At 38.6% G+C, this 72089-nt stretch overlaps 4 protein-coding genes and 1 long non-coding RNA gene across 15 annotated transcripts in view; 3 read left to right on the top strand and 2 right to left on the bottom strand.

The window, feature by feature from the left end:
* Positions 1 to 2225, top strand: part of LOC142634274 (aspartyl protease family protein At5g10770) — a 2791-nt gene extending 566 nt beyond the window's left edge. The window contains exons 2-3 of one of the 2 annotated variants that reach the window (XM_075808570.1): positions 760 to 1113; positions 1192 to 2225. In XM_075808570.1, coding sequence (XP_075664685.1) covers positions 760 to 1113; positions 1192 to 2030 — 1193 coding nt within the window. In that variant the 3' untranslated portion in view covers positions 2031 to 2225. Of the gene's footprint in view, positions 1 to 759 lie in introns of both variants that reach the window. The other variant, XM_075808569.1, reaches the window with a different exon arrangement.
* Positions 2226 to 26845: 24620 nt separating this feature from the next.
* LOC142635132 (uncharacterized) lies at positions 26846 to 27863 on the top strand. The gene is made up of 2 exons (XM_075809343.1): positions 26846 to 27547; positions 27651 to 27863. The coding sequence occupies exons 1-2, from the start codon at positions 26846 to 26848 to the stop codon at positions 27861 to 27863; spliced, it is 915 nt and encodes a 304-aa protein (XP_075665458.1).
* Positions 27864 to 33308: 5445 nt separating this feature from the next.
* Positions 33309 to 44657, bottom strand: LOC142636795 (110 kDa U5 small nuclear ribonucleoprotein component CLO-like). 10 transcript variants are annotated; one of them, XR_012844389.1, is made up of 11 exons: positions 44526 to 44657; positions 43867 to 43918; positions 42220 to 42260; positions 41862 to 41958; positions 40996 to 41742; positions 40808 to 40898; positions 40283 to 40644; positions 39235 to 39967; positions 39053 to 39134; positions 38844 to 38909; positions 38324 to 38726 (listed from the first exon to the last, which is right to left on the bottom strand). XR_012844389.1 is itself a non-coding variant. In XM_075811092.1 (8 exons), exons 2-8 carry the CDS (start codon positions 38324 to 38326, stop codon positions 33636 to 33638), a joined length of 987 nt encoding a protein of 328 aa, XP_075667207.1. In that variant the 5' UTR covers positions 38327 to 38726; positions 38844 to 38910; the 3' UTR covers positions 33309 to 33635. The 10 variants fall into 10 exon arrangements, 2 of the variants coding, with proteins under 2 accessions (XP_075667207.1, XP_075667208.1); XR_012844392.1 differs by lacking the exon at positions 42220 to 42260 and having other exon boundaries at positions 38820 to 38909; XR_012844388.1 differs by lacking the exon at positions 42220 to 42260.
* Positions 44658 to 60710: 16053 nt separating this feature from the next.
* On the top strand, positions 60711 to 63858 carry LOC142633569 (uncharacterized). Its single transcript, XR_012843935.1, has 3 exons — positions 60711 to 60930; positions 61146 to 61199; positions 63504 to 63858. It is a non-coding gene; the product is annotated as an uncharacterized LOC142633569 (long non-coding RNA).
* A 5013-nt stretch (positions 63859 to 68871) lies between these two features.
* Positions 68872 to 69796, bottom strand: LOC142635131 (uncharacterized). The gene is made up of 2 exons (XM_075809342.1): positions 69253 to 69796; positions 68872 to 68951 (listed from the first exon to the last, which is right to left on the bottom strand). The coding sequence occupies exons 1-2, from the start codon at positions 69794 to 69796 to the stop codon at positions 68872 to 68874; spliced, it is 624 nt and encodes a 207-aa protein (XP_075665457.1).
* Positions 69797 to 72089: the final 2293 nt, after the last annotated feature.

The following is a 72089-nucleotide window of genomic DNA, read 5'->3' as shown; positions in this document are numbered from 1 at the left end:
TTTAAATCGTTGATAATCTATTTTTAGCCTCTTTTGGTGGAAACTATCGCTCTTTGGTTAATTGACAAAGATAAATAAAGTAATATAATGTAAATTTTACTACATAAGCCTTATAAATTAATGTATCACTAATCATATAAATTAATTCATACATTTATTTATTACATTATTTAAAATTCATTAAGCATATTTATTATCATATCAAGTTGATCATTTAATCTATTATCCTTTGTGGGCTTGCTTTTTTCTTTAGGACACATTAGTATGTAAACTTGTGCATATATACGAGTACATTTAAAAACAATCCAAATAACACACACACACACACACACACACACACACACATATATATATATATATATACACTGCAGAATCTACTTAAATTTAGACTCTTTGATTTTTGCACTCAATAATTCACTTGTCACAAAAATTAAAAAAAATTATATAAAACATATGACGCAAAATTGAACTCCAATTAAAATTCAATTTGGAATTTAATTGAATTTAATTTTTTTGATTTTTGCACCTAATAATTCACTTGACACGTAGATTTAAAAATTAAATGAGACACATAACGCAAAATTAGACTCCAGTTTAGAATTTAGTTAGATTTTCTTTTAGGTTTGAATATATATATATATATATATATATATTTTGTGAGAATGTAACATGAGCATGTCATTATGATTGAGATTCTTATCTTTTTTTTTAAAATATTTTGAGAAGAATCGAGATTCTTATCTGTTTAGTGTTTTTAAGGGAGACAGAATGGTGCAACTATATTGGAAATCAAGCACCGAGACTACTGCTCTGGAAATATCATTGACTGGAATAAGAAGCAGCCGAATCGTTTAATTTTGGATGATTTTCATGTCCACTCATTGCAATCGCGGATGAAAAACACGGCATCCCATATGAATATCGAAGATGCTTCAAAAACTCAAATCCCATTAACTTCTGGTCTCAAACTTGGGATTCTAAACTACATTGTCAGTGTGGAATTGGGAGTCCGAAATATGACAGTGATCATGGACACTGGAAGCGATCTGACATGGGTTCAATGTCAGCCTTGCAAGTTATGTTATAATCAACAAGAACCTCTATTCAACCCTGGTACATCCCTTTCATACCAATCAGTTTTGTGCAATTCTACAACCTGTCAATCTCTTCAATTTTCTACTGGGAATTCAGGAGTATGTGGGAGCAACCAAACGACATGTAACTTTGTTGTTAACTATGGAGACGGGTCTTATACCAGCGGTGAGCTAGCTCGTGAGCATCTCAACCTTGGAACGACTCCTGTGAATAATTTTCTATTTGGCTGTGGTAGGAACAATAAAGGTCTTTTTGGGGGAACTTCAGGTCTCATGGGTCTGGGAAGGAGTGACCTGTCAGTGATTTCTCAAACTTCTGCGTTATTTGGAGGAGTTTTCTCCTATTGTCTACCTTCAACAGAAGCTGGGGAATCTGGTTCATTAGTTATGGGTGGAGATTCTTCAGTTTTCAAGAATTACACTCCCATTTCTTACACCAAAATGGCCCCTAATCCACAGCTATCCACCTTCTATTTTCTCAACCTTACTGGTATAAGCATTGGTGGGGTGGCTTTACAAAATCCAAGTTTTGCTAATGGTGGAATTATGATTGATTCCGGGACGGTAATTACAAGGCTTGCTCCATCAATTTACAAGGCTGTGAAAGCAGAGTTTCAGAATCAATTTTCCGGGTTTCCTCAAGCACCTGGATATTCTATCTTGGACACCTGCTTTAACCTTAGTGGATTTGATGAAGTAAACATTCCTATAATAAAATTGCAGTTTGAGGGTAATGCAGAACTGACCGTGGATGTTACTGGCATCCTTTATTTCGTAAAGACTGATGCATCTCAAGTTTGTTTGGCGCTTGCAAGTCTCTCCTACGAAGACGAGATTGGTATTATTGGGAATTATCAGCAGAAGAACCAAAGGGTTATATATGATACTAAACTGTCCAAGCTTGGATTCGCTGGAGAAACTTGCAGCTTCAGCTGATGAATATAATTCTTCCAAACAAACCCAAAAGCTTCCATTGGCAATAAATCCAGAGGCAGTATCTTTTCATACCATATAAGTAGTTATATTGTGGAATGGAGAATGATATAAAACACATACGCCATTTAAGACTTTTCAGAATGTATCTTCGGTGTAATAAACTTACTTTTAATGTGGAGAGCCAAAGTTTGAATTGTATATTGATCACAGTTGATGCCTCGTGGTGGTCGACCACCCATCGCGGCGAGCCACACGCCTCCTGCCTCACTTTTTGGAGAGTTGATTTTCCTTTTTACTGTGGCATGGGCTCCGGTGCTATGAAAGAGAGTAACTTTTAGTGTGTGACTGAATTGAGTCGTTTTTATTTTATGATTACCAAAGGTAGCAAAATTGCCACCAATTATTGGATTTTTTTTCTAAGGTATGATTGGTCACTTGACTCTATTTAATTTTATTACCAATCATAGGCTAAGAAAAAAAATCATTTTACCTAATCTAATATGAATGGTAAAAAAATCTTGATTCACGAGTTCGGAAGTCTAGTTACATGTGGGGTGTTGGGAAAAGACATGGAAAACACAGTTTTGTATCTCATACAAAACACGTGGCGGAATATAATGGATCTACTTCATTCATGTGAGATAACTTACAACATCTGAATTTTAAAAACAAAGAACAAGAAAGCGTACCTTGATGCAGCAAAATTCAAAACAAATGAAGATTGCACTTTTTTGGGAAGCCTTTCAATCTTCACTCCAATCCACAATGTGCTAAAGATATGTGGTCTCTCAATCAATTCTATATGTACTTTCAAAGCTCGGATTTGTGTTAAAAACACAAAAGCTATTTAGACCCCAAAATTAAAAATTACGGCTCGGTTGATTATACTCTAACTTAAACTAAATGCAGAATAGAGCAAATGCGAGTGAACAAACAATACAACTACTCTAAGCCATATTCAATAAAACACAGCAGTAAAGTGAAAGTTAAAAGAGTAGGAAAGAGAGATGCAAACACAAGATAACACGCCGATGTGTTATCGAAGAGGAAACCGAAGAACTCGACGAAAAACCTCTTTGCTGCCCTCCAAGTGGTAAATCAATCCACTAGACAATAAGTTGGGATACATGAATAGCAAAAAACCTTCCAAGCCTAGTCTACCTAATGCACCTAAGCCCTCTAAGCTCCTACTCCAACAATGCTTCTCGGAACCGTATCTTGTCTAGCTTTCTTGATCCCGCAATGCGCCTGATTGCATCTGTCAAAGCTTGGCTTCTTCCAATACATCCCAGCAGCACCAAAAACTCACTGGACACTCAGTATGGCTGTGGTAAGTGTTTATGCTATCAACCTCTCAAGGATTTAGAAATGGAGAGGTAGGTGTAGAGAAAAACCACAATGGATGGTGTGTAGAGTTGTGGGTATAACAATCTCACACTCTCAAGGGTTTGAGGTTAGGGTTTTCTCTTCTGAAAAACTCTCTACTCAATATGTGGGTAATGATGGTATATATAGTGTGTATGAGGAGGTAGTGGAGTAGATAGGACAAAAGAGATAGTTTTGCGGGAATCTCGCGGAAGGCCATACCCGCGAGACACTCGCGAAAACCAGCTGTCACCATCTGTTATGACTCTTCGCATTCAAGTCATGTGCAAGGCACATGCATCACTTCGCGGGATGCTTAGTCGCGAGCTACCCGCGAAAACTCTTCTGTCTTCAAATGCTTAAGTCTTCACACACTCTCTCTATCACACAACTCTTACAATATAATCCCACATAAAATACAGGGTACAAAAGATTGAATAAAAATTACAATCAAATTTGGCACGGAATTAAAGCCAACACAAAGTAGTTGTAAATCACAACTTTACAATCTCCCTCTTTGGCTATTCCGTGACAAAACACCCTATAACAGACTCTAAACTTAAACGTGAGTTTGGGAATAGTGGCAAAACTCACTCACACCTAATCTAGAAGCTGTGAAGCACTTGCACGAATACATCTGTATCTTGAAACACTCGCACACAAACAAAACTTTCATTAAGCTCATGACAAGTTGAATACAAGGTACATATAGGAGCAAGTATAATGCGATCAAGATAAAATCAAGATATAAACAATGAAGCATAACTTGATCATACAAGAACAATAATTACGGAATGACTACAATGATCATTTAACTTAGTAAACGATCATCCGGACACACAATGCAATTAAGTGCAAAGCAAGAATCAATTGTATGTCCAAAACACTCAACCAATGCAAAATACCAAAGTATTCGCATTAAGGATACAAGATCCAACAAGGGCACAAGAGTGTAGTACTCAAGATAAACTATAAGTACAAAAAAATGCTACAAAGCAATGAGATAAATACAAAGTATTGAATATTAAACTGAATTTAAATCAAAGTACTTAAAGCTTTAAAAGAAAGAAATGTAAATAAAAGAGTTCTAGACTATGGCAAAAGAAAGTAAACAACTAAACCACCAAAAATTAACCAAAAGTCTATAAAGTGCATGTGCTACACTATGCTCCGCTATGCTCTCTGCTCTATGCTCCCCCTCAAAATGAGCTACTCCCCCTCAAAATTTTCTCCCCTTTTTTGACCGAAATGGCCAAAGGAGCTAGAACGGATCCTTGCGCCACAGCCATGTCCTCAATCTAAGATGATAATGCAGTGATTTGGCCTTGGATGTAAGCAAATTGATTTGCGGTATGATGCACATGAGACTCAAGCATGCCATATATCTGATCTATCGTTGCGAGAAGGTGATCAAGACGATCAGATCCTCGTGTAGGTGCTGAAGAGGATGGCTGTGCGGAAGTCTCTAGGGCAGAAGTGAATCTATCAATCTCATCCTCTGTGTCTCCACCTTCTTCTTGAACAGCAGCCCTTGGAATTTGAGAAGTGCCAGTCTTTGATCTTTTGATGTAAGCTGTGCTTCGAGTCACTGTGTGTCTACCAATAGGATAGTCCCTCTGAACCACATGAGACCACTCGGAAGTTTGAGCCTTGTCTTTGCAATTAGGCCCATTATGAGTGAGGGGAATGGCAGAACTGTTCTGGAGTTCTGCTTCTCAATGCTCTTCTTCAATAGGTGGAAAATGTGTCCACAAATATCAATCTCTTTGTGGGTGAAGAGATCGAAAAAAAAGATGGTCCTTGGCTTGAACAATGTTGTCAAGTTAGTGACAGGGTACAAGTTGTTGATCATCACATGAGCAAGGGTCCTCATCTCTAGACTGAATTGGATTGTGTTCAAGGAGCTTTTCTTAGAAGTACCACCAAGTATCTTCACCATCTCCTCAATAGATTCCAATCTATCGTCATATTGCATCGTGATTGGTTGAGAGGGAGGACGAACTTCTAAGAACTCCTGAATGCTATCCCTAATGATGACAAACTCTTTGTGTCTTACCCAGCAGTTTATATTATCCCCTTCAACACTAGCATTGGAGAAAAACTCTCTGATAATCTCCAATTAAACTACTCCAACTGGATTCAGCAGTTTTGTCCATGTCCTTTCCTTGAATACATCGGGAATGAAAGTGTCTTCAAGGGTATCCAACTTCACAACCCTTTCCATGATAATGGTTTCTCCTTTGTAGCAGTCATTGTACTTCAATTCTACCTCAATAGACTTGAAGTTGTCAGAATCCGTGCGAGCACGCTTGGAGGTTGGTTTTTAGCAACATGCTTGGTGGGAGACATCTGCAAAACAAATATAAAGCACAAAAAGAAAAAACAGAAACATAAAACAGACCACAAAACTTGATTAGATTCAAGTTAGTCCAAAACAGAAGTAAGAACATCTTAAAATAGAGTATAACAAACTCAAAACAACATGTTATAAGTGTTGAAACATGTAAAGATAAACACAATGCAAGAAAATAAGTGACTGTGCATGTGTGTGCATGTGATGATGCATGTGTATGCAGCAGGTGATGCATATTGTGTGCCTAGGTGATGCATGGCATGGCATGGGATTGTGAGGCACAAAATGGGAAAAGTGTGTAAAACACACACCCATTGACCAAAACATGTTAAACATGTTCAATCAATAGTAAACCCAAGCATTGGAACTCATTTGAGTCCAAAACAACACAAGGATGTCACTCGGACATTCTGTCAAACACCTAACATGCAACAGTGAGCAACACCTATAAATAATGCGTGAACATAAAGAAATCTGCCTCAATACATGTTTAGAATGCCACAAGGGGCCAACATAGATACAAACACAGCAAATGGGACTCAGCCCAATCAAAATTTGGAAGAAATTTTCACAAAAAATAAGAACCCCAACCCATTTTACGAAAATCCCCAATTTTTAAAACCCTAAGCTAAAAACTGCAAAAATCTAAGACAAAAGTGAAAACAATGTTTAGAAAAACATACCTTGAAGAGATTTTTGTAGAGATTTTGCTTAAAAATGATGGGGTTTGAGTGAAAGTAAGTTTTTGGTTGAGAAGGGTTTGAGAGAGGCAAAGTGTGGGAAAAAAAATGTTTCAAAACTCAGTCACATTAGCCCTATAAAACTGAAAACACACGTTTTTCGCAGGTTAGACAGTCGCGAAATTAGTCGCAAGACACATAGAAGCTTTCACGAGAAGGTTTTAGTAGCGACACGGTCGCGAGACAGTCACGATAGCCTCTGTATGAAATTGAAAATTTCTAGTTTTTGCCTAAAAACATTTTGCGAGTAGAGTTTAGTCGCGAAATACTCGCGAGGTAGTAGCGAGACTCTCTGGATGAAAATGTGACTTTTTAATTTCCCTTAAGCACTTTTCGCGGGAAGCTCTAAGTCGCGAGCTGCTCGCGAAAATGCCTCTGAACCAGCTTTTGAAGAAAAACACAAAATGCATTTTGAACAAAAACTTAAAACACGAAAGTATAAAAATACTTTCAAAAACATATAAAATACTCAAAAATATTTTTGGGTATGATCGGCAAGCAATTGAGAATACACATCACATTTGATCATGTACAATTACACAAATGAAATAAGCATTCATTGAACAAAGTCTTGTGTGTTATGTGTGAGTATCAAATGTGGAATAGTCCTTAGTCTAGAGTGAAGCTTTAATGATCAATTCAATCAAGTCATACACAACTAGTACTAAATCAAGTGGACTATCTCAATTATAGAAATGAACATATATGATCTCCCACAAGAATGATTACATAACTTTGAAGCTTTTCGTTTGGCTCCATTACAAAACATAACATATGATCATTTTTGAACAAAGTACATCTCATTTTGAGATTGATGCCTGAACTTTTGATATTTCAACTTTGTGAGTAAGCCTTTGGTTTTTTGAGGCACCATACATTACAATACATGTCGCTTTCCCTTTTTCCTAGTCAAATACTAATATGTGCAACAGATTTTACAGCTCAATATCTCTTTTCATTTCGAGATTTACATTTGATAAGCTCTTTAAGAAAAAAACATAAAAACATGGGAAAAAATATAGGTACAAGTCTATGCATGTATCAAGACCAACAAGACTATTGACTAATCATTCATGACAAACTTGAAGATCGATTTACAACAATCACACATAGATTTCAAGATTTGTCCCACAAAGATAGATGTGCATACAAAACAAGCTAAGCTCGTAAATGCACTACGCCATTAGTACAAAAGTACTAGGCCAAACTCACATGTGATATACGCAACACAAGCGATCAAACTTTTTGAAGATTTTTCAATTTTTATGAGTTTTTGAATTTTTCAACACACTCAAAAACATAACATGAAAAGTAAGATCAATAAAAACAAAAACAAAAACAGCTAGCGAAAGAAACATGCTATGAATCGGAAGCAATGACACAAGAAGATTTTGCATGACATGATGCATGAACCTGTGACCCTAAACATTGAAAGAATTAAAACATGGTCATAGGAAATAATTATGCATGGGTACCCTTCTTCACCCACACTTTTCGAGTGTTTTGGGTGAGAGCCTTGGATGGAGGGGGACGACCAACATAGCTTTCCAACCTCGGAGTGAAGCTAGCAAGGCATAGAGAGATGTTCTTCAGCATTTCCATGACGTCTCCAATGAGATGTCCTTCATTTTCTCCCTTAGACTTAGTTCCCTTTGGTTTCTTCTTTGAACTTTCTTGGCCACACATGAAATAAGCTTTCTTGAGTGCATGAAGCTTGAAATAGTTAGGTCTTGTGTGCTCTTGAATGCCACAATGATAACACACATGCTTCACTTGAGGCCCTCTCTGATTTTTTGGGTAATGACTTCCCTTTATCTTTTGGTCTTATACCAATGGTTCTTTTCTAAGTAGCAGGGGTCTCAGTCTCAGGCATCACTTCTTTAAGTTTCTCAACACTCATGGTTGATATGAACCTTACTTCCTTCTTCGGTTCACTGTTGGAGCTTCCTTCCCCGGTACAGCCCAAACCGGTCTTGTCATGTGAAGATTTATGAAATCCAATTTCATAAATATATACTTTAGTAACTTCTTACCAAAGTGGTTAGGCCTAACTTTCTAAATAACTGAACCCATTAAAGTTATCTCAAGGGAATATTTTATATCTCCGTTAAGAAATTATGAATTCCATCTTGAGAATATATGTTCCATCAACATTAAATGTGGCTGCCCACCATACTAAGGTTTTGACCGTTACTTTAGATCTCACTCCTAATATATCAAAGCAACCTACACTTCATGATCAGATCCATTATCCTCTTAGGATTAAGAGTTCATGTAAATAGAAGTCGTGAGATTTATTATTCATTTGATAGTCGTTAAGAGAATAATAAATCTCACAGCGATCTAGATCAATATGTCTTAACTCTTAAAGCATATCAACATACCAACTAGAAGTCTCTATTTCCATGATCAAGACAAATCATCTTAGTTGATACATTATAGTCTTCGCAGATGAAATGCCCAATTTCATCACCGACTACAAACTACAAATTCTGAGTTTACAAAGAACTTGTGACTTATATCTTTTGTGACTAAATCACATAAATCACATACTATGCATCTCATGGACTATATGATAATGTCTTATATTCATGTTACCATTATTTTAGATAATAATAAAACAACTTTATCAATTATAATATTAAGTCACACATCATGTCATACATAATATCATACATAGCATTATACAATAGGATTTAAGGGCACTAATTCTAACAATCTCCCACTTGCCCTAAAGACTATTGTGCACTAATCTAACTCCCATTTCCTCCAAATGTGACTCGAAAGTCCTTTGAGGCAAGGCTTTGGTAAAGGGATCTGCTAGATTATTTGCCCTTTCAATCTTTGCTACCACTACATCTCCACGAGCAACAATGTCTCGAATGATGTGGTACTTCCTCTCAATGTGATTTCCTTTCTTGTGATTTCTTGGATCTTTGGATTGTGCAACCCCTCCACTACTGTCGCAAAACAATGTGATAGGAACTTGTTCCATTCTCACAACACCAAGATCAGAAAGGAATTTCTTGAGCCAAACAGCTTCCTTTGCCGCCTCACAAGCAGCAACATATTCGGCTTCCATGGTGGAGTCCGCAATACAAGATTGCTTAACACTCCTCCAACTTATGGCTCCACCTCCCAAGGTGAAAACACATCCTGAAGTGGATTTTCTGAAATCTAGATTCGATTGAAAATATGAATCTATATAGCCAATGGGAATCAAATCCTCACACCGGTAAACAAGCATATAATCTCTCGTTCTCCTAAGATACTTGAGAATATGCTTTATAGCTTGCCAATGTTTTGGTCCTGGATTTGATTGATATCGGCTGACCATGCCAACTGAATAACAGATATCTGGTCTAGTACAAAGCATGGCATACATGAGATTTCCTACTGCAAAAGCATAAGGAACTTGTCTCGTCATGTTTTCTTCCTCTTGAGTCTTAGGCCTTTGGTCATCAGACAAAGGAACTCCATGTCTGAAAGGAAGTAATCCTTTCTTGGAGTTTTGCATGCTTAATCGTTCTAGAACCTTATCTATATATCTAGCTTGCGATCTCGATAAAGTTTGATCCCTAGAATAAAGTTAGCCTCATCCAAGTTCTTCATATCAAATTGGTTTGATAACCAAACCTTTACCGATGACATTACCCCTACATCATTCCCAATGAGTAAAATGTCATCAACATAAAGCACTAGGAACATTACTACTTTGTCTTGATGTCTTTTGTACACACATGGTTCATCAAGATTTTGTTCAAAACCAAATGATTTGATTGCTTGATCAAATCTGATGTTCCATAACCTAGATGCTTGTTTAAGTCCATAAATGGATCTTTTCAACTTGCATACCATATGCTCTTGGTTCTTTGCTATGAAACCTTTCAATTGCATCATATAGATTTCTTCTTCAAGATTGCCATTAAGAAATGCAGTCTTGACATCCATTTGCTAAATCTCATAATCATAATGAGCAGCAATGGATAAGAGAATTCTGATAGATTTAGCATTGCTACTGGTGAAAAGGTTTCTTCATAATCAATACCTTCTTTTTGTGTATACCATTTCGCCACTAGCCTTGCTTTAAAGGTTTCAACCTTTCCATTTATCCCTCTCTTCCTCTTGTAAACCCATTTGCAACCAACAGGTTTAATGTCGTTAAGCGCCTCTACAAGATCCCAAACTTGATTGGAATACATGGAATCTAATTCAGATTTCATAGCATTGACCCAATGATGTGCTTTTATATCATTTATTGCTTCATCATAAGTGTAAGGATCTGATTCAGTCTCTTCTGAGATAGCTTCATAAGTTTCTCCCAAACCTATAAATCTCACAAGAGGCCAAACAATTCTCCCACTACGACAAGGCACTTGTGTACTAGACATCTCATGAGTAATATCTTGTGGTGTATCTAATACAACCACATCATCCCTAGTTTCATCCATTGGTTTTTCAACTACAGGTTCACTTATTTCAACCAAGACAACTCTACTTCTAGGAGTGAAATTATTCATATAGTCATTTTCCAAGAATTTAGCATTTGTACTAACAAAAATTTTGTTATCCTTACGACTATAGAATAAATAACCCCTAGTTTCTTTTGGATAACCCACAAGCAAACATACTTCTGATTTTAGTTCCAATTTATCTGGCTTCCCCTTTAGCACATGTGCTAGACAACCCCAAATGTGGAGATATTTCATGCTAAGCTTACGCCCACTCCACAATTCCATAGGTGTTTTGGGAACAGATTTTGATGGAACTAAATTTAAAAGATGTATTGCTGTATCTAAGGCATACCTATAAAAAGAAATTGGTAAAGTTGAGTAACTCATCATGGACCTAACTATTTCCAAAAGAGTCTTATTCCTTCTTTCCGCTACACCATTTTGTTGAGGAGTTCCAGGTGCAGTCAATTGGAATACAATCCCATTCTGAATTAGGTAATCATTGAAATCCCCAAGAAGGTATTCGCCACCTCAATCAAATCGAATGGCCTTTAGGCATTTACCTAATTGATTCTCAACTTCAGCCCTAAACTCTTTGAACTTTTCAAAGGCTTCGGACTTCCGTCTCATTAGGTACACATAACCATATCTTGAGCAATCATCCGTAAAAGTGATGAAGTACTCATAACCTCCTTTTTCTTGGGTTGACATAGGACCACATACATCCGTATGAACCAATTCAAGCAGCTCTTGGGCTCTTCTACCTTTTGCATTAAAAGGTCGTTTGGTCATTTTACCTTCTAAACAAGATTCGCAAATAGGAAATTCATCAAAGTCCATGGGCTGTAAAAGTCCATCTTTGATTAGTCTTTGAATCCTATTTGAATTAATATGACTGAAACACAAGTGCCAAAGATATGCATCATTAGTAGAAGGAAACTTTCTCTTTAATGATTTTACATGAGAGTCATTATCTAATTCAGATTTATGTAATTCATGCTTATCAGGAGTTAAAATATAAAGACCATCCACAATATTGCCAGAACAGATAAACACTTTACCCTTCTTCATTACAACATTGTCTTTAAGGATAATACAATATCCAAGTTTACCTAAATAAGTTGCAGAAATTAAATTTCTATGAACATTAGGTACAAACAAACAGTCTTGCAATATTAGAACTCTAGACTCAATGCATAAATTAATAACACCAACAGCTACAACCGGAATCCTGCTCCCATCAGCCAAAGTAAGAAATAATTCCCCTTCATTCAGCTTTCTGGTCTCCTGAAACCCCTGCAAAGAATTGCAGATATGATTAGTACAACCTGAATCCATACACCAGGAATCTGTGGGATTCTGTACCAAACATATTTCAAGAAGAAATGAATTTTTCATACCCTTATTCTTAGCAGCTTTGAACTTTGGACAATTCCTCTTCCAATGTCCTTTCTCACTACAATGGAACACACTTGCCTTTGGTTTTCTTTCCTTTGTCAGCAACCCCTAAGGCAATTTGTTTACCCTCTTGCTTAGTGAAATCTTTCTTCTTCTTCTTCTTACCCTTGCCTTTTGACTTAGGTTGAGAAGTAGAAGCTTCGCCCACATTGGCTTCAACACTAGAAGCACCAAGGATGCCTTCTACGGCCACTAACTCATTCATTAATTCAGACAAAGAATAAATCTTTTTGTTCATGTTATAATTAAGTCTGAATTCCTTGAATGATTTCGGTAGTGACTGGAGTATCATATCCACTTGGGATTCTCCATCAATGTCGACACCTAAAACTTCCAATGTGTTCAGATTAGAGATCATTGTAAGACAATGCTCCCTCACTGAACTAACTTCAGCCATCTTTGTATTATAAATCTGCCTCATGGTTTCTTGCCTTGCAGAACGGCCTTACTCACCAAACATCTCCTTCAGACTTAGCATGATGTCCGAAGCTAGTTCTACATCCTGCATTTGATGTTGTAAAACATTTGAGATGGATGCTAGGATATAGCACTTGGCAATTTCATTAGATATCTGCCAACGATCATATCGTTGTTTTCCCTCAGGAGGAGCATCTAATGAAAGAAAGCTAGGACAAGGTTGAGTAAGCACATATTTTTACTCTTCAGCTGTAAGAACAATGTCCAAATTTCTTTTCCAGTCAACATAGTTGGATCCAGTCAGTTTGTTTTGATTAAGAATAGTAATAAGTGGGCTAAATGATGTCATGTTCAAATCTGAATATAATAAACATGAATATAATAAGTAAACTGGACATTATCAATTTAGTATATAAGCATATAATATGGAACCTTAATAAAACCATAAAATAATATATGCAACGACAACTCAATTCCATGTTTAAAATTCCTTGGAAGCAAGTAAATTATATACGCTATGACTGATTGAGAACTATTCTCATTATTAGTGCTATCAAAATAACTCTTATCAAACACTAATAATATGCTGTTATTCCTTTTAGCCTCTAAGTAATAATGAAATAGCTCCAAAGGGAGGTTAACATTAAACTTAGTCTAGTGTACACTATTGACTGAATTCTATATGAGTCATTAAATAACTCCACGGTGGCGTGGTTGTTCTTAATGTAAAAATACATATCATCCATCATTAAAAAGCTTATTTTGTAGTACCATGAATTAAACACCCTCCGAAGGGAGCAAGGCATATATGCCAAGGCGAGGTGCTTAATCATTCTACTATAAACAGCTAATGGAGGATGTGAGATCCAACCCTTGTATCTCTCTCCCACTAGATGTTTTAAATTAAAGGTTTTTAAATATAAAACATGCATAATCTAATTACACACAGCCTTACACTTTATATATTTGAAAACACTTAGAAAAAGTTCAAAATTCCTTTTCAGTGACATTTTCACGAGTATCCCGCGACTAAGCTTTTCCCGCGAAAATGCATTTTGGTAAAAAAATGAAAACACAAAAATCAGACAGAGAATTTCGTAACTGTCTCGCGACTATTTCGCGAGTAAAGCTTACCCGCAAAATATTTTGTGAAAACACAAAATTCAGACAAAAGCTTTCGCGACTATCTCGCGACTATTTCGGGAGTAACGCTTACCCGCGAAAAACCCATGTTTTCAGCTTTTCAAAGGGAACATCTGAACAATTTTCAACCATTTTCGATTAACAAACAACCACCATATGAAACTAAATTCCATTGATGCTATAGCCTTAAAGATCAATTTAACATACTTAAATTCAAATTTAAACAACATCATAACATCAATATCAGTTTTTATCAAATCATAGTTTCAACAACAATGCAGAAAATTAAATACATATATAATCTTCTAACATCATGAAACTATTATTTCTAATTCCAAAATTCACAAAACATGTTGTACAGATTCGAATTGAAGACCGCTCTGATACCATTTGAAGGAAATATGCATGTACGTAGCGAAAAATCAACGGATCTACTTCATTCGCAATTGATAACATGCACTATGTAAATTTTAAAATTCTAGAACAAGAGAGCATACCTTGGTGCGGTGAAATTCAAAACCAAAGATTGAAGTACTCAGGAACACTTTTAATCTTCACTCCAATTCCATTTTACGCCCAAGATGTATGGTCTCTCAATCAGTTTCAAAGGGAGAATGATAGAGTGTCTCCTCTCACATACACACCATTTCACAATAGTGTCTCTTTTTTTTTCATCTCTTAAAATTCTATATGTTTATCTCCTTATAACTGATTATCTAATTGGACTAGCTTTTTGGGTCTTTCCAATTGGGCTTTAGTGTGTGGCTTGGAGTGGGATCAAAAGGGACCAATAATACACTATCTCCAATGGGCCTTGGGATTTTCTATCAACTCTTAACAAGTCTAAAGTTATCATTAATTATATTTAACACCACTATATAAATATAATTGCACTCTAGGCCTTATTTATAAATTATATCTCAAGACTTTATTATACATGCAACCCCTTCATAAAATATTCATAATAATACAAAGTCATGAATGTAGATTGCCACTTTGTAAATTACTACATCTTATCCTTGAGTACCCGGCTTAATCCTTTAAAGTTATTCAACATATATTTATGAAATCCAATTTCATAAATATATACTTTAGTAACTTCTTACCAAAGTGGTTAGGCCTAACTCTCTGAATAACTAAACCCATTAAACTTATCTCAAGGGAATATTTTATATCTCTGTTAAGAGACTATGAATTCCATCTTGAGAATATATGTTCCATCAACATTAAATGTGGTTGCCCAACATACTGAGGTTTTGACCGTTACTTTAGATCTCACTCCTGATATATCAAAGCAACCTACACTTCATGATCAGGTCCATTATCCTCTCAGGATTAAGAGTTCATGTAAATAGAAGTCGTGAGATCTATTATTCATTTAACAATCGTTAGGAGAATAATAAATCTCACAGTGGTCCAGTTCAATATGTCTTAATTCTTAAAACATATCAACATACCAACTAGAAGTCTCCATTTCCATGATCAAGACAAATCATCTTAGTTGATACGTTATAGTCTTCGCAGATGAAATGCCCAATTTCATCACCGACTACAAACTACAAATTCTGAGTTTACAAAGAACTTATGACTTATATCTTCTATGACTAAATCATATAAATCACATACTATGCATCTCATGGACTATATGATAATGTCCTATATTCATGTTATCATTATTTTAGATAATAATGAAACAACTTTATCAATTATAATATTAAGTCATACATCATGTCATACATAATGTAATACATAATATCATACATAGCATTATACAGTAGGATTTAAGGGCACTAATCCTAACATCATAGAAGTTCGATAAAATGACTTGGCATTCCAAATGAATGCCTCTTCTAGAAAAGTTCTCCGAAAAGTCCTTACGGGCTTTATCATCACGGAACCAGATATGAGAGGGGGTAGAATCAGAAGACGATGCCCCGGAACGAAGAGGATTCCGGGACGGAGTAGATTTTCGTTTAGGTTCCATCGAGCAACTAACCAAAAGAATGAGAGAGAGAGAGAGAGAGAGAGAGAGAGAGATGCAGAAAAGCACCAACACAATCAATATATTAATATAAAAGAATGGAAGGTACGTATGCATGAACATGTGACATGCAAAATTAAATACATCATGGGCTCAACCCAATCCAAACCTACCAGCACACAACATTGCAACAAAGTAAACACGCATCTAAAATGCATAAGACATTGTTATAATGCAAATATGATGCAATGCATGATGATTTAAAATGACTTAAACAAGACCCATCCCAAAAACTTCACAAAAACTTCATCAATTTTAAAAACCCTATAATTTTTAAAAATCCCAAAAGTTAGGTTAGAAAACATGAAATGCATGATAGAATGAGATAAAAAGATCATACCAGATGAAAGAAGATGATCTTTAGGCCGAAAAACTCTTGGGAATGAAGTTTGGAGTGAAAGAGAGAGGTTTTGGGAGGTGAAGAGTCTACAGGAGTCGAGAGAAATGAGAAAGAATTCGCACGGGTCCTATTTATAGAATCTCATAATTCTCGACAGATCGAGAGGTGTCGAGAGGTGTCGAGTTTTAAAGGCTTGAAGAGATACATATATCGAGCTAGCTATCAAGGAGCTGTCTAGGAATTCCCACAGCAAAGAGGCTCGATGGATTGAGGAGCTATCGAGCATCTATCGAGGAGACATAAACTTTCTCAATGGATCGAGGAGCTATCGAGAAGCTGTCTAGATTGCTTAAAAATAGTTTTTCAAAGAAGATAAAAACACAGACATGAATGCAATCAAACATGCTCCTGAACCAAGGATCCAACCAACATTTTAAGCTCTCAAAATCATCTCTCAAAAGAAAAATGTTAAGCACATAGATCCAAAAACACACACACTAAACATGTCTAACCAATTTTATATTTCAAAAACAAGTTAAAACAGTTTAGTGAGCATACATTAACGCATGTAAACCTTGTGATGGCCAATCATATTGTACTTGCACATGTATCAAGAGTAGCAAAGAATATTGCGTGCTGTGTGTGAAAAACATCGCAAGATTGCATGAGTGTCTACATGTTATGATGATTTGAGATATGAGTAAATCAATCTAACTCACACACGATCATAACTGCTTGATGGGGACTATACACATTTGCAATCATATTTTAAAGCATTTTGTTTCTTTTGCTTTAATTTTTCTTTGCATATTTTTCTTTTGTTAAGCATATCGTGTATGGGAATATAAGAGAGAGAAAAGAAATACCCAATTACGTTAAGCTTTTTGACATTGCACTTTTGCTATGCTGAAGCATACCGATGTCATTTTATGATTGGTGGGCAAAAGTGGTGGGATGGTTATTTATGCTTTTCTCTTAGGATTTTCTAGTCCTTCTCGTCAAAAATAGTGATACTAGTGTAAAGTATAAGAGATTACTTAATCTTACTCATCACAAACAAGAGTCACAAAACTCACTTGCTTAGTTATGCATAGAGATGCTCATCTAAGCTACAACAGATACAAAGTTTAGAAACTTTGTTTCATTGGCCATTCAAGGTACACAAGTACCAATGTACACAAACACACACTGTTTTTGTATTTTTCTAATTTTTCAATTTTTTTTAATTTTTATGAATGAAAACAAAATTAAAGAACAAAACTGAAAAACAAACAAACAAAAACATGTTAAACAAAGCAATGCATAAAAACTGGACTGACTCAAAATAAGAAAGCGAAACACACAAGTAATGCAAAAACAAAAACAAGAAGGGGGGAAAGTAAAAAAGTGACTGAATCACTTAGAGCCCTTTTCCTTCCACACCTTGGAAGTACCTTCCCTTTTAGCGAATCATTGAACCGGCGGTGAGGGGGAAGAATTGCAACTGTTCAAGTTCGAAAGAAACATGAGGGTCTTGAGGAGATCTCCTAGAGGAGCAAGAGAGGATGGAAATTGACTCAGGTTTCCAGTCGAGACCATGTTGTTACTCTGTTGAGTGGCTTGCCACTTATAGCAATTAGGTCGAGTGTGTCCAACTGCTCCATAATGATGACAGAGATGCTACTTCTTCTCTTTAGACTTTTGAGCGTTACTCTTCTTAGCCCTAGGGTTTTTGGTTTCTTTCTTAGCAAGCTTAGGTGGTGCTCCTAAGATAGATTTACCCTTGCCTATGTTCTCACTAGCTATCACAGTTGTAGCATCATTATTCTCAGATTCAATATTATTAGCAAGAGAAACAAAAACAGTAGTACTAGAAGAAGCAATATTTGAAAAAGAGAAATCATACCCTAAACCGGTTTGATCAAAAGCAGATTTCTAAAAACTGAGCATCTCATCAAGTTTTGCACTTGAAGTCCCCTCAAACTGAGATTTAACTTGGAACAAGTTTGCCTCAAGCTTCTTGGTCTTCTCAACCAAGAAATTGTTTTCAAACCTCCGCGCTCCAATAGTCTGATTGGCTTCATCAAACTTTGTGGAGAGTTGTTCTCATTCAAGCTCCACTTCACTGAGCTTCTTGGTGGCCAACCTATACAACTTCTTATGCTTTTCCGAGACCTTGTATAACTTTGCACAAGCGATGTGGATGTCATCTTGCTCATCTATCTTCTCAAACTTTGATTCCACCAAGTCCTTTTCTTCATCCACATCTTCTACAATCCCCTCAGTAGGATTGACAATAGTAGTGAAGGCATTTAGGATTCCGTCATCTTCATTTTTGGAATCATCCTTAAGTTCGGTGTTGCTCAAGGTTGCAACAAGCCTTGCTCTTCCCAATGGACTTGATATAAGTAGGGCACTCTTGTTTCATGTGACCAAATCCTTAACACCCGAAACACTTAGGTCCTGAGGGAACAGTGTGCTAACCACCATCCCTAGCATCCTTCTTCCCTTTGTCTTGGCTTTCAGATTGGAAAGAACTTGATTGCCTACGGTCCTTGTCGAAGCCTCTTGCATTGGCATTCTTCATGAACTTCTTGAATTGCCTGGTGATGTAGGACTTCATTTTAGAATCTTCATCGTCTAAAGACTCATCCGTGTCACTGCCTTTGCCCTTCAATGCCATGTTTTTGCCCTTACCCGACTTACCAATCCTCCTCAAACCTAACTCATAGGTTTGGTGATTACCAACCAGTTCTGTCAAAGGAATCTTGTCAATATCCTTTGATTCCTCTATAGCGGTGATCTTAGCATGAAATCTCTCGGGCAGAGATTTGAGCATTTTTCTCACAATCTTGGGTTCGGGAATGGTTTCCCCAAGATTAAAAGCTGAGTTTACTATTTCCTTAAGCCTGGCATAGAACTCATCAAATGACTCATCCACCTTCATCTTAATTTCTTCGAAACTAGTAGTGAGCCTCTAAAGCTTTGAATCCTTGATAGCCCCTTCACAGGTTGTCTAGAGAATGGTCCATGCTTCCTTTGCAGTTTTAGTAAAGGATATCTTCTTGAACTCCTCATTTGTGACCGCACTGAATAAAGCATTCAATGCCCTACTGTTGAAATTTGTCTTCTTGATCTTTGCATCATCCTAATCGGCTGGCGCTTCCTTCTGCCTGGTCCAGCCAATCTCCACAACTTGCCACACTTTCTCATCTAAAGACTATAAGAAAGCTCTCATGCGTACTTTCCAGTATGCATAGTTAGTGCCATCAAATAAAGGAGGTATAATAGGTGACTATCCTCTATCCATGACAAACAGGGGTCAATGGATCACAAGCAAAGATTAAACCCTAATCAGAGTGTGCCTACTCTGATACCACTTGATAGGCCAAAAATGTATTGACCCCTTGTGATAAATTAACCAATTAATTAGCCAAGTAAATTAATTAGGTTCAATTGCATGCAATAAGCGTGGTTGCACAAACAAATCACCAAATAACTAAATGCAGCGGAGATTAAATTAGACACAGTGATTTGTTTAGGAATGGGGAAAACCTCCGAGGCAAAAACCCCATTAAGTGATTTTAAGATCACCACTCCCGATAATCCACTATTATCAAAACAAGCAGTTACAAGTAAAGGAATCCCAGTACCTTATACCAACCTACAGTTGAACCCTTACCCCAATACCCAATTGGACTTGTTCTGTAGTGATAATCTCTCCTTGTATTGCACGGCTCCTAGTACGTGACTAACTAATAGATGTGCGGATCCTAGTACCAACTTGAGAAGGATGTTGGCTAGAAAGTTCTTTAGTTCATCACACGATGAAGATCATGAAGTTGCTTGGTCACAAAATCCTATGGTGTTCAAACACAGCAGCTTCTTCAAGATGAACTAGGGCAAACTAGATTTTCGGTCACACTTTTCTTCACACTTGTGTAATAGTGCTCTTGTGCTCTTGTGCAACTGTGCAACCTATAACGGCCCTTAAAATAATCTTTATATATGTTTAGGTTTGTGAGAAAAGAAAGCCCAAACATACATTCACGGATAGGATGAAAATCAGAACTAAAAATCTATTTATCATAAACCTTGACAGATACCCTATCTATCTAGAAGCTGTCGAGCCTCAGGCTTAAATAGCTTTTTAAACCTCAATTGATACTAGTTATCAAGCTAACTGTCGAGATTTAATGAACAACACTTCTTCACTTGATTCTTGGACAGACTTGCATGGCTTTAACACTTGAACTTGAAACCTTGTTTCTTGAAGCATTAACCACATGCTAAATCTACCCAATTACAAGTAAAGTGCGTTTTGTCAAAAGATTAGCCAATTACATAAAATGTTGACATATGTTCCTAACATGAATCACATATGTCCTAACAAGATTTTTGGAAAATAACCATGTTGCATAAAGAATGTTTTTCTTTTTGGGTCAAGCACATTTTGAAAAATTATTTATAGAACTATGTTTTCTTGAAAACTGTTGCGTTGTGGCCCTACTATATATGATTATATATGAAAGTGGATCATATTTGGTATTACATTTGGGGAAATGCATGAATTGTTGACATGGAATTTGAAATGATCTTTGATAAGGAATTCATGGATTTTATAGTATATTGGAAAATTTAAAGGTGCTTATCTAGTCTTGTATTATTTGAGAAACTAATAAAAATCTTGTTGACAAAGAATGAAGTTGAAAACCTTACAAACTTTATGGAAGTTTTGATTGTTTAAGGTTTTTCTGAAACTACCTAGATATAAACTATATATTTGAAAGTACAAGTATACTTGTGACCTTTATGTTGTTCTAACTCTATGCCATGTGTGTTTTTGCCGAGGATCACCCAATTTGGTTTCCATAGTTTTTGTGACAATAGAATTAGATCCAAGTTAGTGTTCTTTCACTTTGGATGACGCGTTCTTCCTATTGCCCATAGGGAAGAGGTTCCTCAATTGTGTATGGTTGAGACTACTGCCTATGGGAGGAAAGACAAAACCTTAAGGGTATGGGTGAGGCTACTACCCATGGGACCAAGAGACTACATACCAAAGAGGAAAATATCATGTAAGTTATGAATGGGTGGATCCCCTGATCGGTCTATGTGGTAGTGTGGTTTTTTTGTGATAATTTACCTTATGTTAGATATTATGGCTTTGGAAATTATATTGTTAGTACGCACAAACTATAGTATACAATTTCATGGTAATTATTTTGAGAAACTTGTGTTCATTATTTAATCATTCTTATCAAACTATTATTGAAAATGATCTTGCAGTATTTAGTTAGAAATTTCCCAAATTAAAACATGCTTTGCAAACTGGTCTTCATTATGAAACTTGCATTTCCTCCACTCTCATTAATTATGCTATTTATTGGGCTCTGTCCCATCCCATTCTTTTGTAAAAAAATTCAGAGTAGGCAATTTTCATTTTGAGACATGTTTTTGTGGCTCGCAATAATTAGACTAACTACTGATGGAGGCTGGACTATTGTGATGGAGATATTTAGATGATGTATATCCTAGAGTAGTCTTGACTCATTCTTTTGTATATTATAGTGGTTATGACTTTATTTCCACTAATGAGACAAGTTAATGATATGTAATTGTATTTATTCAAACCTCCATTCTTTTGTGGCCAATGGTTTTTGTAATTATTGCATAGACCCCTGACTTACTTTGGGAGTATCATTAATGAAATTATTATGATAATTCTTGATGTTGATACTTTGATAATGAATTTTAGATTAAATTGTCAAAAGAGAAAAATCAACAAGTACCTTTTAGATGTTTTTCTCATGCTTTGGACCCTTTTGGGTTTGAGGCGTGACAAATGTAGAGATGGGAAAAAAAGTTTTTTATTTATTTATTTTAAATTTAGCTAAAAATTAGGATTTTTAAAATTATTTTACATGTCCAACCGTATGATTTAAGCCTTAGAAATAGATGAATTTAAGGATATTTTAGGCACTAAACTGAGGATTCCAAACATGGGAAGCCCTTTAATAGTAGTATGGATAGATAATCAGCAATTTGCTACTTTCAAATAAAATTGTTAATAATTAATGGGGGGCTCATTTCAAAATTTTATATACTTTTCAACAAAACCATAGCTAAAGCTCACGTAAAATGTTAGACATTCAAAATTGTATATATAAAATGAAATGGGTATGAGGTATATTTGGTTTTCAATCATTATTTTTTTTTTTTAATCTTCTTGGTTGAAAGCTCAAATATTGTGAAACACTATACCTTGTTTTGACTCCCAATTTTAATTACAGCTTTATTAATTTTATGCTTAACACACTTGATGCGAAATACACGTGATTAGTAAATTAATCAATCAAACCATTCAACAATTGCATGGTAGCAAATTAATCAATCGATGCATTCAAAAATTGCATGGATGAACAAATAAGTGCAATGCTAAAATGGAAAGGGCAGTAGGTAAAAGGATAGCAAACCCAAGATAATACGGTGATGTGTTATTGAAGAGGAAACTGAAAAACTCAACGAAAAACCTCTTTGCAACCCTCCAAGTCATAATGATGTACTAGTGAATAGGTTGGAGTACAAGGAAACCAAAAAGATCCTCCAAGCCTAATCTATCCAAAGTACTTGAGCCCTCCAAGCTCTAGCTACCAACGGACTTCTCAAAGTCTTATCTTCACTAGTTATCTGGATCCCGTAATACCACCCGATTACATCGCCAAGCCTTACCGACTTATTTTGGCAAATACCTAATGCTTCCCAAGCTCCAAAACACTCTCTATACTTTGAATAGGTATGGGTTGTGTTTAGGTACAAATATCCTCTCAAGGTATGACAATGGGAGAGGAGGAGAAGAGACTATAAGAATTTCTCTCTTGAGAATGAGTAGCTCTCTCTAACAAGGTGGGTGTTGTAGAAACCTCTCTCAAGGGTTTTCTTTTGAATAGTCTCCTTATAATTTTGTGGGTAATGAGGGTATATATAGTATGGGTGAAGGATATAAGATTCACACTTAAAATCATCCAAGCAGAAAGTTTTGTGGTTCACTTGCGAAATACAGCTGGGCAAAAAACTGTTCAGATTCTAGCTTATGCTTCTCATGTGGCCTTTCGCGGGTTGTTCACTCACGAGTCAGTCGCGAGCAAGTCGTAAGATCAATTGTCTTGAGCAATCTTTACCAACTTAATACTAAACCTATTACAAATAAATCCTACAAAATACAAGGAAATAAATTAATGAAATTACAACACTTTTTGTTATGAAATAAAGTCAACATAAATTTTATGTGAAAAACTATAACTTAACATTGTTGTATGATTTTTAAATTAATAATTATAAAATAAATTTGGATTACTCATTAGAGAGACAGAGAGAGATTATTCATGTGAGTGTTATATAAGAAAGAATTATTATATATAGACATATATATATATAATAACTAATACGCGAAACATTTACATCTAAAAACACCAAAACAATACATCTTTTCGTTTGGGCAGTAGTTACAGGGGGAAAAAAACCCTTTTTTAAAATAGCAACAAATCAGCAAATAAGCCTTTTTAAAATAAATTATAAAAAAATAAAAGAAATGTAACATATTATTTTTAGAAGCCCTACATAGTTTCAGTGGGTAACCACTTTATGGAGGGAATTTGCAGGCTAGCGCAGTAAGGACAAAAAATATAATAAGTTAACGCCAGTTTGGAAGGATTATGGAAACTAGCATCTCGAGTTTCAAAAACTCGAGATGTGGGTGAAACTCGAGTCTCACAGACTCGCTTTAAGCTTGTTTTGTAATTGATAAGGTGGACAGAAAACGCCACATAGATCTCGAGTTTTAAAGACTCGAATTCTTTGAAACAAAAAATCGAGTCTTAGACACTCGATTTTTTTCATGGAAACCATTTTTGACACAGAGATCTCGAGTCTATAAGACTCAAAATTTAATTAAAAATTACTTAGACCTCGAGTCTTAGAGACTCGAGTTTTGCTGGGCAAAATATATATATATATATATATATATATATATATATATATATATATATATATATATATATATATATAAATCAAGTCACTCACGCATACACACTCATATCAGTCCACACTCAGCCTCACTTTGCTCTCACTGCCTCACCCACACTCAGCCTCACTTTGTTGTTGGGTGTGGGTTAAAAGATTTTGACTATTTATTTTGTAGATAGTTAACATAACTTAGTTAAGATAGCTTGCTTTGTTTGACCCATTTTTTGATTGTTCTCTCTCTTTTCATGAATTACTCTAACTCTGAACAATATACATGAAATGGGTTAAGTTTTTGTTTCATGAAATTAAGTGATAATTTAACCTACTTTTGTTTCATATCTCTCTATACTTGAAGTCCAAGTCAACAAAGCATTTCCAAAATCACCTGGTTCAGCCATACAAACCCTATATCTGTTTTTTTCTTCATTTTATTCTCATGTACGTGATGAAGGTCATGTCTAGTGTAATGTGACTGATCATGGTGTGTCTTTCCCCAAGCTTTGCCTGTGAGCCATATTATATGCCTTCCTAGTAATTGGTCTCTGAATAGAATGTATATACATTGATGGAGGACAACTTTGGACTGACTGAAATTTGCATGGCAAAGTCAATTTGCGACCAAAGGAAAGGAATCTTAGTTTAGTATTCTCAGTGACTATTCATCTTAAAGAAAAAGAAAGAGAAATACTATCCCATTAATTTTACAGGTGGGTTGTTTGGCCCATTGCCACAATGACCATTCAATCTAATGCAGGATAGGCTTGTTTTTTTACGTTTTTCATTTACATTTGGTCTATGAGCTCTATAGTAAACGTCCATTTCTCATTGGATTTCCGGGATTTGCCTGTTTTTGGTATATATTAAGTTAAAGAAAATAGAAGTTTTGCAGTTTGCTTTAAGCCTTGAATCTATGTGCTAGTGTTGCAAATAATGCTGGCTAATACTATTCAAGGCTGTTATGCCTCAAATGATACATATAATGCATGTATAGCAAGTCCGCTTCACAATTATTGACATGATTTGTTGTAAATTGGAATAACATCACGGTCACTTAAACCGACTATTGCTACATTGTATTATTGTACATTATCACAATAGCTCTCTTGTCAACATTAGTTGTGAAAAATTTTGTGTCCTTCCTACTGTGTGCCACTCCAATTGGTTTCTGGGTTAAGTTTTCCAAGTTGGGAGGAGACGAAATATGGTCTAGTCTTTGAAATTGAATGATAAATTTGTGAACTTTTGATTAATCAATTGACACCCATTTAAATTTTTTCTATTTCCTGTTCTTTCACTGTTGTTTTTTCTGCCCATTTGATTGTTCTACTATTTGTTTTCTTTAATTATTCTTAACTCTGAACAATATATTATGTAGTACTCTAATAAGTTTCTTGGTTAAGTTTTTCAAGTTGAGAGGGGAAGAAAGTATCATCTAGTCTTTGAACTTGGGTGTTAGCTATAATTTATAATCTTTTTTATTAATCATCTGTACAATTTTGAAATGTGAGGTTGATGACTTGCTTTGTTTTTTAACTAACATAGTAACTTGACTCGAACAGGTTCACAATGACTGGAATTGATATAATCTTATACCACGGTGGTCCGCTTAAGAACGCCAATGCGGACGAGGGATTGCCATTTGGAGGGCCGGGTATAAACGTGGAGTTCACCCAAATTGATCATAGGTTGAAGACCCTTGAAGAAGACATTTATGGAAGAATTGTGTGTGAATCTTGCTGTGCACAACGTACAAATTACTTATCGTATGCCAAATGAAATCTTCAAGGACAAGATTAATTACAAGTATATGGTGATAAAAGCAGACAAACATGTAAAGATGATGTTTGACAAGTTGGAGAAAATAGTCGAAGTGAGTACGATTGAGTTGTACATACAGTTGGAGCTGCGTGCAAAACTTGGTATTGAGGAATTCCAACAAACAACCACAAGTTTACAGGTTATAGTTTCGGATGCTCAATATGAGTATTCTACACATATAGAGGATAATGTTCATGATGATGATGATGAAGATGACGATGACGATGATGATGATGAAGACTATGTTGATGAGACTACTGCCATTAATGGTGAAGATTTTGTCGATAAAGATGATTGAATGAAGGGACTTTGGGGACCTTGAGAGGGACATTGATGACAATGAGACATTGGACAGTAATGAACCCGATGCTAACAATGTTATTAGTGTCCAAAACATTATGAACACAATCCCTACCTACGCACCTCTTGCCTTGTCATTTTCTGCAAATACTTGGGAAAATATGGTTGATCCTTCACATTTTGAGATACCATTTATGTCTACTTGGAGACAAGAGATGAATTTGTGCAAAGGGTTGACTTTTGCCAATAAAGTGGAGGTGTAGCGCGCATTAAGAACTTGTGCCCTCAAGGAAAACAAACATTTTATGATCACTTGGTCAACGAAGAAAAACTTACTGTGAAATGCGTGGATGAGTCATGCAAGTGGTATGTCTGTGCAGTCATGAATCCCAATCTCCATGGACTATGGATGGTCATCGTGTATACAGGTCCTCACACGTGTATACCGATTGGGGTGCAAAATGATGGTAGAATGATGACTTGTAATTTTATTGCATCAGACATCCTTAAGAAGATAAGTGAGGATCACACTACCCCAATTAGGCATCTTATAGATATGATAGAGATGAAATATGAGGGTCATAAGCCTTCTTACTACAAGGTATGGGATGCAAAACAAAAGACGATTGCTACAATGTTTGGGAATTGGGAAGAGTCTTACCAAAAGTTGCTAATGGCATATAATGATCAGGATCCAACTACTCAAGTGTTCTTTCATACCACAGACACCGATGAAGATGACACCGTAATGTTGCATTATGTGTTTTGGTCTTTCAGTCCGTGCATTGATGGATTCAACTATTGCAAGCCAGTGATCAGTATTGATGGGACCCATCAGTATGGTAAATACCAGGGAAAGTTGTTGGTCACAATGGCAACCGATGCTAACAACAAGGTATTCCCTTTCACCTTTGCTATTGTGGATTGTGAGTCAGGGTCCAGTTGGGGGTGGTTTTTACAATGCCTCAGAGATACGATTGGCCACGTGATACCTAACGAAGGCATTTGCATAATTTCTAATCGACATCTCGGTATCAAAAATGCCATTGCAAAGTGGCCTAGAGGGGATGATGGAAGAACACGGGTATTTCATAGATATTGCCTTCGACATGTTGCTAGCAACTTCAACACATTTTTAGAACTCGACTCTAAAGTCAACGGCATTGAAAGCGGGATATGCTACTCAGGTAGTTAAATTTGATACCATAATGGAGTCCATTAAGCAGGTGGAAATTAAGGCCATTAGGAATAAGAAGAAGGTGACGGGGAAGGATGGCAAGGAAAAGAATCAAGATTATCTTCCATACACATACCTAATGAGAGAGTCTGTGGATATGTGGACCCAGTCACATGATGGTGGGAGACATTTTGGGGCAATTATAACCAATATATCAGAGTGATTGAAAGGTGCACGAGGCCTTCCTATTGCCGCAATGGTTGAGTTCACTTGATCTAAACTTGTTCAATATTTCCACCACCAGCACAAGGTGTGTACTCATGAAATTGCGAACAGTAAGAAATGAAGTACATATGCCTTCTCCACGTGGTCGAAAAATAGGAGTAAATTTGAGAAGCACTATCTCAAGGAATTTAGCAATGAACATATAGTATATCAGATAGTTACTTCATTCAACATGTGTAGCACAGGAGGGGGAAACCACAGTTATGAAGTTCGGTTACTGGAAAGAACATGCAGTTGTGGGAAATGGAAAAACATAAGGATCCCGTATTCACATGCAATTAGAGTATTTGACTATCTAAATATTGATTCGACCACATATATTCACCCATGTTATAGTTTGGCCTATGCCCTTAAAACTTACTCACATGCAATTGCGGTTCCTAAGTCACCGTCATTATGGAGGGATCCCACAGGGCCAAAGTGGTTGCCTAATCCAAAATTGTTGCAGGCCAAAGGTTGGCCAGTGAAGTCAAGAATAAGGAATGAGATGGATGGAGTGAGGAATAAGGATTGACAACCGGGATGGCGGAGGGAGGACGCAGATTTGATAGAGAGTCAACCCAAGCAGACATGTGCATTATGTCATGCTTTCGAGCACAACCGCAGAACATGTCCGCAGTCCCGTGGTGCTTCCACAAGCGGTCATGTTCCAAACTAGGTAGGTGACAGATGGCAAAAATTTTTGGATTAGGTTGTTCATTCTATGTTTACCTAATGTTTACTGTCTTGTCTCCTAAAGTGATTAGTTTACATTTTTCAAGCATGCTTCCATGGATGACGTTTTTGTAGTGCGGACCACCAATCTTAGGAAAAGTGACTATGTTGTATCAGCACAATTAATGTTTTGGTTTTGTTGAATGTACTTGTAATTCTCTATCCAATGTACCTCTATGAAGATTGTGATTTGAGTAGTATGGTTAGAACTGTAAATTAAGCGTGGTTGGACATGTTTAGAATGTCAATATATTGAGAATGACTTTTGTTGTGATTTAAGTGCATTTACATTGTAAAACTATGGTTATGCAAAGAGCGTAACAATTTCTATAGTTTGGTGCTTATTGAGAACGCCTTTTGATGTAATTTAAGTGCATTTACATTCTCAACTTCTCCACCTCTCAATGAGTATTTGTGGATTACATTCTCAGCTTCTCTATCTCTGTTTCTCAGCTGGTGTGTGCACACATTTCAGTTTTGGTTTGCTGCATGTTTAGGGGGGAAAAAATTCCCAGTGAAACTTGAGTTTCATAGACTCGAGTTCCACTAGTCTAAATGCTCTAAAAACAGAGCATTGCTCTCTGCTTGAAACAGAGCATGCTTCAAGGAAAAAAATTTGAAAATTTTGCCTATTGAAACTTGAGTTTCAAAGACTCGAGTTCTACTTAGCATTTATTTCCTAGTGAAACTTGAGTTTCATAGACTCGAGTTCCACTAGTCTAAACACTCTAAAAAACAGAGCATTGCTCTCTGCCTGAAACAAAGCATGCTTCTGGGAAATAATAAAAATGCCAAGTAAAACTCGAGTTTCTAAGACTCAAGTTTTACTCAGCATGTTTCCTATGGTCCAATATGTCTAATTCGGTCCACTTTGGCCCTTTAGGTCCATTCAGTTTAATTTGGTCCCATTCGGTCCATTAAATCTACTTTGGTCCCATTTGGTCGACTTTGGTCAGCTTTGGTCTTATTCAGTCATTCGGTTCTAGTTGGTCCAATCTGGTCCATTCAGACCACTTTCGTCCATTTTGATCAATTTCGATCCATCTTTGTGCACTTACATATATAATGGGAAACAACAGGTTTAGGTTAAAAGCCCTTATTTTAAATCTAAATTTATTAAAAATATACTCGAGTTTCAAAGGCTTGAGTTCCTTTCACATTTTTTTTAAAAATGTCACTTTTTTTTTTCTTTTAGACATATGAGCCTTTTTTTTTTCTTGAAATTGAGCTAAAAATTAAAGGTCCCACTATTTACTCACAAAACTTTCTATCTAATTATTGCATGTGGCTCTGCCATTGTGTTTCGAAAATAAAAATAAAACACCTTGGGAAATATGGGTTGCTTAGAAAAGAAGGTAGTGAATTGAGCTACAAACATTTTTGAGAAATTTTGTAAAACGAAATAGATTTCATAAGTTGAATGTCATACAGGATTACCCTTTGAATACACAGATATGCAACCCATCCGCACTCACGTGAATACATAGATATGCATACCCTTTGCAATGCACCATTTTCAAGGATGCAGAGCATCCGTGAGAAGTTTATGCATCAATTTTTGGGGTTAGCTGTCCACCATTGCTACACTGATGTTTGCAGTGCTACATGTGCTGCTCAATAGCTCGGCACTGTTGAACCCTATCCAGTCATATCATCCACACTAAGTACATATACACAGATATGCATCCTTTTGCAATGCACTATTTTCAAGGATGTAGAGGACCCTTGAAAAGTTTATGATGCATTTAACACAACTCAGTATTGTCTCGTCAAGCATTGTCAAATGAAGCACAGGCATCCTGAATACTTTTCACGTGAATGGGGCAGGAGTGCTGAATAGTCATGGTAGTACACTGCAACTACTGCCCACAACAAGAGAATCTCACTGTGACATTGGGAACATTTGAACAAAAAATTCATATCGTGGTTTTCCAGCCTGTATTGACATGACAAGCTCGAATATGTTAAATTTTAATGCTTGAATACACAGTGAAATGAGGTTATAAATGCACCACAATAATGATCTTATTCCTACACCACTAACTTCATAGGTTGACTAAGCTATGAGTCGCAACGCCTCAACATCATCTCGTACACATAGAAACAAGTTTCGATCTATTTTAACAAATGGATTGTCACAAGTTCCAGCAGATCAACAACTACAAACATACACAGACCACTATAAAGGGAAATGGGTTGGAAAGAAGAGAGATTTCGTTAATATGCCAATATACACGTACGGGAGTCTTGGAAGCATCGGGCACATCATGGTCAACAAACCTACAAAACTAATTACAGATACTAGCGCAATGGAGTTCACCGTAGCAGAACCATCATGGTCAACCCTATACGAGAAGAGGTGTGAGTTGGAGGTGTATTATCGATGGCACGGGTTACAAGTTCGTAAGGCACGCTCAGCCAAGTTACCTAGAGATGAACCTGCCAACATAGTTGCTCGCCTTGAACGAGAGAACAATCAAATGCAAAGGCGACTAGACCGTTTTCATGCAATCCAAAAAGCTAGGAAGCATCTAAAGGGGAAGGCGCAAGAGTGAGCCATGAAGTCTATTAATGAAATTACTACGTTAAATGATGAATGTGATATTTCAAACTTCTCAAATTCAAGCAATGATGATTTCCAAAAATTTCTACCTACGAACATTCGACATTGTTGTTAAAGTCCACACGTTGTGTGCAATTTTTAAATGTTGTTGTTAATGACTGACAAATCATGTCACCGTACATTCACTTGTTGCAAATCTAAAGATGAATTGCACACAACTTGTGGCTAAGTTTATATGAAATTAGTTGCTCATTTTTTCCTTGCTATTCTTTTTTGGTATAGAATGATAAGGTGCAATTGTATTAGTGTTTGCAAGAATTATAAGTACTTGGTGAAAATTATGGTCTAAACTCACATAATATACACATCTAATTCAACAAGTTAATCCCACATCCGCTAGGAAGGGAATAGTCAAAATCAAAGCTCCAAGAGCTCTCTTGTTTGTCTAATCCCTTGATGAAGGAAAGCACTTCCATACTTTTTCCGTAACATACGGCATAAAAGGATGAAGCAATCGTAGCCCATTGTCAATCATAACCAAAGTGTGTTTCGAGCAAAACTCTTGTCAGTCTCAATAAAAACAGCATACAGTTGCTTGGATCACTCCCAACAAAGAAAGGCTTAATTGCTTGAAATCAATTGATCACACAGTTAGCAAGTCATCTAGATTTACATTTGTGGGCAGAACATAATCATCCCCTAATTTACCCTCCTCTAGCCTCTTATGAAGACCTTCCAAGGATATCCCACTTATTACTTCAAGCGGATCAATGACATTTCCCAAGGACCTAGACATCTTGCGCCCATGTGCAACTGTGTGCAGTGAAAAATTGCCTTGACACCCCCATCATGCTCATTCATATTGCAAACATGGCTTGCTTTGTGTACATGAGTTTGACATCAGTTTTAAGTTTAGTTTTTAACTTTTAACTTTTATATACAACTTTTTAAAACTTCATTTTTGTTTCCCCTTTTAAAACTTTGTACTACTTTTTAAAGCTTCACATTAAATGTGTACTTGGCTTGCTTTGCTTTTCTCTCATTTTTTTGACTTCGTAGCTAGCTGCATTGAGTTTAAATTTAACCCAGCACTTCATTTAGGGAGGTGAACAAGTGGTTTATGAAGGGCCTTTATTGCTTAGATTATGTGACTAAAATCATACAACTTTGTTCATTTGGCATTGGTGGGAAGAAAACACTATCAAAAATAGGAACAAACAAAAAAAACTTATTTCTTAATGTGCCATATAGTAAAATAGAATCCTATTGTTATCTAGTATAAACTACAATTCAGGATTAGGAAGTGCACAAAAGTGGTTTTCTGGTTCTACAAAAACCTAGTCGATGGAGTACAAAAGAGGCAGCTACATTACATATCTTCAGGCCTAACATCCCACCTAGTCTTGCGCTTTCTTCACCCATCCATTCGAAGAAGAAACCTTGCTATGTCTTTTGGAAATGGTGCTTTTGTTCCATGCACAGGACCCTGCTCTTCGTTGTTGCTGATCCACCCATAGCAAGGTCTACGTGGACAGGCTGGGAGAGTATCCACCCGCTGTGGGGTGTGCAAACCAGGAGGAGGGCAAGTAAGACTATTCCCAAGGTGTTTACCACCACCAGAGTCCCTTATTCCTCCCTCCAGCAGTGAGGATTGTTCCAATACAATGAAAGTTAAGATTGTTCCACTGTATTGGAACAATCCTCACTGGAGAAGGGAGAAATAAGGGACTCTTGTGGCGGTAAACACCTTAGGAATAGTCTTACTTGCCCTCCTCCTGGTTTGCACACCCCACAGCGGGTGGATACTCTCCCAGCCTGTCCACGTAGACCTTGCTATGGGTGGATCAGCAGCAACGAAGAGCAGGATCCTAATAAGTTACTGATAACATACGAGAGTGACACATTCTCATATCCATTGAATTCAACATTTTGGGCAAAACCAAGTCCTATCAGTAGCAACTATCTTCACCTTTTTTTGTAATATCAAGTCCACTTGATATAAGTGGTTTATTTGCATTGTCAATAAACTGTCCTTCACAAAGTGCACCTTCTTTTCTTTCTTTCTTTCTTTTTCTCTCAGATAAAAAAATGTAAACATTTTCCCACTTTTCTATTTAAATAGGTATCTGCATATTTACTCACCATACTGGTACACTTTGACATATTCCATGGGAACACCTACAATGAATGTCCGTGTACTTATAGTACTAAATGGATACAACTAGCTAACTGCTGCTAGTGGTCCAAAACTCTAGCAACAAGCAACTACCTATTATTCATTCAAAACAAGGAACTACCTAATAACATAATTCGAACAATCAATGGTAACTCAATATCTCTGTAAGAATAGCAATATCAAAGATGTTAGAACCGCCTCCCAGCTGTGGGCACATAAGCATTAAAGTCTGTAACTGACTCTTATCACATCATTTGCTAATGAAGATCAGCTGATTGCTGAGCCAGCTCAACCATCATGGCCTCATCAAAGAATTTGTTAATGCTCACATCCTCACTCATTCCCTGCCAAATTCAAGACAAACTCAAACATTATTACAGCTTAAATGCAATTTTCTAGTTCTACATTACTGTTGAAATTGCATGATTGATAAAATATCTACAATAAATTTGCATGACTTTGCAGCATCCACCTTGAGATCTTTCTCAGATTGTGTTGTAAATGGAGAAAAATCATGGCAGAAAGATAAATGATAAATGACAGCTCACACTGCATATCAATCATGCTACACTACTTAAAAACAATATCACATCCAAGCCTTTTGTGTGTGTGTCTATATATAAGGCTTGTTAAGTTACAGTCACTGGGTCTTGAAGCCACAACTTCAAAGCACACCCATGAATCTATAATGTAAAATTATAGAAGGAAAGGATGTTTTGGAGCAGTTTTTAAATAGTAACTCTAGAACATATTAAAGCAAGCACAATGCACTTCAAAGCACTACTGAGTGTTTAAAGAGTTTAAAGGAGTCAGTGACTGAGAGAGTGAGAGAGAGACTTCAGCTCTGCTCTTTGTTGTATGTGTCTGAATGAGAGAGAGAGGGTGGGAGGGAGAACAGCTTACCTTTCTATGCCTCGTCTTCACCATAAATTCACGAGCAAGATGCTGAATTGGAGCCGGTTCAAGTGGCCGCAGAACAATACTCTTGTCAAGAGGGTCCCCAGGAACAATAGCCCAATGATCAAACATTGAGAGGCAAAATGCTTGTCCTTGAGTATGGTAGCTCAAGTCTGTCTCAAAACCGAATGATTCTATGACAGGTAAAAATGCCTAAAAATCCAATAGGGCTAAAATTAGGAACATAAAAGTTCAAGCATACATGTGTATTCAAATTGAAATCAACAATGCACCACACAAACCAACAATCCCAAAAAAAATTTCCATTGGTCATACAAGTATTTCCTAGAGGATCTTTATGTGGACAGAGTTTAGTCACAAAACCTTAACAATATAAGCTGGGGTCCTTGGTTGAGGAACATCAGCTGTTACATGTCCATGCCTACGAGATAAGACCGTATAGATTGCAGAGACACAATCGATTGGTGTTTGTATCTGAAACAACAGCATCAAAAATTTAGTTGTAGCTCAAAGTTCATGTCTTGACATAAGTCATAACTCAAATAATAGTTGTTTCTCAAAATCTCCATCATAATACAACCTCATGAACGAAAAGCATTTACTTCAACTTATAAATATAACTTGAAAAGTTTCCACATGTTTAAGTTCAGTATCATTGAAAATTTTTCATTAAGCTCTATAGATGGGAACTGAAAGAAACAACTAAATGGATATCTTCCTAAAAAATGCAATCTCATCTTGATGTGATATTAGTAGCAAGCATTTACCTCCACATAATACATTGGTTCCATAAGCCTACGGGTTGCCATAAGGAAAGCTGAGTAGGCCACACGACAAGCGGTAGGAATGATTTGACCAGATCCCCGATGCAGTGGCTCAGGTGCAATCCTGGCATCAACTATTTTGAACTTAACATTCCCGATGGGTTCATCACAGAGGGGTCCTTCTCGAGCACCCCATTGAAATCTGTCCAAAATAAATAAAATTATTAATGTTGAGGTAAAGGAGACCACGAAAAAAGAAGAAGACATCATTTAATTTACCCCTGAACAATGGAATCTTTGACAGCATTCAGCAAGTTCTTGTCAACTTCACCTGAGAGCGTGTCATCTAGTAGAATGTTAGGCCCCTGCATATGTGGCATTTTGTCAAACAAGAGCATAGAAACTCAAGTATGGCACGAAATACAAGTCTCGAATATCTTATAAAAATAATCATAAACTTAAAAAATAAATAAACAAATGCACACATCCTCAAGCACACTATACCTGCTTATCAGGGCCAAATGCACATATGGACCGTGATGCAAGCACATCCCACCCATAACTCTTCTCAAATGGAAAATCTGTGCCCTTAATTTAACAACAGGAGCTTTTCCTATGTCCTCTAGTTAATAAATATCATGCCAATATTTCACGGCAACTGCATGCTGAAGGTATGCAAAACTACTATTTTGCAGCATCCCTCAGTGAGGACTTCTACGTCAATATCAGACCTCCACATCCTAATGTAACCCATACTAGTTTTTAAAAAAGAAAAATAGATCTTATGCCAATCGTAAAAAATTGCAGCAAATTTTGACAAGATATGATAGACCCTTTACTAAAATGCATTCACTAATAAATTTTTCTAAAATATTAACAAAAAAAAAAACAAGGAAATAATTACAAAATGCTTTTTATTCCCACTGCCATCAATTTGCTAAGCTGCATTTTCGTAATAAAAATACAACCAAAACGTCATCCTGCAACGAACATATAAACGGTTAAGCAAATACTTGAATTGCTTGTGAAACAAAAAACAAGCATAAACTTGGAAAATGTTATATATGTTTCAAATGACAATTAGGAAAAAAACAACAGTGTATCAACCTATCAAAACTAACAAGGCCTCTCATCCGTAAAATAGTAAATTGACTAATAATCATGACCTCATCATAGACTTAAAACCACTTTAAGAGTGATAATAAAGAAAACTATAAACTTAAAACTCTTCTTCAATAAAAGGATAAATCAACATTACATTTTGCAGATAACTAATTTGTTTTCTATTGCTAAGAAAGGTAAGAGGACACTCAACAGATATTAATAGAAATAAAAATAAAAAATAAAAAATAGACAACAGTAGACATAATCAAGAAGCACGCAAACTACTATCATCTTAAAAAAATAGAAGTGAAGAATTAAAAGCCTGATACCACGCGTAAAACCAACCACAAACATGACCAGCTTTTTTTATTAGTACAAATAAGAACAGCTATTTGACTGACAAAAAGGAATATAGATCACAAAGATGAGTGCATACATTCAGATAGGTGAATGCCTCAGCAAAGAATCTACAATCCCGTCAGCCTTAGTGGAGTTCTGCAACCCCAAAAAAAATCAATTGAAGTATAAAGCTAAATGTATAAGCTTTAGGACCAAAGTGCATAAATGCAACTCCAGAAAACTTCGGCAAATAATAAAAATTTAACAAAGCATATATGGAGGACAGGAAGTTTGTTAACAATCAACAGCCTATTTATGCCACTGTCAGAAGGGTAACTACAGGTTTTGCTTCACACATTCCTATTTTCACCTTAAGAGATAGGAACGAATCGGAAAATTTGTTGTAATTCAATTGACCTCTCTCATTCCTACATACACCAAACCATCTACCTCACTAGATCACTCTCACTGGACAGTAGGACACAAAGATATCAAGAACACAAAGTACAGCCCACAGCTCAACAATGGCAGAAACCATACATTCAATCACACCATACATTCAATCATATATGGTTTGACCAAAAACACATGTCACACTCAAGTGCATGAAAGGACCCAGATCTCACAAAAAATAACACTTCCAAACCACTTTCAGAACTTCAAGAAGTGGCCAAGTGAGCAAAATGGCGAACGATTTTTACTCAAACTAGTAAGGGTGGAAGAATTTTGGAGGGTGGCAGGGAAGATTTCATGGGAAGGTACCTGACCATAAAGAGCTTGAAGAAACCAACTTTCCAGACGCAAAACAAATTCTATACCTACAATAATCATAATAAAATGACATCAAAACTAAAACGTTGTTATTGAAAAAGGATTTTACTAGGCTGAAAACAAAACTACAGGAACTTTTGATGAGAAAATTTAAAACAACCAGGAGTCAAAACCAAGCGGAAGATAGAAAACCTAGGAGTCAGGAGTCAAAAATTCAAAGAAATTTTTTCTTAAACTTGTAATAACTCCCAAACAAGTATAACACTGTGCTTATATAGACTATGATTTTAACCCTAAGAAACATAGAACAGGAAACTCAAGGAGAATCAAAATCAAAACAATAAAACATTGCTAACATTCTCCCCTCATATCTCTCTAATGTTGCTCATTTGCAACAAAATTTATATTCTAACAGGACAACACAATAAGTGATAGAATAAAACCTTACCCCACCCCCACCCCCCCTAAAAAAAAGGAAACGCAGTAGTTTGGTGAGAAGAAATCAATGTCGAGAAGGAAATTTCAAGCACTAACAAAACACAGGTACCAAGAACCCATAAAACAAATAATGGGAATCACATAAAAGGTATTAGCATGCTTGCGAAACCCATGTTGAACTTCTATCAGAGGACAAGCCAAAACATATATATTTAGATTTCTAATCCAAAAGCACTAATTCGTTGCTTGCCTATCCAATGAACAGAACATGAACACTTCTGTAAAAATATAAAATTCACAAATTGACTACTACAAAAAGCTGCAAGCTATAAAATTATTGCCTTTTCAGTAGCATTTGGGATTGATATATTACTTGATTTTTCTGTTTCTTCACTGCCAAATTGATCTACTTTATTCTTAGCCATCATTATCCCATTGTCACTAAAGAATTCCTCTGGAGAACATATTACTTTGCTATCCTTCAAAATCCTAACGTTGCTTTTGGTTCTTCTCCGTGGGGTCTGCTGTTGAAACTGTTTGTGTAGATGGGGCTGTTGCTCAGGAACCAACATTCTGCACAGACTGCAACTGTTGTTGAGGGCCAATCTGATCATTGAACATCTGTGGCTCCAACTTTACAATGCGCACACCCCCTAACCCACCTTGAATCAACTGGAATTGCTGCGTTGCTGTTGCTGTTGCTGTTACAGTTGATGTGGCTGTGGTTGGCTGAACAGAACAGATGACTGTTGCATTGAGCTATGGTGGAACTTCTGTGACTCAAATTTCTTAACTTGAGATTGCTGTTGATCTGTCATGGTTGTTCATAAGCGAATTGTATTCTCTATCAGAGGAATCAGTTCGGCAGCAATCTTTCGGTATGTGTTTAAAGGTCTCCAGATCAGATTCATGATTCACAGAAACTCCAAAATCTTGCAAATAAAGTCTTCTTCCAATTTGAAGTTCTATGGAGCCAATAAAACGAAAACAGAAGCTGCACACTAAACAGTCGATCTGCAATGTGAAAAGAAAAATAGGAAATGTGTTAACTTTCAGGGGGAAAAAAGTTAAACAAAAATTAGTAAATGAGAATAATATATAAAAAACCTTGTTTGAACAATGTTGTATTACCACGGCATGTGCAAGCTTATCTATTATTTGCACCAAGTAGCACATTAGAGATACCATGTCAATCACCTGCAAACAGAACGTACGTCTTCAACAATAATGAAATATGAATAGAATGAACTTATTGCTAAAAAATGTGTATAATCCCCTTGCTCACAACATACATCATTATCACCTAATTGGCATAAAATGATAATAATTGGTAGACTAACCAATGTTGCGTTTTTTAACCCTCGTGTAATGTTTGGGCAGGGGAGGAGGCTGTGGGGCATCATCCTTAGGCTCATCATCGTGCTGCAAAGACATTAGATGCATACAATCAATATTTGATGTAATGATAAGAATAAAGTGAACTACAAAATATATCATTACATTGTAATTAATGTTATCATACCATAGAGCAGCCTTTATGTCCTATTTTGTGTCCACCTGTCCCACAAGTGGGTGCTCTTCTAGCGCGCTGCGGTCTACCTCGTGGGGGTGAGGGCTGATGAGGGGGATGCTCGTCTGCTCCGTCAGTAGCTGGCTGTAGAGTGTCAATCCCAACCGGAGGTCCTAGAGGGTTAGATGAGGATGAGGTAGGTGGGTCTATGGGCATAGTGGGTGCATTGGAGCTAGTGGGTGGGTATGAGGGTGTCTCGGGGTGTATAGGAGGGGTCAAATGAAAATCAATACCGAGATCAAAACTGGGCTGCGAAGGTGGGGTGGGTGAAGGGACCTCGGGCCGAGGAGATGCATCTACCATGGGTGGAGGGACCTCAAGCTGAAGAGATGCGTGTGGGATGGGTGCAGGTATCTCAGGACTAGTTACAACCCGAGGGGTTGTTGCACGCCGACCATGGCCTTTAGCTGCACTTGTGCTTGGGCTTGTTGTAGCAAGCCGACCACGACCCCTAGATGCACTTGTGCTTGGGCTTGCAGTAGCATGTCGACCACAGGTCGATGTACTTCGAGGTGTTGCGCTTGTGCTTGAGGTTGCAGTAGTTGTTGATTCAGTCTCATGCCCATTGTTTGCCTGCCTATCTGCTGCAAGACCACCACCAAGCCCAGCCACATTATTTAGGACACGTCGGACATGGTTGTGTGCTCGGCTGCCTACAGTAAGCATCTCCAACAGCGCTAAATGGCTTTCAATTTGAAACGGAGAAAGAACCAGCACAATCAAATTTGAGACATTTATGTATCAATTATAGAATGGATAATACAGTACTTATTAATCTACTCAAATACTCAACTAAGAACTAAAAGTTTTATTAGAATACTATATGTAACAGAAAGTCTTTTTAATTGGAGGTCAGTCAGATCAAACCAGATTTGCTGAAAAAAGAAATCAATTGATTCTACATTCCTACATGTACTGAAGAAAAAACAAAGCAGGCAATAAAATCTAATTAGAACACATTACCATTATATCTAATTTAGTGTTGTTGCGGTCGACATACTTTTGAGTGACCGGATGGTACCAGCGGTAATAGGGATGATCGCGAGGCATCTCACCAGTCGGAGGAGGTGCATGGCAAAGTCGTTGTTGTCTCATATCCCATGTAAGGATATACGGTCCATGCTCCTCCCTCCAATTCTTTTCCACCTTCCCACGCAAGTCTATTCTATGTAGTCTATCATCGTACACAACATGGTCGAACTGCTCTTGCGCCAACCCAAACTGTCGAAGGACATGGTCTGGGAGGTGTGTCTCTACTATGCAAAAACACACGAGTGGGACCCTTGCCGTCCACGTATCCCTCCCTACAACGCAGAAGTCAGGAAGGTGGCCGAAGTTTGCCTCATATGGTTGCCACATAATCTACAATAGAAACAAAAAACAATTATCATAACATCTCAAAATGTGAAACAAAGGAGAATACATAGATAAAGGGAAAAACAAAAATTAAAATAGAAGATATGTTAAAGCAATGATTTTAACCTTCTTAAGGAAAATTAACATAACTTCCATCGAATATTATTACCTGGTCCAACTGCATTCTAACTAATTGCTCGCGATAATGGATCAACACTGTGCTGGATGGCCTACTCTTCAGGCTTGGCACCAGCACCCACCTACAATTACGAGCGAATAACATAAGATAAGATATTACCACTTAGTTGCTAAGAAGAGTACATTGCATAACACACTAAATATCAGGAAAATACTTACTTAAATGCAAGTGAAGCTTTTGGCCATGGGCCATAATCGCAACCAGGTGGGGGCTTTATCCTCGAGCACAAGAATGGCAACCTCGCCCATGCCCAATACTAGACCAATTGCAATGCCCCACCAATCTGCGATGCCTCTTTCTCGCTTGCCCGGCACAACTCTCTATACAACCATGCCAGGCAACCACTACCCCAACTATACTTTGGCGGATCATGAAGGTTCCGCAAGAACTCCAAGAACATCAGATGCACCCTATCTCCCGACTTGTCCATGAAAATCTTATCCCTTAGTAGTGCTAAAATATAGCACCAGGCATACTGATGTACTTGCTCCTCCGTTGCATCATGAGGCAATGGCTCTGCAATGCGCTCAACAAGGCGGCTGATGAGAATTCTTTGCTCCACCAAAGTTTTGTTGTCATTCTCCGGAACTCCAAAACCAAACAACTCCACGCACAGTTGCCTCCAATCCCCATCCACCACAACAGTCGACCCAACCAAGACCTCACCGTCTATAGGAAGTCCAAAAATGACCTCCACATCTTCTAGGGTGATTGACATCTCACCATGTGGAAGATGGAACGTATGAGTCTCCAATTGCCATCGCTCAACTAGGGCCGATATTAGGCAATGATCTATCTCTCTAGAAGGGGCCCTAAACAATCCTTCTAGCCTTAAACAATCCTTCTTGCATCGTTATGTTTGCCATCTCCTTAGCGCGACCATGGCATGTAAGTGGGCCCGAATCCTACAAAATGGATAAAAATTATAGCGGTCGTCAGAACTAGATATACAACTTTGAAAGAACTTGCTAAAAGTCAAAGACAACGTAAAAATTAAAGCGATTGTTAGAACTAGATATTTCACCTTGCCATTTCGATGATTTCGTTGTCGTGTCAACAATGAAGGATCTTCTGGACCAGGGCGCACAATCTCTGGCTCCTCATCAATCCCAGGCTCTATACTACAAAGAGTGCAACAATATTTCGAATTAATAGTGTGGGGGCAAATAACTTGTTGTCATTATGTAACACTAGTCATAGACTGAAAAATAATTAAAAAAAGAAACAAAACTTGGCTTTAGGGATCAGGACAAATCCTGTATATGTACATATACTGTACATATATAAGAGTACAGCATAACTTTGGAGGAGAGCACTATTGATTGTAATTAATACGTTGTCATGAAAATACCCAACTTCCTTTTCTTTCTTAAAACACTTACCCTTATTATTACTAATTTCCGCTTGACTTCAACCCCCCACCCTAAAAAAAAAAAGATTTAAGGCCAGCATAATTGGTGTTTCCAAACTAATTCACAGGAAATTAAAGAGAGGCAAAATAATATATATAAAAAGTGAAATTAAATGGCATCAATAAAACAAAACATCTAAGCATAACTATTTTTGTCACGCCCCAAACCCCAAAGGGTCCAAAGCGTGAGAAAGACATCTCCAGTACTTGTAAATTTTTACTTTTTGACAATTCAATCCACATAAATCCTATCAAGTACCAACTTCAAGAATTATCATAATAATTCCATTTAATATACTCCCAAGTAAGTTAGAGCTCTAAGCATTAATTACAAGGACCATTGGCCACAGAAGAATAGAGGTCTGAATAATAATTACATATCAACAGCTTGTCCCATTAGTGGGAATATAGTCACAACCACTATAATATACAAAAAAATGAGTCAAGCATATCCTAAGATGTACAACATCAAATAACTCCATTACAAAAGTTCAGCCTCCATCAGTAGTTAGTCTAACTACTATTAGCCACCAAAAAGCTGTCTCAAAATATTGTTGCCTACTTTGAAAAGTTTATAAAAATAATGGGATGAGACAGGGCCCAGTAAGTAACATAATTAATAGGGGTGTGGGAAATGCAAGTTTCTATCTTCAATAATAATAATATGACAAGAATGATTAAATAATGAAATACAAAATTTCTCTAAGTAACTACCTTGAAACAATATACTATAATATGTGAGCATCAACAATATAATTTCCAAAGCCATAATATCTAACATAAGATAAATTATCACAATAATATACACACTACCACATAGACCGGTCAGGGGATCCACCTATTCACAACTAACATGATATTGTTCTCTCTGGTATGCAGACTCTTGGCCCCATGGACAGTAGCCTCACCCATACCCTCAAGGTTTTTCTTTCCCCCCATGGGCAGCAGAGAGAGCGTGTCAAATAGGCCCTCTCTTGCATGTGGTCTCTTGGCCCCATGGACAACAGCCTCACTCACACACAATCAAGGAACCTCTTCCCCCCATGGGCAGCAGGGAAGAACGCATCATCCAAAGTGAAAGGACACTGACCTGGATTTGATTCCGTTGACACAAAGACTACGAAAACCAAATCGGGTGATCACCAGGAAATCACTCATGGCATGGTATTAAAACCACATAAAGCTCACAGTATACATTTCCTTTCAAATACAGTTTATATCCAAGTAATTTCAGAAAAACCTTAAATAATCTAATTTCCACAAAGTTGGTAAGGTTTTCAACTTCATTCTTGTCAAAAGATTTTATATCAATTTCCCAATAACAAGACAAGATAAGCATCTTTAGATTTTCTAATAAACCATAAAGTTCATAATTTCCTTATCAAAGATTAAATAAAAGATGCTCATATTTTTCATGTCCACAATTCATGCATTTCCCCAAATGCAATACCAAATATGATGCATTTTTAGATATATAATAATATGTAATAGGGTCACAACACAACAATTTTAAGAAAACATATATCCATGTATAATTTTCCAAAATGTGTTTGACCCAAAAACATCATTTATGAAATATGATTATTTTCCAAAAATATCCCATTAAGAAGCTACTTACCTCGCAACCATAAAAGCCTAACTCTCCAAGCTCCAAGGAGATTAGCTAGAACCTAAACAATATCAAGTAAATCTATCACAATAAGTATAGAGCTTGAAATTGTATCTAGCCACAATTTAGGATTTGCCAAATAAACACTTAATTAGGCAAGCCTAGTATTTAACCTCATCAATAATAATATATACCATTTCCAAAGTTTCTCAACAAATTGATTCACAAGGCATTAACTCCAATTTATAAAGTTAATCCATTTCATATCATCTCCAACATTATGACTAGCTTTCATAAGATTTACACTACATCATTAAGAGACCCATGAAAGCAAAAATCAAAATATCCTCTAAGACAAGAAATTTAGAACTTCAACTAACTCCAAATAAACTCAATGGCAATGGAAAAATTAAATTTACCAACCATCATACATTATAACTTAAAACCCCTAAATTTTTCCACCATACATAAACCTTAAATAGCCATTTTTAGCACAAAATATATATACCCACTCACCAAAAAATTCCACCAATATAAAACCCCTACATAAAAACACATAAATATCACTTCCAATGTCATAAATCACATGGGTATCATTATCAAAGCTTAGATAAAAAATATCCTCAAGTAAAAGTGTAAAACCCACCAAAAAGATTAGAAATTTTTACCTCAAATAAAATGATGAAGATGTTTATGGGTTCCTAAGTATTTTTCTGGTGATCTTGCCGGAAAAATGATGGTGAGATGGTATGGTTTGGAGAGGAGGCCAGCGGGTGGGTGTGTTTAAGTGTAGAGATAAGAAAGAAAGTGAAAGAAAGAAAAGAGAGAGTCCGGCCAAAAGAGAGAAGAGAGGGATGGGTGAAAAGGAGTGGTGGAGAATGATGGGTAGTGGGGTTAGGTGGGGGGGGGGGGGCACATGTGGTCCACACAAAAAATAAAAAGCTGACTTACTTTTTTTTTTTTATATATATCTGAGTGGGACATAACAATTTTATTGGGACTAAAAAAAAATTACGCAAATCATGCTAAGGAAGGAAAGATAACAAAATAGTTTCCAAGTAAGAGTATAAACAGTTCATCTTCAATTCCTAATCACCCAAAGCAAGCAATACTTGCTGGAGACCCGCTTTCTCAATGAACATGGCCCTATGAGAATGTATTTCAATAAGAAGATAGGAATATATGGCAATAGAAGATTTAAGAGGTACAAGCAAAATCTTTATCATAAACATATAATAGTTGACAGTAAACAAAAAGAGAAACTATTTAATAAATAATACAAGGAGAGCATGCAGAACATTTAGTATGAGTGTGAAAACATGAAGCTAAAAGAGGTTACCAAAAAATTTCCAACAAAGAAAAATTTGAGCACATCTATCTATACGTTGTAAATCATAAGTGGCAAGAAACATGAACTTGGTTTGATAAATAAGCTTGCTCAAAGTAGATAACCAATACTGACCACCTCTTTCATTATATAAGTAATAAATTATTATATTGAAGAAAATTTGAAATGAGGACAAAATATTTTAAGTATACAATGCTATGTAGTCAACTATTGCCTTCATATAATCAATAGTAACCACAACCTAGATGAATTTTTTTTTTTTTTTTTTTAAAGATAAAGCCACTTAAGTAAGTCAATCAATTAGAAATAAAAAAAGTTAATAGAACAGTTCCATATCAAACAGTATATATTCATACCTAATGTATTATATGATCAATGCCAAGTATATAGAAAGAACAAAATGAAAATCCATGAAATACATTGGTGGGTTTATTTATTTATTTTTACCATCAAGCATCTAAAGATTTACAATTAACCGAGGAAACTTTTCAAGAATAAGAGGAGAAAACATATTCAGTGGGAATTGTGATGGGAAATTATTATCTTAAAACTAGTATCAACTATATTGCTTATGAACCCATGATCAATGTCCATTTGCCAATGAGCTCTAGCTCAAACAGCACCTCATCTTGTAAGAGCGAGGTGGAAGGTGAGGTTAGGGATTCAATATCCACCAGCCACCAATTTATTACCAATAAAAATAAATAAATCAATGTCCTTTTGAACTTAATTAGTATTTGTTGAAAAAAATACTAAAACCAGTAGATGTAACTTTGACAAATACATAGCTTAGGAACCTGTAAGTGCACAATTGCACCTGGACCCAAGAACAGTTATGGGCTCAGGCCCAATGAGCCTTAAACAATGAAAATTTGTAGAGAGTGGGCTTGAAACCCAGGTTAGAAGTGAGTGAAGATTAAATGACAAACTAAAGATTGCCAGTATTAGGAAACAGCAAAGAGTAATGTAAATAGGTCCCCTCGGACGTAAGCCGAGAGCTGTTCTTATATTATCTCTCTCTCTTTGTCTTTTTTTCTTTTTAGGTTACAAAAAGTTCCGTCGTCATTTCTGTTCTAGGTCTTTCCTTAAATACTCTTCTTCTTAATACTTTATACACGTGTTGCCCCCAACTCCTCCCTTAGTATAGATATTTCTTTTCTTAGTGCCTTTGAACAGTAACTAGAAGTTTCCCTTCCACTGTTTAAGTGTCACCTCCCCATTAATGCGGCCAGGGTGGTAGGTGCAGGGTCTTTAATGTGGAGGTAGCAGCCTTTGTCTTTGACATTTCTTCAACACTCGGTGCTTCGGGGCATTCAAGGGTTCACCCCTTTTAACCATTGGTCTTGACCGTGTCATTCCCTAACCCGTACCATGAAGTCCCGGGTTCTTCGGTGTCGATCCGAGGGTAAGTTCACCCTCGGCTGGGTCCTCGGATCCTCGGCGCATGGGCCGACCCATAGTATTAACAATTTCCAAACCCAGGGTCAGGTCGGCCCTCCTTAACACGGCCCAAAAGGCCCATGTTCCCATCAGGATCTTTTTACCCCCCACAATAGCCCCTCAAAACTCTAATTTTCAACGTCCGAGGAGAAAAATAGGGTTTTGATCCGACGAGAACCTGCTCTACACACTTTATAAGTGATGGCACGTGTGGAAATCGTTTTGCGTCCCAGAGATGACACTTGGCGGTTTTATTTTCGAAAACGCGCGCATTTATTACTGTAAGTTACTCTTTGTCTCCCACGTTCAACGGTGAGATGGGCATCCAACGGTTCTCATTACTCCACGAAATTTTAGGCGGGACAGACATAATTTTGAGGCCGCCTTTTCGCACGTCGTGACGCTTCGGGAACCCGCGCCTTCATTTAATTCCTCAGGGGTAATCCCATCAAGACATCGCCCATCATACCTTACTCGCGTAAAACCGTGGAGATTTGCACATCTTGAACCTTGTAAGTTCTTGCTCCTATTCTAAACCTTTTCTCCTCAATATTTGTCCTCGGCTACCAATACAAACACTCTCCCTTTTAAAGTTTAGTCTATCGTCTCTCTGTAATGGGAAAATTCAAGTGTCTCGTTGATACCGCCGCTGGGATGGAAGGCTTTAGAGCCAAATACCATATTCCCGCCGACGTAGGGTTAGAATACCGCCGGCAACGGCCGTGGCCGGTTCTAGGAAAGAGGGAGAGGTTATCATCCCTATGATAGCCTTCATAGAGAGTGGGATGACCCTTCCAATGAAACCCGTAATGAGGGAGTATCTTCGCAACCACAGTTGTGTCCCGACCAATGCCTTCCAAACTTTTTTAGAGTTCTAGGTAGTGTAGATGCTCTAAACGAGCAGATGGGTTTAAACCTCACATGGCACGATGTCGTGTTCCTATATGAGTCCCACAAACTTTCTAAAGTAGGTTATTATATGAAATCTCGGTCTAGCACCGTTAGGCTAATCTCCGTCTGCCCAAATCAAACAAAGGCATGAAGGACGACTACTTGATCGTGTCCGGGACCTGGCACGATGGCTTTCACTGCCCAGTTCAGTGGGGGGATCCAGGTGCGACGCCGTAGGATTAATCTCCCCACAACACAACTTCTCCTAACACACACACGTAAATGCGTATTTGTATTTACTTAAACTTGTTATATATTTGTGTGAATCTAATCATGTTTGTTTGTTTTGACGTCTTTTTTGCAGATAAGCAGCACGTGCGTCCTCGCCTGAGTCACTGTAACGTTGCCGATTTAAACCGGGTACTTCGCTCCGAGGTGTTCGTTAGCGAAGACTTACAACTCCGGGCGGCTCACCTCATTCTCGGATACACTCCCCTTTCCAAAGACTTCCAAGAGATAGAGGACGCCATTATTGCGGGCGACCGAAGACGGAAGAGGATCAACGTAGCTCGGCGCCATTTTTTGGACGACCGTGACCTCCCGACGCTCCTAACACCGTTCGTACAACCGGGCGATAGCAGCAGTCCCCCTTACCGTGCATGCACAAACAGCTGTCATTCCGGAAGAGCAGTGTCTTCTTCACACACCCTTGACGACGAGATAGATCAATTCCATCTCGAAGACACCGAGAGACCTCACGGGAACCGGTTTGTAGTGCTTTCCGACGAGGAAGAAGAAGCAACCGAGGCCTCCGGAATTGCGGGGTTTGTAGTTGCCCTTCCCGAGGACGAATCCGTAGAAGACATGGGACGAATGGAGGGTCTTCTCACTAATAGGGCTGCCAAAGTTGCGAGAGAAGAAGAAAAAGGGGACGTCCCAAGTTCTCCCAGCTTTTACCTCCTCCTCCTCCTCCTCTCGAGCCCAAACCGCTAGCCGAGGATCCCAAGAAGAAGAGGAAGGGGGATGATGAGGGGACGACTAATAAAGAGCCCAAGAAACCACGCCAACAACTCCCCGGCCCATCGCCAGGCCGGATAAGGGCAAGGGTAGATCCCGTTCGCCTGAACTCGGGAAATCGAGATGAGGCCGTAGTGCACCGAGCACCGGCCACCCGGTCCCCCGATCTAAGGCCGGACGGCGCTCCTATCTCCCGCCGGTCCGGTATAAGGGCAGCTCAACAAGGCCACGCCCACCACCCGGCCGAGGTCCTAGAACGCCCTCTTCGCCGCCCAAGGACATGGAGACCTTGGAAAAGATGGGCCAACCACAACTATTCCTCTCTCTAAAAAGAGACTTAGCGCTGGTAAGTGTTTCTCCCTTCAACAATATTTATAAGTAAATTAGTTTTTGTTATTCCTAACTCCATCATGCTTTTTTACAGGCTATTCAGGAGGTCTTTGTAGCTGAAAAGTTTATTGAAGATGCTCGGAAAGTAGCCAGGGCTGAGCTCGAAGTTAGGGTGGAGACTGAGAAGACCTTAGGTACAGCCCTTGCCGAGAACGAGAAGCTGACCTTGGAGGTAGTAGAGCTGAGGAGAGAGAAGAATGGGGTCGAGTCAAACTTGAAGACCATGGAGACCCGTATAGAAGGACAGCCGCAAACTCCTTAAGGAAAGAAATGAAGAGCTCTCCCAAGCTCAAAGGGAGTGCTCGGATCCGAAGAAACAATCGGCTTCGATGAAGGAAGAAGCCAGCTCCTTCCAACTCTCTCTTCAAGCTGCCAAGCGTGCAAGTTTTGACGAAGGGGTAGCGACCACCGAGGAACAGCTGACAGAGGAATTCGCGGCTTTATGCCGCGAATACTGTCAAAAAGTATGGGGGGAAGCTTTAAACGTGGCAGGAGTTCCCCAGTCTTCGGATTTGAGGAAGTTCGAGAACGTTAGGCTTCCCCTAGAAATACAGAGATTGAAGAGGCTCCCGCCGCTACTCCTACCCCCGAGACAACTCTTCCCGTTCTACCTCCGATGGTCCCACAACAGATTCTCGATCCTACGTAACCTTTTGGTTCCAATAAAGAAAAGGAAGGAGGAGTAGATGCAGAGAAGGACTTGAACCAGATAGTGGAACCCAACGTCCTTCCAACAAAGACAGCGGATAAAGGAAAGCAGGTTATGACTCCTTTTGAGCTGGAGTTGAGAAAGACCGAGGGCACTAGTACCTCTCAAAGAAGATCCTCCTCCAACAGCTTAGGACTTAGCTTAGGGCTTCTCTTTTTCCATTCTTTTTTTGTTTTTGAATTATATATTGTAACGTATATTCAACTTGATTAATGAAGAACAATTTCGTTTGCTTTTCACTTGGATTGTGTCTGCTTTTTCTTTATTCTTTATGTACTTATTACAAAAGTTTTCCCATTAAGTCATATCAAAAGTTTCTCAGAGTATAAAAATCTAACTCCAAGGATTGCACAATCGTAACTTCCACATAATCATGCGTATATTACTAAAGATTTAATACGAGGTGACATAGTTAACACGTTTGAACAATGCCTTGATAAAAAAGGAAAGAGGACTTCATATAACGATTAAGCCCTCATAATGCATAACACTGTTTCTAGTAGGATGTAAGATCCGAGGACCATTCCTTACACAAATTCACTCAATACTTAAAGATATAAAACTTAAGATCCGAGTTAATAAATAGTAAGGTATTAACATCCAGACACAATCAGAAGTTAACTTTAAGCAAAGTCATAGTCCGAAGACAAATCTTAAGCAATCTTTCGTTTAACTGCAAATGTTAGTTTTCCCCAAAGTAGGAGGTCCGAGGACCCGCATAACTAAGGTTCTGTTTGATTCTTTAAAACAATAACTTCAAATGTTAATTTTCCCAAAGTAGGAGGTCCGAAGACCCGCATAACTAAGGTTCTGTTTTAACAAATGATAAGACATCAATTTCCACAAGGTTTGTGGTCCGAGGACTACACTTAACCAAGTTTCGTTTGATTCTTTAGAACAAGAACTTCAAATGTTAATTTTCCCAAAGTAGGAGGTCCGAAGACCCGCATAACTAAGGTTCCGTTTAACAAATGATAAGACATCAATTTCCACAAGGTTTGTGGTCCGAGGACTACACTTAACCAAGTTTCGTTTGATTCTTTAGAACAAGAACTTCAAATGTTAATTTTCCCAAAGTAGAAGGTCCGAAGACCCGCATAACTAAGGTTCTCGTTTAACAAATGATAAGACATCAATTTCCACAAGGTTTGTGGTCCGAGGACTACACTTAACCAAGTTTCGTTTGATTCTTTAGAACAAGAACTTCAAATGTTAATTTTCCCAAAGTAGGAGGTCCGAAGACCCGCATAACTAAGGTTCCGTTTAACAAATGATAAGACATCAATTTCCACAAGGTTTGTGGTCCGAGGACTACACTTAACCAAGTTTCGTTTGATTCTTTAGAACAAGAACTTCAAATGTTAATTTTCCCAAAGTAGGAGGTCCGAAGACCCGCATAACTAAGGTTCTGTTTAACAAATGATAAGACATCAATTTCCACAAGGTTTGTGGTCCGAGGACTACACTTAACCAAGTTTCGTTTGATTCTTTAGAACAAGAACTTCAAATATGAGAGCCAGCCATAACTTTGAAACATTAATTGACAAAAGCTTATTTGATTAATAATAATACCTTCTAAGATTATTTACATTCCATGGACGTGGTACAACTCGTTCATCCGTGTCAACTAACCTATACGACCCTACGCCTCGCTATTGAAACAATGCGGTAGGGCCTTCCCGCTAGGTCCTAGCTTACCCCATGCCGGGTTCTTAGAAGTGCCTACAACTTTCCTTAATACAAGATCACTGTGCGCAAGTGGCCTTAGTTTCACGTGGGCATCATGTCCTTGTTTTAGCTTCGCCGATAATAAGCCATTTGGACCATAGCCGCCTCACGCCGTTCTTCAAGTAAATCAAGATCTCTCTCTAGAAGTTCCTTGTTATTCTCTCGGACTAAAAGAACTTGTCTTTAGAGTAGGAAATCCGTACTCCAATGGTATCACCGCCTCGGCTCCATAAGCCATAGAGAATGGCGTTTCTCCGCTGGACCCGCGCGGAGTGGTCCGATACGTCCACAGGACATGAGGGAGCTCTTCTACCCATCCGCCTTTCGCATCATCCAACCTCTTCTTGAGCCCGTTGACTATGACCTTGTTAACGGCCTCGGCCTCGTCCATTTCCTCGAGGATAAGCCGGGGTAGAGTATCCGTTTGTGATGCCCATGTCACTACAAGCATCGCCTAAAGGCGTTGCCGTCAAATTGAACGCCATTGTCCGAGATAAGAGTATGTGGTATACCAAATCTAGTAACAATATTCTTCCAAATAAACCTCTTGGAATCAACATCTCGGATATTGGCTAAGTGGCTCACCTTCGACCCATTTAGTGAAGTAGTCCGTCCCTACAAGCGCCCATCTTTTGTTTCCAGCAGCCTCTCGGAATGGCCCTACAATGTCCAAGCCCCATTGTGCGAAAGGCCAAGGGCTAGACAGAGGATTAAGAACCCCTCCCGGTTGGTGGATATTAGGGGCGAACCTCCGACACCGATCACACTTTCTCGGCATAATCCCGAGCCTCCCTCTCGCATATTAGGCCACCAATAACCCCGAGTCGTGGCTCTATGGGCTAAGGACCTTCCCCGCATGACTCCCACAAATTCCTTCATGCAATTCCTCCAAGAATGATTCCGTTGATTCGTGGTGTACACACAACAAATACGGTCCCGAAAAGGATCGTTTGTATAGCTTCGGTCCTCTGGACAACCGTAAACGCGGCGCCTTTCGACGTACCTTTTCTCGCTTCAACTTTGTCTTCGGGAAGGATGTCATTTTTGAGAAAAGATATGATTGAATCCATCCAACTAGGACCAGGCCTTATTAAATGGATGCGAGGTGCGTTAGCGCCTATAAGAGAAGGTTCTATCAAATCCTCAACGAGAATCACCCTAGGTAGACCTTGAGCCGAGGATGTGGCCAATGTAGCCAAAGAATCCGCATGAGTGTTTCCACTCCTAGAGACATGAGCTAAGGCAAATGAGTCGAATTCCGCCGCCGACGTTTAACCCGGGCCAAATATTCTTGCATTCTCGGGGTCTCTAGCCTCCATGGTCCCCATGACTTGGCCGACCACTAATTGAGAGTCCGAGAACACATGGATTTCTTTGCCACCCATTTTATGTACCATTTGCATGCCTACCAAGATCGCTTCATACTCGGCCTCATTATTAGTAGCCGAGAAGGCCAATCTCAAAGATTTTTCAAAGACAATCCCTTCAGGGGACACTAGAACAAGCCCAACACCGCACCCTCTTTGATTAGCAGCCCCATCCACGTGAACTCTCCAAACCGAGGGTGATACATCCGTGATCACACCAACTGATTTTCCACCCATGTGTGCTTCTTTTGAAGTTTCTTCTATCAATGGTTCGCAAACTCGCCACCAAATCCGCGAGGACCCGTCCCTTCACCGATGTGCGAGGCCTCGTATTTAACATCAAAGGCTCCCAAAATGGTTCCCCATTTTGCCACCTTGCCGAATAATCAGCACTACGCAACACAAATTTCGAGAGGCAACTCGGGTCAAAACAACCACAAGATGAGATTGAAAATAATGAGGGAGTTTGCGCGTGGCGTGGACTACAGCCGAAGTGCTTTTTCCAAAGGCGTATAGCGCATCTCGGCCTCATTCAAGGACTTACTAACGTAGTAGATCGGTCTCTCGTAATCCATTTTCATTCCTTATGAGGACTAGGCTCACCGCGTGAATGGCTACGGCCGGATAAGCGAATAAAACCTCGTCCACCTCGTGGCGAGATAAAATGGGTGGCCGAGAAAGATATTGCTTAAGCCGTTGGAAAGCTACCTCGCAATCCTCGGTCCATTGAAACCCTTTCCACTTGTTCAACAACCGAAAGAAAGGACGGCACCGGCCACCGACCGAGAAATAAATCTATTCAAGTAAAGAATCATTCCGGTCAATTTTTGAATATCTTTTGGGTTCCGAGGCGGCCGCAAATTCCGAATAGCCTTAACCTCGCACCGGGTTCACCTCTATGCCCCTATGAGTGATCATATACCCTAGGAACTTTCCGGATCCCACGCCAAAAGAACACTTGGAGGCGTTAAGGCGCAACTTATACTTCCTCAAAGATTTTGAAGGTGTCGGCCAAATCTGTCATGTGCGAAGGTACCGTCTTACTCTTCACCACCATATCATCCACGTATACTTCTATGTTTTTCCCGCTTGCTGTTCAAACATTCGGGTCATCATTCTTTGGTAAGTAGCCCCAAAGATTTTTTAACCCAAATGGCATGACCTTATAATGATAGTTCCCGGTTGGAGTAATGAAAGCGCTTTTCTCCCGATCCTCTAACGCCAAGGGAATTTGGTGGTAACCCCGGAAGGCGTCCAAGAAACTCATCCGAGGATGTCCAACAGCAGCATCTACCAGCTTGATCAATCCGTGGCATTGGGAACGAATCTTTAGGACAGCCTTGTTCGCATCGCAAAATCTACACACACTCTCCACCTCGCCGTTCTTCTTCTTAACGACAACAAGATGAGCCAACCATTCGTGGTAGAAAACTTCTTTGATAGCCCCCGCCCTTTTGAGTTTAAGAACCTCTTCCTTCACAAGCCTCGAATGTTCTCGGAAGATCGCCGAGGTGGCTGCCTCCTCGGAACAATGGCCGGGTTGACGTTTAAACGATGACAAATAAAGCTCGGATCCACGCCCGGAGCCTCATAAGGGTCCCACGCAAAGACATCTATATTGTCCTTTAGGAACTCCAACAACTCCATCTTCTCTTGGTATGGCAAAAGTATGCCAACTTGGAAGAATCTCTCTCGGATCATCTCGCTATTACAAACTTCTCTAACTCCTCGCAAACAGCCTCATCTTCTCGTTATCGCTCCAGTGCCTCCGGAGCCGTTAATTGCTATGACTCCCGGATGGGCAAGGTTGATAACTCGACTTCCGACCGACGAAGTACCGCCGCCGATATGCATTGCTCGGCCACTACCTCGGCCGCCGAGGATCTCCTCAACGTGTTCCCCCGAGGGGAATTTAACCTTAACGTGCAAGGTAGAGGAGACGGCTCCCGCAGCGTGCAGCCATGGCCCGGCGAGGATGGCCGTATATGGAGAGTACGCGTCAACCACAATGAAATCTACTTCAACCGTTTCGTGCCGCATTGAACGGGTAAACGGATCCGTCCTTTTGGCACAAAGGCTCTCCCTTCAAAGCCGATAAGAGGTGAGTCATAAGGAGTTAAATCTTCCAACTCCAACCTTAACCCCTTAAATAGATCGTGGTACATGATATCCGCACCGCCGCCCCGATCTATCATCACCCTTCTCACATCATAGTTGCCTATTCCGAGGGTAACGACAAGAGCATCGTCATGGGGCCGGATAGTCCCTACCTTATCCTCCTCGGAGAAACCCAAGACAGTAAGGTGCTCCTTAATCTCTTCGGCTCGCTACCGACATCCTCGGCCCGCGGATGAGAAACCGCCATAATCCTAGTGGGACCCGAACCGGTCCTACCAGTGCGCCGAAGATAACATTAATTGTTCCCAATGCCGGCCGAGATGAACCGTTCCTCCGGTTGTTTGAACCAACTTGAATTACTTGCCCAGTGGGCCGACACAAGTGCCGCTTTAACTTTCCCTCACCGACGAGTTGCTCCAGATGGTTCCACAGGTCCGACAGCTCTCGCAGTATGGCCCACATCCCGATGGTACCGACAAAAAAGGTTTTGATTTCTTCTCGCAGGTCCTCGCCATCTTGCCGGCCATCCGAAGAAGGGCTCCTTGCGAACTTTTTCTAATAACCGATGCACCGGTTCTCGGAACACCGTACTTACAACTGGGTGCCGCCAAGCCGGATTGTCCGATGTAATCCCTCCTCGGCTTGTTGTTGTGATATCCGTCCGACCCGAAATCCCTTCTCTCCCGCGGATAACCTTCTCCTTTCCTTTTCCTTGCCGCCGGTCTTCCTCTACCCTTTTATATTCGTCGATACGATCCATAAGACGGCGTACGCCGCGTACGGGCTTTTTCGTCAAAGACTTTCTTAGGTCGTGATCGCAGGGAGGCCTACCTTAAAGGTATTAAGCGCCACCTCATCAAAGTCGCCATCTATTTCATTAAACATCTCCCAATATCCGTCTGAGTATGCTTTCGTTGTCTCCCCTCCTTCATGACCATGGATAGCAACGAATCCAATGGCCGAGGGACTCGCTACACGTGATGAAGCGCGAAGCAAATGCCCTAGTTAACTCCCCAAACGAGCCCACGTACCCCGATTTGAGACCGTTAAACCATCTCATAGCCACAGTCCCAAGCCGGAGGGGAAGACTTTACACATCAAAGTCTCGTTATGAGAGTGCACCGCCATCCTTTGGTTGAAGTGACTCACGTGTTCCACCGGATCAGTCCGGCCATTGTAGATGGTAAAGGTGGGCCGGGTGAACCTCCCGGGAAGCCTTCCTCTCAATCCTCCGTGAAAACGGAGATTTAGAGAGTTGGTGCAACGCTCTACTCATGGTATCGTTGCCTAAGCCCCTAGAACGAAGCTTCTTACGTCCGCGAGTTGATTGGTCGTCCTCCTCGCCGAGGATGTTGCGCTAGTGGAGGAATATGACCTTGAACCGTAGCCAACTCCCCTATCCTTCTCTCGAGGAAGAACTAGATGAGGACGGAGAAACCTTACGTTTAGCACGGCGTAACTTCCTCTTCAAACGATTAATTTCCTTCGCATGGATTTAGAGCCCACATCGTGGGTATAGCTACCCACTCCTTGAGTATGGAAATCCACGGGGTATTCTGTATGTACGCTTACCTCACGATCCATATGACGTTCAAGACCTACGAAAAGATCTTACGGTTGTGATCCTTGTGACTCGCATGGTGAGAGCCTAAGCCCGCCATAATATCTCTACTACTTCCGTACTAGATTTCCCACGTACGGCGCCAATTGTAAGTGCACAATTGCACCCGGACCCAAGAACAAGCATGGGCTCGTGCCCAATGAGCCTTAAACAATGAAAATTTGTAGAGAGTGGGCTTGAAACCCGTGTTAGAAGTGAGTGAAGATTAAATGACAAACTAAAGATTGCCGCATTAGGAAACAGCAAAGAGTAATGTAAATAGGTCCCCTCGGACGTAAGCCGAGAGCTGTTCTTATATTATCTCTCTCTCTTTGTCTTTTTTTCTTTTTAGGTTACAAAAAGTTCCGTCGTCATTTCTGTTCTAGGTCTTTCCTTAAATACTCTTCTTCTTAATACTTTATACACGTGTTGCCCCCAACTCCTCCCTTAGTATAGATATTTCTTTTCTTAGTGCCTTTGAACAAGAACTCAGAAGTTTCCCTTCCATCGTTTAAGTGTCACCTCCCCATTATTTCGGCCAGGGTGGTAGGTGCAGGGTCTTTAATGTGGAGGTAGCAGCCTTTGTTTTTGACATTTCTTCAACACTGGTGCTTCTGGGGCATTCAAGGGTTCACCCCTTTTAACCATTGGTCTTGACCGTGTCATTCCCTAACCTGTACCATGAAGTCCCGGGTTCTCTGGTGTCAGTCCGAGGGTAAGTTCACCCTCGGCTGGGTCCTCGGATCCTCGGCGCATGGGCCGACCCATAGTATTAACAATTTCCAAACCCAGGGTCAGGTCGGCCCTCCTTAACACGGCCCAAAAGGCCCATGTTCCCATCAGGATCTTTTTACCCCCCACAGAACCCATAATCAAATGTCCAAGAGAAGATTTCACAAGGAACCATAAATTAAGATAAACTTACCTCATTCCAAGACTTTCCCTGAGCAAGGCGTGGATATAGGGGTGCTTTAAGATTGTCAAATGATATGAAATTTGAAACTGCCACCAGTTTTGGCTGCAATACTCAGTTATGTAATTAACATTAGTCTAGATGGTACAATAATCTACATTATTAGGTTAAATAGTAGTAGTACAATATATAGGATCTACAAACCCTTCAGAAAGATGTATGTTACAAGTAAAGTTTGAAACAAAAAATTATTGGAATATCTATAAAGCATATGAACAGAACAAAGAATCATGAACACACATTTGCCAAACCACCTAAAAATAAAGCAAAGGAGAAATCTGCACACTGATTGATCAACTGGAACCTCAAAGAAGCTTTGCATGTACTTGCACATTATGAATTGGATTCGTGGTTTGCAAACATATACTGGAACATCAAATTGAATGTACATAGGTCAGAGAAGTATAAACGAAATTGTGTAATAAGTCATTGTGATCTTAATATTATAATAATTATATCATACAAACCTTTATCGGGGATGAACATATATAAGGAGTCTGTTTTTTTGGGTCATTTTCAGGTGGACAGGTTGATGAGCTGCAGTATCAAATTGTAACAAATTACAATTTCTGAAACAATATACCACATTCTTAGCAATAAAAATAATAAAAGGGTAGTAATGTCACTTTGAACCCAAGAAATTGTTGCAAACAACTTCAAGTGTAAAAAAAATCACAATTTTTTTTTCTTTAAATTTTTCATAGAACAAAATAAGGTATCAAAACTCAAAAGCCCCAATTTTTTAAAAAAAATTCGTAATTATAACCCAAGAACAAAAATAAAAGCACAAATTTCTCTAATTTTGAGCCCAATGAAGAAATTTGCATCATTTCTACGCATTTTATAAGTAAAGACATATTACACTTTGGAAGAGTTCTGCAACATTTGCAACCACCCCATAACAAAGATTTTACTAACATTAATCCGAACAACTAAACACATATCAAGCATTATTACCCAGAAACCAACAAAAACAGAATATGCCAGCAACCCAAATCATACAACAAGTAACAAAACAAATTCGTCTAACTTAAATCTTACACTAACAAGAAAAACTAAAGCACTAACAATGGAAATTATCAAACACAAACACTTGGGCTAAACCCAGATGGAATAATTATTTAAAAAGCTCAAATTTTTATAATAAAAACATACCTTCAAACTTGAAAAAATCTGAACTTCCGTTGGTATGGGTGAGGGGATCATCTAAAGCCAATTGTGAGGAAAGAGGAGAGCGTTTGAGGGTGAGGGTGAGGGTGATTTTTGTTGCACACCGAGGGGTTGAGGGTGACTGGTTTGGGTGTTTGAGTGAGAGTGTTTAAACTTTGAGAAAGTGTTTGAGAGATTGAGAGAGAGCGTTTGAGAGATTGAGAGACTGAGCGTTTAAGAGAGTGTTTCAGAGTTTTTGAGAGAGTGTGAGTGTTTGATTTGAGAAAGTGTTTGAGAGATTGGGAGAGAGTGTTTGAGAGATTGAGAGACTAAGCATTTGAGAGAGTGTTTTAGAGTTTTTGAGAGAGTGTGAGTGTTTGAGTGAGGCATTTGAAAGTGGCCGTGCGTGTATAGTGTGCCGATTTCGAGTCTTATAAACTCGATTTCTACATGGCTAAATTCCCTCCACGTGGAAAATTTGTCCACGTAATGGTATTGACAAACACCACAAATCGAGTTTTAAAAGCTCAAGTTTTAATTGGATCTCGAGTTTTAAAAACTCGAGATGCTAGTTTCCAACATTCTTTTGAACAGTGACAACTAACGAAAATGTTAGATATTTAAGGCTAAATGGGAAAAAAAATCCCACTTTATGTGTGTGTGTGTGTGTGTGTGTGTGTGTGTGTGTGTGTGTGTATTCAACTTCTCTTCAACTTTTTCCTTCTCAGTAATGCCCCTTTTTCCCCAACAAGAAGATGCATGAAGAGAGAACAGATCCTGCCGCTACCGTCAGCCAACAAACCCACTGTCGGTAAAGATGACTTCTTTCGCTTTCCCTTTCAATTGTAGCGATCTGCTTTTTTTTTTAATCTCTTCTTTTCTATTTTTTATTGTTGTGTTTTCTATATTCCAAATATTTCTTTCTTTCTTTTTTCAAGAAACAGAGGTATAAAATTTTTTTATTTTTTTTTTATTTTGTTAAACAGACTCAAGATTCTCGATTAGATGGGCAAATAGGCATGCCCAACCGAACCCACAGATGGATTTGCTCGAAGTCACGCTCAACCCAGATTTTTATGAAGTTTATGAGGTGAATGGTTTAATTGTATATACCCATGTAGGAAAATCTTTGTCTAATTGTTTATCCCCATGTCTGTGCATCTCTTGGATATGAGTTTTAGATCATTTTGTTGTTTTGGTATGTGTAAGTAATGTAATTTTCAAAACATATCCTTATGATTGCAAATACAAACATAGATGATTTTGTGCTGGTTTGGATCCAGCTTATTGCTGCGTCCACGTTTTACTTTTTTTTCTTTTTCTTTTTTCTCTGCTGCAGGGGACAAGCGCTCAGTGCGCGTACTGTGCGTGCACTGTTCATGTACTTTTTAAACATTTTTTATTAAAAATGGGTCCCGCAGTACTATTCACACATTTAAAAATTATTTTGCTACAGTGTTTTCGGTTTTCAGTTTTCAGCAATAAGTTCTATCCAAACGACCCTTTGTAAGAATTGGAAACGGTGTTTTTTTTTTGGCTTTGGAACTATAACTATTGTATTTTCTATTTTGACTATATTCTTAATTAGAGTCGGTTATTGTTGAAATTGTTATTTGAATATGTTTTGGAGGTATTATGGTATTCTATTATTGTTGAAATTCTAGGTAGTTCTTTTGACAGCAATGTAGTTCTTTGATCACATTATATGCAAGGAATGGTTGCAACAATAATGCATGATGTGTGTTTGATAAAATGTCTCAAAAATTTGCACTGCACACTGTTTTGAATAACTTTCTGCAGTGTTTTTAAATAAATTTCTGTAAACCAATTTTTTGTTTCGTATGTCAAGTTCTATAAAAGGAGCAATGTGGGTTTGTTTGTGTTGGTTGAAAAAATTCTGATTTTTTTAGAGATAGTGAGTGATTTCGTTTCGTTCATCAACTGATTAGTACCAAATTATTTCTCAAAAACTTTGCCACAGCATTATATTAGTAAAAAATTAGTAGTTTATTCCAAACCTTCATATGTAAGCCTTGAACTCATTTCTAAATATTACATGTATGTTGACATATTTTTCTTTATTTATTTATTTATTTTGTTTTGATGAGTTAGTGTGCTTTCAAGTTTCTCAGAAATCACTCATAAGGCAACATAATTCATCCTTTGGCTCTATGGATTCCATTTCGTACACACTCTTAGATGCCACAGTCAGCATTCTTAAATCCAATTGGCAATGCAGGATTTAAATTAGTAGATAAGCTCTTTGTGGCTTACAAACCTGAAAAGAGGAAGTTTGCATTGTTTGGCAACAACGCTTTAGGATATGAATGAGGAAAAAAAAAGGTTTGTTTATGGTTTTTCATTGTTTAAAGTTTAGACCCATTAAAACTTATTGCTTGGTGTGTTCATGTATTTTGATTATATATATGAAAGGAAGGTAATGTCCTTATATAAAGCTAATGATCTATATAGTCCAAATGTCTTACGTATATCTGAATAAGCAATTCATATATTTTCAAATCTGGATGGTTTTATATTTTATTTTTGTCCCGCTGCAGGACTCTGACTTGGTGGTTCAATTTTGCAAAGATGTCGAGAGTAGATCACAAAAGGTAGTCTTCTAAAATACTCTATTCTTATGTTTCCGTTTTGTAAATTTTATTTTTTATGTTATAATATAATTTTTATTCACTTAATGAAAATACTTATGATCTATTTTTATTAAATATTTTCGTTAATAGATTTAAATCATTCAATTTCTCTATAGAGATGAAGTGAAATTGTGGGATTTTGAATATTTGCTTAAGGATTTTCTGCTTTTGTTTTGTTTGCCCAACACTAAACTTTACGACTCAATGAAAGACACTGTTTCACCATATAGAAATAAAAAGAAACCGAATCATTTAGTCACAAAATAGACAAATGAGTGTAGGTAACTATAAAGAGACTAACAAAAAGAGATTGAGAGAGGAATTGTAGGAGTGTCAAACCATCATCCACCGACAAGCCAGTCGCTCATCGACATCAGACTGCCTAAACCGCTATAGGTAAATTTTTTTATTTTTTTTTTTAAATCTGGTTATAAAAACTGAATATGGTTTAGATTTTGTTTGAACTAAGGTCTTTGGATTAGAGTTGATTTTGTTTTGGCTATTTGGGTTAGATTTTATTTTGTTTAGGATTATTGTTTTTTTGTAGAAGAGATTGAAACAGTGTCACCTCACAGCAAACTGTTCATCTTCTACTACGTAGAAATCTCCCTCCGAAGATACTCGCAACCAATCACAGTTCTTTACAAATACAATTTCTTTGTTTCCAGTCAACTAAAATATTTGAATGGAAAAAATAGATAGGAATAGGTCTAGTGGCTAAGGGTGGAGCAGCATCTTTTTACGATTTCACTTCTACTTGAGACGATTGTCAAAATTCATTAGTTGCAATCACATACGTTATAGTAGCTTATAGTTGTGTGACATATGAAGCTTTATTTTTTAATGATCGTCTCTGATTACTTAGTACCTAACTTTAGGGTGAGAATTTCTTAAAATTTTTAAATTGTAATTGTGAAATGTAAACTACACTTTGAAAGGGGTCATTATGCATGTTTAATTTAGGTTTTTTGGTTATGTAATGGACTGTGTGTTGAGATTTACTTTTGTTATTGTTTGCTCTGTCTAGTTTGTATTGAGATTTAATTTTGCTGATTTTGGTTCTATAAATTAAACTCAAAAGACTTTGGTTTTGTGCCTTTTGATTTGCAAGCATTGTTAGAGTTTTGATCTCATGCTGGGTTAAAGTTATATGAAAAACTTATTGGATTAGCCGGTGTTCTTAAAAAGTTCTAGGATACTAAAAAAAAACACTACAATTGCGTTAAACAAAGTAAAGCTGCCCGTGGGTGGAACCGAAGTTATTCTTTTAGCATATGGTTAAATCCTCTTGGGCTGTTAGATTTATGACCAATTACAATCAGTAATAGTTTAATCATAATGATTGATGTGTAGGTGTAGAGAAAAGTTCTAAACACCCAAAGATGGATAAAGAGGCAAGATCAGCATCATGCAATTTGCTTCCTTTTAATTTGCTGCTTCTACTTGATTTGAAAACAAGAGTTGGGATTGTCAAATGAGCTTCATCATCCCATTTTAGTTTTTGATTTACTCTCCTACCATATTTTTAGACATCTATGCATATAGTACATGATACAGATAAATAAAAACTATAAAGTCAATGCTGTTATTCAAATGATAATTGTTGGTGAATTCAAATGTATTATAACTACATTTTTCTACTGCATATTCTAGATACTTTATATATTTTTGACAAAGATTGATACAAATGTGTCTATCAGTCCAATGTTTATACAATTCTTAGATACCAAATGATTATTTGATATCTTGACTCTTGTGACACAACATGCTAATTTGACTATCCTTCAATTCAATTGTGGTTGTATGATAACACTTTGTTTTTTTTTTTTTTTTTGGCAGATATGTATTAGTGAAATTGTTAGATATCCGCATGGAAGTACAATATCCAATCTATCTATGTATATTTTATGATTTTTAAATTTAATGTAAAAAAAAAACACTTCCAAGTGATTCTGAATTGCAAAAGATCATCATGATTTGTCTTTGTAATATTCCTTAAGAATGTTTATTTTTTTGGTAACATGTAAAACCCAAAAATCTGGGGCCTTGTGTGTCCATGAAGAAGGTTATCAATTTTATTTCCAACACATCATATATGCTTGCTTCTACGATAGATATGTCTGATTATAAACTCATTGAGAAGAATGTTGTTTTATAATTGCCATGATTTGAGACTTTTTTTTAATAACTAAATTGATATCAATGTGTTCCTACTTTCTATTGAATCTTCTTGAGTTAAGATTTTTACTAATTACAGTAAATTAGGTGTTACAAAACAAAGGAGCTGAACTGTCAAAGAAGGAGCTGGAACTATGGGCCACAATGACTTGGGCAATTTGGAATGCAAGAAACAAAGCGTACTTTGAGAAAGTTCAGACACAACCTAAAGTGATTTTGGATGTAGCTCTAGCATTGCTGGTGACATATTAGATGCTCTTGGCCAGTCAAGCAAACACATGATTTTGGTGCAGAATGGTCTTCGTTGTTTTGTTGGTTTAGAGGGAAGCCTTGTATGTTTTTTCTTCCTAATTTGTATGGCTAATAGAACTAGCCTGGGCTATGTGCCCAGGTCTTTACCTTTGTATATGGTTTTTTACTTCTGAATAAAAAGTCATTCTATCTGTTATCTCAACAAAAAAAAAAAGGTGTTACAAAACAAACTTGTTGATAAATCACCTTAATTGCTATAATAGATATATGGTTATAATAGATATATGGTTGATAATTAAATAAATAAGGATTCGATTTAATGATGTGAAGAAAATCAGTAGGCTGAATGCTTTGGACTTGAAGGACTACTAGCTGACCTGATGGCTTGAAAAATGAAGAAAAGCAATCAAAGGTGACCGGGGTAGCCGGCCAAGAGCCCTCCGATGGCAAAGTTAGTTTTTCTCTCTCAGATTTTGGAGTTCCAACTTTTTAGGATGTGTCAAACGTAGCTTTGATTTGTCTGAATAAGCATTTATATAGTGTCCGAAAAATAGTTATCAAACTTGTAACCTCCCCTGGATTTGAGGAGGTGTGAAAGTTCAGAGATAACTTCCACAACTGTTTAGGAGTTACATATTTCTAACCTAACTGTCATTGGAAGTTATGCGTGTAATAAGGAGTTGAAGTGCACACTCAGGAATTTTCCTAAGTGTTAAGGGTTCGTCTAGGGGTCCTCGTCTAGAGGCCTTCCAGTCGAGCGTACCTCGCTTCTAAGGGAGGTCGTTCCTTTATGGACGACCTTTTCACGCATGAGGTTGATGGTTCCCTTGGACGGCACGGTGTGGTTCCGTAAAACTTGACCATGCAAAACCTCGTCCAAGCACCTTCCTGCATGGACGAGCTTTTTATAGACGAGGTTCTTACAACCTTTGCTTGCTTGGTCTTGCCCTGGACGACCTCCATGGACGATATTGGAGTTTGTACCCCATCAGTTGCCCCCTTGTCTATGGGTCGTTTAGGAAGTACATAAAATGACGTCATTTTTTGGACGCGTGTCTTTCTGTTAACTATATGCCTGCCACGTATCGTAATTTTATTCACAATTTGTCACGTTGATTTAATTTTTCGAGGGAAATGCCACATGGCGTGTCCTGGTTGGTCACGTAATTCGAGACACCATTTTTTAACGCCTATAAATAGTGGAATTCCTCTCGTACCCTCTGCATTTTCTCAAATTTTCTTCTTTGACATCCTCGTCTTAGCACCTCGTCTAGAAGTTTTCCAACGTCCCTAGTTTTCCACCATCTAGAGCCAGGTATCTTCTTTACACTCGTCTTTAGGTTTTCCTTAGGTTTTCAAGATGTTTGAAATTGTCGTTCTTCGTCAAGTAATAGTGTTGAAAAAGAGATAGACGAGTATCATAACTCTTCTAGCTACAGTGGTTCTAGTAGTAATAGTAGTAGTGGGGGAAATACCACGGATGAGGAGTATACTTCTGGAGTTCCTGGGGTTACTCTAGAAGTCCTTCAAGAACAACTTAGGACGAGAGCATTGTCCGGGTCTGGGGCAGGTCCGTCGAGTGCTCCCCCATCTGTCCCTCTGGACGAGGTAGAAACCATTTATAGTTGTGGTGTGGGAGTCCTTTCTAAGATGGATGACAAGAATTTAGAGTCTCTTAGGAGTTGGTATCAATCCCAGAGGAGTTGAATCCTAGGTTGGCCGTCCAAGACGAATGATGCTACCAACCTCGTTTTGGTGTAGGAGTTTATGAGGCCTATCTTTTAGGAGGTCTTAGGTTACCTCTTAACTCTTTTGCTAGGGAACTACTCACTAGGTTAGGTTTAGGGTTGTGTCAATTTAATCCCAATGCGTGGAGATTAATTGTCTCTATTCAAATTTTGTGAAGAGAGGTGTTTGAAGGGGATCGTCCTCTCACCGTGGACGAGTTCCTTTTTTGTTACAAACCCTCTGAAATTAGTCAATCCCGTGGTTTTTATCAATTTACAGCCAGAGGGAGAAATTGTAGAATTATTAAGTCTTTGGTCACGTCAGATAGGAACTGGAAGACGGAGTTTTTCTTCGTCTCAGGTTATTGGGCAAGACACCCTGTTGAGGTTGGCAGGGATCCATTTGCCCCTTATACTGGAAAGTTAGGAAACCTTCGTCCTAAAGGTATGTTTATTACTATGCACCATTTCCTTGTTGCATGTTGTTTTTTAATCGTTTAACTCAAACTTTTTCTTGTAGGCATTAGACAGTCGTCCTTGAACAGGTTCTACCTTGGACGCGTGCAAAAGGCTCATCTTCATGCTGAGAGGGATTTCCATTCCTTGGTCACTCTTCAACGCCTTGCTACTTCAGGACTCGGTCCTGAGCCTTCTCCTGAAGCCACAGCCCACGAGCGTACAGTCAGTAGACGTAAGTTTTTACTTTGAGTGATCCATTTTGTCATTTCTAGAAGTGATTCTAATAGATTTCTCTGCAGGAATGGCTACCATGAAGGAGAACAAAGGGAAGGAGATAATGGACGAGGTTGTGGGGCCAGAGGCTCAGTCTCAACCTTGTCTTGCCCTTGGGGAGTCTCAGCTCCGTCCTATCCTTGAGAAATCTCAGCCTTGTCCTTCCATCGGGGATAAAAGGAAGAGCTTGTCCCTTGGAATTGATTTAGGGAATCTACCAAGCAGACGTAAGGAAAAGAGGGTTAAGCATAGGTTGTCCAAGGCTAAGGACGCTCAAACCCAGGACGATCAACCTAATCCTTTCCCCGTCTCCCAAGGTCATTCCATCCAAATTCTGGATGTCGATTATGAACTTAAGGATCCCCCGTCTGTGCAAATCCAGTCCAAAGTTGCCCCTCCTTCCTTGTCTCAACCTTCTCAACAAGTGCCTCAGAACCTTCTTTCCAATGAGGATTTGGCTTGGGAAAGGTTTGAGAAGGTTGTGATGGACGAGGACGTAATGGCATGCTATGACATGTCTTTAAAGGACTTTGAGCGCTCCGCAGTTCATGACCTTTTTAAGGTATGTGCTCTTTATAAATATATTCCTCGTCTTACCAGTAATACTTGTATATATTGTGATAAGATTTCAATGTATGCACGCAATGTCTAAGTTTATTGTTGCGTCCAAGCAGGCAACTGAGTTAGACAAGACAAGGATTTTGCTAGAGGGGACGGTCCAAAAGGGGAGAGACGAGTCTAAGAAGTGGGCTGAAGTGGCTACCAAGGCCAAGGAAGATGCAAAGAGGCTGAAAAGCAACGTCGAGAAGTTGAAGACAGACGTCAAAGAGAAGGATGCTCTTCTTGAACTCCTCTAGAAGAAGAACGACGAGCTAAGCACCCTTCTTGCAAAGGCTAAGGAAGACGCAGTTGCAGAGTTTCAGGCGTCCAAACAATTCACTGATCTACTGGACACCAACTACGCAGCTGGGTTTGAAGATTTCAGGATGGAGGCAGTAGATAAGTTCCCTGAGATTGACTTCAGCCTTGTTAAACTTAACCTTGGTGGAGCTGCTTCAAGTTCCCTCCTCCAAACGAGCTCAGAGGACGTTAATGTTAAGGACGATGCCTCTACAAAGCCAGCTCAGGACAACCCCAATACCGATGCCCCTCCTGTTTGAAGACGATACTTTTAATTTGTTTTAGTGTTATTGTTTGTTTTTCTTTTAGTTGGGTCCATTGTTTTTAGGATCCTTATTTAAGATGTATTTGGATACAATTTTCTCATCCAGAGTGCTTTGGACGAGTTATTAACAATTGCCTTTTAAGACTTATTTTGTAAGGGTTTTTGGACGGTGGTCGTCTACCCGCTTTAGACTTATGAATATTCACATTACTTGTCTAATTATTAAACATATCGCTGCATGGATGAGTTTAATTTTTTATACATATATGTACCGGAGTTTTATGAGATCTGCGTATTCCTAAGTATTGGAGGGTCGTCCATATGCTTTTCCTATGGACGATGTTAGAGGTTCATCCACGCGCTTTTTCTATGGACGACGTGTTTGTATATGGACGACCCATTTTTCATTCAACAAATTTTACAAGTTCGTCCTTAAAGTGGCAGTAATGTTTTCGCCAGTTCTTTTCCTTGTCCCTGGGCTAAGCAATTGGCATTCGTCTTTCTTCAAGACGTTTGTAATGCTAGTCTCGTCCTGGAACACTAGAGCGTCTTTGTTGTATGCCCTTTTTCTTGTCCGTCTGTTTTTCAGATGAGTATGTCTTAGCTTATTTTTCTTTGCTTTATCCTCATCTCGAGGAAAGCTTATGAACGTTATATCTCTGCATCCAGAGATTTTCATTCGTCTTAGGCTTTTGCCCCCCATGTGGGTACTATTATGGAAATTAGATTTATGCATGAAATACATTGGAAATCCAAACCATATTATTATATAAGCATTGTTCACAAATATGGCACCTGCTTAGAAGCTAGTGCCATAGGAAAATACTTAAGAAAAATACTTCAAAGTACATAACCTAGTCCTGAACAAACTTGTATGTAGACGGTGCAAAAGTTTAAGAACCAATGCATTTTTTTTATTCTTAAAACACATAATAGTAGTAATAGGAACACAACAGTAAATATGAGTAAACACGTAGCCACAACAGTAACTTCGTCCATAGCTGTAACCTCATCCTTGGTAAAGTTCATTCAAACTCATTACTGGTAGTACCTCCTCAAGTGCTCCACGTTCCAGGGGTGCTCTAACTTTCGTCCGTCCAGAGCTTCCAAGTAGTACGACCCCTGCTTTTTGCAGTTGATTACCCTATAGGGTCCTTCCCAATTGGGTCCTAATTTCCATCAGTTGGGTTCCTGGTTGCCAAGGACACCCTTTTAAAAATGAGGTCCCCGACTTTGAAACGCCTGGGTTTTACCATGGCATCATGCTGCTTAGCCATAAGATTCTTGTATCTTGTTGTCCTTTGCTCTGCATCCATCTTTACCTCATCAATGAGATCAAGGTCAAGACGAAGTTGGTCCTCATTTTCTCTCTCCTGATATTTCATCACTCGATGATTAGCCATATGAACTTCCGCAGGTATGACTACTTCACTTCCATAGGCTAGCTTGAAGGGGGTTTCTCCTACTGGTGTCCTCACAGTCGTCCTGTAGGCCCAAAGAACACCTGGCAACTCATCTAGCCATATTCCCTTTGCCCCCTCGAGCCGAGTCTTGATGATTTTCAACAAGGATTAGTTTGCTACTTCTGCCTGTCCGTTCGCTTGTGGGTGGAAGGGTGAGGAATAGTGATTCTTAATTCCAAACCGTTCACAAAAGTCCCTGAAAGGTGAGTTATCAAACTACCGTCCGTTATCAGATACTAGTACCCTAGGTACTCCGAACCTACATAGGATATTTTTCCAGACGAAATTCTTAACATTTTGCTGAGTGATTTTTGCAAGAGGTTCCGCCTCCATCCACTCGGTAAAATAGTCAATCCCTACTACCAAAAACTTCATCTGTCTGGTTTCCAAGGGGAAAGGACCCAGGATATCCAGTCCCCACTGTGCGAAGGGCCATGGGGCCATCATTGGGATCTGGTACTCCGATGGCTGTCTAGGGACGTTGCTATAGCGCTGACACTGGTCATACACCTTGACATAAGCCTTTGCATCTGCTTGAACTGTAGGCCAGTAGTAGCCTGCACGGACGACTTTATAAACTAGCGATCTTGCTCCCGAGTGATTCTCACATGCTCCTTCATGTACCTCCCTCAGCACATAGTTTGATTTGTCTAGAGCCAGGCACCTTAGGTAAGGCTGAGAAAAGCCTCGCTTGTATAGCACTTCGTTAATGAGGACGTACTTGGCAGCCCTGACCCTCAGCTTCCTAGCCTCGTCCTTTTCTTCTAGAAACCTGCCATCCTTAAGATAAATTATTATTGGATCCATCCAATTTTCTCCTCCTCCTATTTGTTGTATGTCTGGGAGGTATATGCTCGGCATGTATTGGATTCTGTCGTACTCGTTCATAACTCCTCCTCCCGAAGTTGCTTTTGCCAAGGCATCTGCTTCCATATTTTCCTCCCGTGGGAGTTGGACAAAACTCACTTCTGTAAACTTTTGGACAAGCCACTTCACTTTGCTGAGGTATTTTTTCATCCGATTTTCCTTAGCATCACACATTCCATTCACTTGATTGATGACTAGCTGAGAATCTCCTTTAACTATTATTGATTCTGCCCCTAGGGACTTAGCCAATTCTAGCCCTTTGAGTAGAGTTTCATACTCAGCTTTGTTATTGGTGGTTTGATACTGTAAACGGGCTACGTATTCTAGCTTGTCACCTTCTGGGGACTTGAGTATGACTCTGATCCCCCCTGCGTATAGTTTGGATGATCCATATACATAGATAACCCACCTTTCAACTCCTTTGTCTTTGTTCAGCTCGTCCTAGGTGGGAGTGAACTCCGCAATGAAATCCGCCAACGCTTGTGCCTTGATTGCGCTCATTGGAAGGTATCTGACATCAAACTCGCTAAGTTCCACTGCCCATTGGATTAGTCATCCTGTAGCTTCCAACTTGTTCATTGCCTTCTTTATGGGGTGATCCGTTAGGACGTTGATAACATAAGCTTGAAAACAATGTCTTAGCTTTCTAGAAGCCGTGATCAAAGCAAAGGCTAGCTTTTCCATAATTTGATATCGTCCTTCCGCTCCCCTTAATGCTCGGCTTGTATAGTAAACCGGTTTTTGAACTCGTCCTTCTTCTCTAACCAACGCCAAACTCACAACGTGCGGGGACATTGCCAAATACAAATATAGTTCTTCACTAGGTACAGATGGGCTCAGCAAAGGTGCTGCCATGAGGTAAGTCTTCAGGTCTTGAAAGGCCCTCTGACACTCATCCGTCCACTTAAATGCCTTCCTGAGGACTTTAAAGAATGACAAACACTTGTCAATAGCTTTCGAAACAAACCTGTTAAGGGCGGCAACTCGTCCGGTAAGAGACTAGACTTCCTTGATGTTCTTCGATGGTTCCATATTTAGTATCGCCTGGATTTTGTTCGGATTCACTTCAATTCCTCTGTGCGAAACCATGAACCCCAAAAACTTTCCTGAAAAAACTCCAAAAGCACACTTGCTTGGATTTAATTTCATGTTATACCGCCGAAGTGTATCAAAGGTCTCTTGAAGGTCGTCTAGATGCTTTCCCTCGTCCAAGCTCTTTACCAACATATCATCGACATAAACCTCCACATTTCGCCCAATTTGAGGACAGAACATGTAGTTAACCAGTCTTTGGTAAGTCGCCCCTGCGTTCTTCAAACCAAAGGGCATTACCTTGTAACAAAATAACCCTTGGCTAGTAATGAATGAGGTATTTTCTTAATCTGCCTTGTCCATCTTTATTTGGTTGTAGCCTGAGAAGGCGTCCATGAAACTCAACAACCTGTGACTTGCCGTTGAGTCCACCAGCTGGTCAATGCGTGGTAATGGATAACTGTCCTTGGGGCAAGCCTTGTTTAAGTCAGTAAAGTCCACGCACATTCTCCACTTGTCGTTGGCCTTCTTTACCATGACTACGTTCACCAACCAGTCTGGATAATAGACTTCTCGAATGAACTCCGCGGTAATCAACTTCTAGACTTCTTCTTTGATGGCATTGTCTCGCTTAGGAGCAAAAACCCTCTTCTTCTGATGCATTGGTTTGGAGTAGGGGCATACATTCACACGATGAGTAATGACACTTGGATCAATACTCGACATGTCCTCATGACTCCATGCAAAGATATCAAGGCTTTTCTTCAAAAACTAGACTAGAGTATGCTTTGCCTCCTTTTCCATGCTCGTCCCAATTCTAGTGAACTTCTCGAGTCTGCTCTCGTCCAAAGGGACATCTTCTAACACCTCAGTGGGTTCTGTTGTAATCCTTCTCTCTTCTATGCTCATTGTCTGCACGTGCTCGTCTATCGCCAACATGGCTAAGTAGCATTCCCTAGCAGCTAACTGATCTCCTTGTACTTCGCCCACGCCATGCTCGGTTGGGAATTTGATGGACAAATGGTAGGTAGAGGTTACTACCTTCCAACTATTTAGAGTTGGCCTTCCAATAATAGCATTATATGATGATGAACAATCAACAAGAAGGAAATTTACCTCTTTGGCTATCTGCTGCGGATACGCTCCAACCACCACTGGTAATGTGATGGTGCCCACAGGCTGCACCTTCATTCCTCCAAATCCCACCAATGGTGAATTCATTGGTCGAAGTTGATCTCATCCTAACCTCATTTGTTGGAAGGCGGGATAATACAGAATGTCTGTCGAACTGCCATTGTCTACCAACACCCTCCTGGTCATATAATCAGCAATGAGTAGGATAATGATTATCGCGTCATCGTGCGGGTGGTGAACTCGTCCAGCATCCTCGTCCGTGAACGTGATAGCTTGCTCGTCTGCTCCCCTCGTCCTGGGA

Source organism: Castanea sativa, chromosome 5 (genome assembly GCF_040712315.1).
Source record: "Castanea sativa cultivar Marrone di Chiusa Pesio chromosome 5, ASM4071231v1".
NCBI lineage: Eukaryota > Viridiplantae > Streptophyta > Magnoliopsida > Fagales > Fagaceae > Castanea > Castanea sativa.
This window is presented reverse-complemented; position numbering and strand designations above follow the sequence as displayed.

Excerpts from the sequence above, each read along its gene's own strand:
- LOC142636795 (XM_075811092.1), bottom strand. The coding sequence starts at position 38,326 with ATGATCAGATTGGCCCTCAACAACAGTTGCAGTCTGTGCAGAATGTTG. Across the intron at positions 35,263-35,339 it reads AAAGATTCCATTGTTCAGGG|ATTTCAATGGGGTGCTCGAG; the intron begins GTAAATTAAATG and ends TATTTTGGACAG. Across the intron at positions 34,771-35,063 it reads AACCAATGTATTATGTGGAG|ATACAAACACCAATCGATTG; the intron begins GTAAATGCTTGC and ends CTGTTGTTTCAG.
- LOC142635132 (XM_075809343.1), top strand. The coding sequence starts at position 26,846 with ATGAATCCCAATCTCCATGGACTATGGATGGTCATCGTGTATACAGGT. Across the intron at positions 27,548-27,650 it reads GGGATGATGGAAGAACACGG|GTAGTTAAATTTGATACCAT; the intron begins GTATTTCATAGA and ends TATGCTACTCAG.
- LOC142635131 (XM_075809342.1), bottom strand. The coding sequence starts at position 69,796 with ATGTGTGATGCTAAGGAAAATCGGATGAAAAAATACCTCAGCAAAGTG. Across the intron at positions 68,952-69,252 it reads TGTCAAGGTGTATGACCAGT|GGACTTTTGTGAACGGTTTG; the intron begins GTCAGCGCTATA and ends CTCACCTTTCAG.